The sequence below is a fragment of the Theobroma cacao genome, chromosome 5, assembly GCF_053813885.1.
Source record: "Theobroma cacao isolate CCN51 chromosome 5, ASM5381388v1, whole genome shotgun sequence".
Lineage (NCBI taxonomy): Eukaryota > Viridiplantae > Streptophyta > Magnoliopsida > Malvales > Malvaceae > Theobroma > Theobroma cacao.
In genome coordinates this window covers 8087899-8159987 of record NC_142643.1, presented here as the reverse complement: position 1 = coordinate 8159987, position 72089 = coordinate 8087899, and the positions used below count along the sequence as shown (strand labels likewise).

At 33.1% G+C, this 72089-nt stretch overlaps 3 protein-coding genes and 1 long non-coding RNA gene across 11 annotated transcripts; 2 read left to right on the top strand and 2 right to left on the bottom strand.

Annotated features, from left to right (window-relative positions):
• Window positions 1-5121: 5121 nt before the first annotated feature.
• On the top strand, window positions 5122-12364 carry LOC18598358 (uncharacterized). 4 transcript variants are annotated; one of them, XR_016026364.1, is made up of 4 exons: window positions 5122-5350; window positions 6413-8548; window positions 9060-9134; window positions 11968-12364. XR_016026364.1 is itself a non-coding variant. In XM_007027852.3 (2 exons), the coding sequence occupies exon 2, from the start codon at window positions 6413-6415 to the stop codon at window positions 8435-8437; it is 2025 nt and encodes a 674-aa protein (XP_007027914.3). In that variant the 5' UTR covers window positions 5122-5350; the 3' UTR covers window positions 8438-8839. The 4 variants fall into 4 exon arrangements, 1 of the variants encoding a protein (XP_007027914.3); XR_016026365.1 differs by lacking the exon at window positions 11968-12364 and adding an exon at window positions 11082-11545; XR_016026366.1 differs by lacking the exon at window positions 9060-9134.
• Window positions 12365-12428: 64 nt separating this feature from the next.
• On the bottom strand, window positions 12429-13862 carry LOC18598356 (protein GL2-INTERACTING REPRESSOR 1). The gene is made up of 2 exons (XM_088806575.1): window positions 13290-13862; window positions 12429-13208 (listed from the first exon to the last, which is right to left on the bottom strand). Exon 2 carries the CDS (start codon window positions 13181-13183, stop codon window positions 12842-12844), a length of 342 nt encoding a protein of 113 aa, XP_088662701.1. The 5' UTR covers window positions 13184-13208; window positions 13290-13862; the 3' UTR covers window positions 12429-12841.
• A 13975-nt stretch (window positions 13863-27837) lies between these two features.
• Window positions 27838-32047, bottom strand: LOC18598355 (uncharacterized). 5 transcript variants are annotated; one of them, XR_016026570.1, is made up of 4 exons: window positions 31650-32047; window positions 29361-29566; window positions 28198-28283; window positions 27838-28055 (listed from the first exon to the last, which is right to left on the bottom strand). XR_016026570.1 is itself a non-coding variant. In XM_088806999.1 (3 exons), the coding sequence occupies exons 1-2, from the start codon at window positions 31806-31808 to the stop codon at window positions 29399-29401; spliced, it is 327 nt and encodes a 108-aa protein (XP_088663125.1). In that variant the 5' UTR covers window positions 31809-32047; the 3' UTR covers window positions 27838-28376; window positions 29361-29398. The 5 variants fall into 5 exon arrangements, 4 of the variants coding, with proteins under 4 accessions (XP_088663125.1, XP_088663124.1, XP_017976134.1 ...); XM_088806999.1 differs by having other exon boundaries at window positions 27838-28376; XM_088806998.1 differs by having other exon boundaries at window positions 27838-28355.
• A 35024-nt stretch (window positions 32048-67071) lies between these two features.
• On the top strand, window positions 67072-68919 carry LOC148762409 (uncharacterized). Its single transcript, XR_016026140.1, has 3 exons — window positions 67072-67174; window positions 67821-67904; window positions 68739-68919. It is a non-coding gene; the product is annotated as an uncharacterized LOC148762409 (long non-coding RNA).
• The last annotated feature ends 3170 nt before the right edge of the window (window positions 68920-72089 follow it).

Genomic DNA, 72089 nt, shown 5'->3' with positions numbered 1-72089 from the left:
TTATTTTAATGAAAAGTCAGCCCATTTAAACCCCATTTTAAGTGATGGCCGGCCATAAGGAAGAACAAGAGAGGAAATAGAGAGGAAAGGAAGAAAAGAAAGAAAACAAAGGGAAACTAGAAAAATTCAACAGGGAATTACGTTTTTTGCCCATTTACGCGTCTAACGGTAAGATTTTTCGACTTTAGCTTAATTTCTACCTTTCCTATGCCTTTGTTTCCATTTAGCATGCTTGAGGAGAGAGATCTAAAAGTGACATCAAGGGCTGGCCGAATTTCAAGGGGGGAGAAATTGAAATTTTTAGGTTTTGATTTTTAGTTAAATTGATAGTTTTAGTTAGTTAAATGTGTTTAGAAATAAAATTGGGCAAGAAAGCATTAAATTTTCACAATACCCACCCTTGGCCAAATCTGCAATGAGGTACAATGATGATAATATGATTTTTATTCTAAGAGAAATGAAGAGAAAATGATGAAAAATGGTTAAATGTGATAGAAAAACAAAGTGAAAAATTAACCGAGTTAATGTCCCATTTTTGGCCGAATTTTCCAAGGAAGAGAGTGAGCTGATTTTGGTGATTTTAGAGAAATATTGGCTGATAATTAATGGTTAGAAATGTTAGAGAGAGAATGGGACAATTTAGAGCTAAAATGCGTTGGCAATTTATCGGGTAAAGTGTCAAAAATAGGTTAATACCGCGTTTAAGCCGTTTTTGGCTATTGCATTTCATATCATGCATTAGTATAGGATTTCAGTCAAATATATAGTGATTTAGCATTAATGTGATGAATTGAGTAAATTTTTGCAATGTGTCAAGGAGGAGAGCCTTCCGGTAAAGGCAAGGAAATTGTACCCGACGAGTAGTTATTAGGGTACCTAGAAAGCTTTTAGTTTGTACAAACGGTGAGTAAACTTATTATTATTGTAATTTATCTAGAGTTTATTTTTAAATGCTCTTTATGTATTTTATGAAATGAAAACGAGATTAAAACGGGATTTTTGATGTTTTACAAATAAATGTGACAAATAAAGATATATTGGGTTGATTATGAAATTGAGTAATTGGAGGCTGTTAACTGTCTTGAAAATTATATATTTTCCTATGAATGGCTTATGAGATATGAGTATATGTGGCTATATTTTGTTAGTGTATTGGAAAATTTATGTAAGCTGTTTTTACTATGCAGGTTGGATAAATAAATAAAAGTCACGTTATACTGTCGAAATTTTATTAAAATTGGTGGGTTAGTCACTACAGTGACGGGTTTCCATGGACTGCCTATTAGAGAGGCACGGTAAACTCGGTTATATAGTTATTCCGGTAGTAGAGGCGAGGAAGGTAACTCTCGGGGTAGTATTAGAGCTCACTTCACGTCGAACCCCCATGTGAATGTGTAACTCGACCAACGCCAAGGAACGGCTTATTTTAAAAATAAAAATGTGTTTCACATGTAAATATCTTAACAACCTTGGCGGACTCGGTTAGATGCCTCGGTCAAGGTATCCCTAAGGATTAGTTTTGGCTTGAGCTTTGTTTTTAATAAAAGTCATAAGCCTTAACAATTGTTTTGGTAAATTATAAATATTTTATGGTTTAAGAAATAAATTGATAACATTATGAAATGGTTCGTAATTTGTTGTTTAAACTTGCCTCCATTTTACTCGCCTTTAGATATTTATGATAATATCTGTTTACTCATTGGGATTGCAAAATCTCACCCACCTCCTTTCCAAACATTTCAGGTTTATGGTAGCTTGTAGATACCCTATTTTGCCAAGGATTCCAGTTGACATCTCTACCACATAGACAGTAGGTTTCTAGCACCAACACTGGGTGTATTTTGGGCCACTTGTCATTGTAACCATTATTGTACATTATAACTTAGTAAATTTTTGTATGTATGAATTTATTTTACTTACACATTACAAAAGATTTCTTACACGTATTTCTATAAATATTATTTTATATAAAAATCTTATATTTTAATCAATATTTTGAATAGTAATATTTGTCTATAAATCCTTTTAAAATATTTTTGTCTTTTGATTTACTTGAGCCGAAAACTACTGAAAATTGTTTAAAATGGAATGTTTAAAAATGATTTCTCACAGAAAAGGCAAGAAACTGATATGTAACGCTTGCAGGGTTTTGATTGGCATTCCGGATAATGAGTGTCAATCGGGACGTCGCGACGGTTGTCATGAGTCCGAGGGAGGTTCCAGGTCGTGACAATTATTATAAACTAAATTTAATCGTCAACATAAACATCAAGTTATAATAAATTTCACAATATAATAAATAATAATACTTACAATTATGTCAAATAAAAAAAAGAAAAATATGTACACATCTTACTAGTAAAAAACAAAGGCATTCTTAAGTCGTTTTAGACAATAAGATTTGTTAATGACTTAGCCTTTGTTACCATCTATGTTTTCATAGTTTTCACCTTTTTTCAAAACAAAATCCATGCAATAAGTTTTTGCCATAGTCTCAACATCTCTCATTATTGTTGTCACACATTTTCTAACGGCAGTATTTGTAAAACTGCATTACAAAGTGAATATAATCAGCTTCAAACAAGATTATGAATTGAATAATTGTTGTGACAAACATCAATAACAAATACCAAAGCATAAATTAGGAAGTTATATAGTAATAATGTTCAAACACAACCAGATTTTTGTTAACTTATAAACCATATTATTTTTAAAAAATTCTAATAGATAAGAAAAAAAATAGCTCAGATGCAGACTATCCCCATAAAATTTTAAATCAATTTCCATAAGCTAGTTATTGATATGAATGATACTCAAAACAGTGAGTTCAAACATAGGAAAGTAACAATGATATAGGAATTTTCTAAATCCCCATGAATTAGATAGCATTATCATGTTTACAATTTAATTCAATCAAACCAAGAAGGGAAAAACCATCTCATATTAGCTCTCCTTCCCTTAGTTTCTGTTTGAGGTGTCATATATGTTCTAGTCACTTAAACATTTCTCTCATCTTGTAAATTATGGCAAAATTACAATTGATAATCTCATAAAAAGTGAATGATTCCATAAAATAAAAAGGTAAAAGGCAAGAATCATTTCTTGATTGTGCCATGAAGATGGCCTAATTGCAAATCTCTTCATACTGTACAGAAGTAGAACCACAAATAATACATGATCATTTTTTCAACATGTATAAAAGCAAGTAGTTAGTGCTACATTATTCCCGTAGGTGGAATATTAGCAGAAAATATAGTAATTTAAGCAATTCTTTGCAAGTGATAACAAAGGGATCTTTAGTAGTTTTACTTTTATGTCATTTGTCATCCTTTGCTAATTCATCAAAAAGATGTATAATTTTTTTATTTTAAGATGCCAGGAGATGTCCAATTTCAATTGGTACTAGAGCATGTATATAATATTTGTTGCAAAAAAAATTCACAAAGTAGGTCAATTTGATGATGAAAATGCAGTGATTTCATGAATTAATGTAATGAGAAATGGTTTAAATGGTTCTGTCTAATCAAATCAAGGGTCATTTTGAATCTACTCACAAATTGTGAAGTGATGATGACATGAAGTGCTTGGTTCTCATCACAGAAAAGAGAATTTCTGGTTTGGCATTTGATTTGGTAACAAAGGAAGAGACTACTTCTTTTCAAGCAATTCTAGTTTCCTTATATCCAAGCTGTTTGATCCAAAACCATTGTTTGCTACATGCTATTTAACTTTGGTTATACTTGAGTCATTAAATTCTCAACTTCACATGTGAATTAAAGCACATACATGATTACTGTGAATAACACACAATAACAGAAATGCATCTCTATTTAGCTTAGAGAATAGGCCACTTACAGTCAATGCAATATAGAAGGGAAAATGTGCTAATTTTGCTGATGTGGCTGGGCACCATATAATACAAACAACAAAGTGTTTTGTTCAATGCCATTGCCATTAAGTTTTGAAACGACATAGTCTCTTATACACCCACAGCAAAACTAAAATAATATAAGAATAAAAAGATGAAATTGACAAATAAGGTGTATTAATACATACGAAAATGTTAATTGAGAAAAAAAATTATGCTTTTATAAATAAAATACATATCTATGCAAGTCATGTAAATCTAGCATGGAGTTTTAATCAGAAGTTAGACTGTTGCATGAAATGTTTAATTATGAATTTATTTGGTTTAATCAGCAGGGGGACCCTTTGAATTGAGCGATGCAAAGGACAATGGCCCTTTATCATAGTCTTTGGTATGTTTTTTGTCTACTAATAATAATGATTTTCACCTATGGTTCTTCAATGTTCATTTGTTTGCTTAAGAATTATTGATACTAATTAAGAATAATCAGAGGACGATGTAAACTTGTTCAGGCATTGATCAAAGCAACATAATTTGGCTGGATAACAATGACTGACCAGATAAAAGGTTAAGTCTAAGCCTCTCCTTTTAACAACTTTTGCCCTTAATTACCAAACAAACAAAAAATTTACTAAAGATCACATGGTAAAAATAATTGTCATAACAAAACTATCCCTTTGACATCCTTTCTTAATGCAAATTCACACTCTTTTAACAGAAAAAACAAAAGGCAGTTCATGAGGCACAACAAGTAATATATCATACCTGTAGGCATTACCTTAGAAGTAGCCCTTGGTAGAGTCTCTTGTCTTGGAAACTTTCAGATTGGGGATGGCTTACTATTGTAAACTTCTAAAACAAAATTGCCCACTAGTTGAGGGTGAAGGAAAATAAACTTGGCTAGCAAACTCACAATAAAATATTACAAAAAAATTCCCCCATTAGGAGAGAACACATTCTATCGAGGAGAGTCCTCACCTCCCTTGACTCCTCTATCAGAACGAGTCCTCATTTCTCCTTACTTTTTAATTTTTTTAATTTTATTTTGTATTGATCGATTGAATTGTTTATCAATTTTTTTATCAATTTTAAATCAATAATTATAATTTAATATCATAAATTAGATAGTGTTTATTAATTAACTTTATAATAAGATAAAAAATAATAACTGACTACAAAATTTACCTCATTTCCCTTATATTTATATATATATATATAAACAAAAGCTGTAATGTCAGTAAGCTTTTACTCACACCTCTGACAAAACGACAAAGGGTGTTGAAAACCATTGACCATAAAGTGGAAGGGCCCAGAGAACATAAAGTCCACTCAAAAACTCTTCCAACACCAGATTCACGCCACTGCCCTCACTCCTCTGACAGTGAGAGAGAGACGAGAAAGAAAGGAAGAAGGAAAGAACAAAGATTCAGATTCAGCTATACAGTGACTGTTTGTCTTCGCTGTTTTCCTCCAATATTGCCGGTATCACTGCATTTCTTTCAACTTTTCTACTTTATTTACTGTTTTTCTTGTCTGGGTTTCTCATAGGTTGTCGGATGATTCAATGGAGATGATGCTATTGTTTGTGCGTATCAGATGTTTGATAATTTTCCCTCTCAGAAATGAAAATCTTTCCTTTTTTGCATGTTGTTATTGTTTTCTAGCAAAATGCTTGGCTCAAGTTAAGGGGAACTTCAGTTTAGTTCTTTTTATTTTTTCAAAATTGTTATGTTTGGTTTTTTTTTTTTTTCATTTTTTGGGGTGATTTAAGTGTTTATCTTTAGGTTGCTTCTTTGCTGTTTACTGGGTCGATTGAGAAGCTGACTATATAAAGTACGGATAAGTAAGAACTGACAACAACTCTATAACTATCGCTGTTGAAAGATTGGCTCTCTGGAATCCAACCAAACTTATACAAACTTCTACTGATTTGAATGACTTGTCACTTCTACTGATTTGAATGACTTGTCATTTTCAACTATACTTCATCGTATATATGGATTGGAATTTTTGTATATGCCCATACTTAAGTGATATATTTGTCTGTTGATGGCTATTTAAGTTAACTTTTAGGGCTCACATCTCTTAGTGTATCCAGTAGCTCACATGAACCAATTTTTGTGGCCTTATTAACAATCAATGAAGTGGTAATGTTTTTGGGTATTTTATGATGCTTAACTCAATCGGGTCATGCTCAACATCCTTTTTAATCAAGGGAAAATCTGAAGGAGATTGGTGCTTCTTGTTGTTAAATTTGTGGACAACTTTGTCTATATTACTATTGATGTTGGCAATGCAAATAAGTAAATTGAATGATGTCTGGCACTTTCTATTAAGGGAAAGTAACAAGCCCCTTTTTCCCCCAGTCTCAGTAGTGCATAGTTTGTTAGCATTGAAGTATCATTTATTCTTGGAACTGTCAATGCTAAAATATGTTGTGCATAATGCTACATCGTTAAATTTGTGCAGTGTATATAAGTTGATTTTCTTTTTTGTAAGAGTGTAATCATTCTTCTCTTTCTTTTTTTAATATTTTTGTTGTAGATGTCTTTGTATATTGGCCATCTATCATCTCGCACTCGTAGGGATGAACTTGAGCGTGTTTTCAGAAGGTTTGGAAGATGCAACATACGGCTGAAAGATGGCTATGGATTTATTGTGTATGACTACCCTCCAAATGCAGAGAAAGCTCTGAGAGCACTTCAAGGAAGGAATATCTGTGGGGAGCCATTAACTCTCACATGGTCAAATAAACAGCCTAGACCTCTCAAAAAATTTGCTAGGGCTGATCAATCCTATGATCAGGAGCCACTTAGAGTTAGGAGTTCTGCTAGAGGTAGAGATTATGGCAATAGAAAGTTGGATATAAACGTTCAGCATGATTACAAGATGAGTATTGAACAACCAGAGAGTCATGGTGTGAGGCTTAATTCTGCTGACTTGCTTAATGCAGAGATAGGAGACCAATTTAAAGAATACACTAGGGAAGACAATCATGACTATGGGGAAGATTTGCTGAATGAAGGTGGTCAAGTTGAATCGAACCTGGTCGATGGTGATAGGTGGGATGGGAAACGCCATGAACTGTCTGATGGTAATAATGTTGAACATGAAATGGAATTTGACCGCTACATAGGTTATGACAAGAAAGATGATGAAAACAATCGAATTGTGTATTCCAGTGGTTCTCCTGCTGCACAAAGCCCTCAAAAGAAAATAGTAAGAGAGCTGATAAGTGAAGGAACTTTGAACCATCTTAATGATTCAAAAGCACAGCAAGCTTGTTACAGCTGCGGTGCCTTGGGTCACAGAAAGCATAATTGTCCCCGTGAAAATACTTCAGGAAGATATTTCTCCAGGTTGGACCGCAGACATCATGATGAAATTGGATCCAGTTCTCGGGCAAAGCTGCAGCAAGATAAGGATCCCCTAACAACAAAGCGATCCAAGGATAGAAAAGAATCTGGTTCAGGAAAGTCTGGGCGATTGATAGAGAATGGAAGCTCCCTTTTTGCAAAGGAAACTGACAGAGCTTGGGAAAAGGACTATAGAGGAAAGAAGAGAAGTAGGAGGAGAGGTGGAACTCCTAAAAGACATAGTGAAAAGAAAGCAAGGCCAATTTCTTCTCCACTTCATCCTGATTACAATGCAGCCAGATCACGCTCAAAATCTAAATCCTTAGAGCATGTGCTAAGGTCAGTTTCACAGTCTAGATCAAGATCCGTACCATCTAGAGCATGCTCATCATCTACTAATTTAAGGTCCAGTCCAGTATCATATTATTCTAGATCCAGAAGTTCTAAGTCTAACTTAAGGTCAAGCTGTCCTACATCCTTGTCTTTGTCTGTATCCCTTGGCAGGCCTTCATCATCATTACTGAACAAGGGGCAGTTGAATCTGAAAGGTACTTTGGATAATTCTACCACTCCTGAATCCAAGGAGATTATGGTTTTCGGAGAACCAGGAAAAGGTGATGTTGAATTGGAGAATGAAAAACTTGAAAATAGGGTGGGTCCAGTGAACATTGAAAATGCCAGGTTATCTGCCAAAGTAGAAAATGAAGTGGAAAAGGATCAAGGTATGCAGATAGGTAATAGTGATGATCATATGAAACCCAGGTCAGTACCTCAAGTTAAAATTCCAAGCATATCAATTTCAGAGAAAGGTGCACTTGCTGCTGGGATTTTGTCTTCAGAGAGCTTGGGGGAGATCAAGGGCAGTGAAGATTTTGATACACTGACAACAGAGGATGTGATGGTACCTCCTAAAAAAACAGATTCAGAGCTCACCTCCAGCCGTTCAACCAGCATATTGCCGGATGAGTTGTCTATGGTTATGAAGCATTATGGCCTAGAACCTCCAGATGAAAATGAAATGCATTTATCTGCAGAAGCTTACTTTGGTTGTGCTTGCTTGTGGCCTTGGGAGATTGTATATTACAGGAGGTTGAAGAAAGGTCCTATTTCAACTGAGAACTATGCCAGGCGAGTTGCACAAAATAAAGAATTTGGTATTGTTGACAAGTATATTAGAAGCAGTAGCGGATGGGGACAACAGAATCACCCTTAAAAAGCTTTGTAAATGTTGTGACAGCTAATCTTATGTCCTCAGAGAGCCTCAACATTTTGGCCCTATCTTATAGTATGAGTTTGGGATTTTGCAAGATAAAGATTTGAGCAGGTAATCTTCCAGAAAGTAAGCCATATGGTTACCCTAACTGTACTGCTAGAATCGATATAATACCCTCTGCTTCCTTTCGGCAAAAATAGTTTGATAGTAGTAATATGATAGGTGTTAAGTAGTATTATGCATACTGCAATGTCTGAAAGTTTTTGGCCCATCTGTTAAACTCTGTACTAAGTATCAAGGCTTCTCTTGTCGTGGCAAATCTGTAAAGCTTCATAGCTCTTAATGTCAATGTTATAATGAATTTTATATCTCAAGCTCAATGTTGAATACTTTTGTCTATAACTTGATTGGTTTGTGTCTAATGGTTTTTCCTCAAAAGTATTAAGAATATTTTGTTCCATGTGTGGTTTTTATAGTGTAATATCTTGTTGTTGCGATTAAACTTTTACAAAATATGTTACATCTTTATAATTTTAATAAAAAATGCTTGTAAATATATAGCTGCTCAGAAATATGGTTTTAATAACATGTGAAAGTTTTAATTTAAAATTATATATTTTAGGCATTCTCTGGTGCAGAGGAATGCTTTTAGAAATTTCACCGATGGACAAGAGCTCTGCAAATTGACCTTCAAAAGGTAGGATGCAACTTGCTATTGGTCTTGTCAGTTAATGTTTTTGGGGTGATTTAGAGTCCTATGACATCAAATAACTCCTAGGAAGACAAATCTAATATTTATATTTTTTAGTTATTGCATTTGTTTAGTTTCCAGTTGATGTTTTTGCTGTTTGATTTTTGCTTTTGTTTGCAAAAAATAAATAGAAAGCAGAAAGCAGAAAATAAAAGGCAGATGGCAAAAAGTAAATAATAAAAGCATCAACCAGATGGAGCCTTAGATGAACAACAATTGCTTCTTTTTTTTTTTTCAATTTTTATTTGTTTTTTGTCATGGGATTTAGGTTGGGGGGGTGGTAATGGTGTGTGGGTGTGGCCAAGACTCGGTAGTGTGGGCTGGTTACCAGCACTTTAGAAGATGGTTCCTTTAACTTGTTTAACATAGGTGTATTGAAGTGAAAATTTTAAAGTGTTAACTTATCATATTATGGTGAAGCACCGCAAGAAGAGATGGCCTTTGAGCTTTTTGACTTGAGTTTGTATGGTACTGCTTACTCACAAAACTAATAGGATTGTAAAAACTAATATATTGCGATCCAGACAATGTGAGATCTGATGATGAGCTGAATAGCTTCCAGATTGAAACAGCCAGACAAGTTTCTTTGGCTTTTTCTAAGCATGTTTTAATTAGGCCATGACACCATGAAACGTTGGTGTCAAAAACAGTCTCTCATATCCGAAAATCATAATAGTGTAGATATATGTTGTTGAATATGTGTGATTAAGGAGCAGCAGATTCCCATAAAATGTGAAAATCATTTCTGAAATCACAAGTGGTCTGTCAATCTTTCTTGCAAAATTTTAATTAGGTTGGTCATAATAAAAGTAGACAATGATATTGTGAAATAATCTTTTGACTTTGAATAATCAATTGATAAAATGCTTACTATTTGGCTGGTTTTCAGCTGTGAATTTGAACTATTTGGCAATTGGCATCAAATGCATAAATAATTGAAAAGAGAAAAAGCAATACAATGTTGTTTGAATGATTTTTCTTGGTTAGCCAGTGAAACATTGGATAATTTGTTTACAATTCTGTTAGGTAGATAGTTTGTGTGGTGTTCTAATGAATCTATTTGCATGCTATTTCAAAAGTTAAGGGGAATTTGGTGGGAATCCTTTTAGTAGCAGGCTATCTGTTTGCTGAAGCAGAAAGAAAGCAATAGGTTATAGCCATCATCTTTTCTTCCTTTTTTTTAATCTAACTGATATTGATATTTATTTACTGGTCTCTTTGCTGTTTCTGTTGTGAATTGACTCGAAATATAATGACTTTAGAATTTCATGTGCCCTTTTGCGAGTAAAACGTTTGACAATTTTTTCAGTTCATGTGCATGTAGAAGGTCGGGTTTTTCCTTACTAATAAGCAAGAGAGTTGATGGCGTGGTGTTATATATTGAATTCAGTTGTTTGCTTGGACTTAGCATTCAACCTCTTTCTTATATTCTAAATATAGTCTTGAAAAGTTGGTTTTGCTATAAAATAAATTATTACTTTTTGGTACATGAGATTCATGCAACGCAAACACACCTGAAGATTAGGGTGAGTAGCACATTAGTCGAGTTAATAATGATTTATTCTATATGGTGTATTTTAGTGATGTAGAGGATGGGTCTTTTGAATAAAGAACAAGGGGTTTGACATGAATGATTATTTTGCTTCAGTTACTGTGTTGAACTTAGATCCTTTTCATCGCTGATGGTTTTGAAATGAGTCACTCCTTCAGAGATTTATTATTGGTTTGTTGCACCAGTAGCACCTAAGTTTTAGAGCAAATTATCCTTTTGAATCTTTGCTTGGTTAGAAATATATTTGAGGTATTAGGTCTGGTAGATTAATGATTATTGCATCAAACTGTATTAATAGAAGGCCTTTTAAACATTTAAACTCATGCCAAACTTTGTTACAGTCGCTTGGTGCAGGTTGAACTAAGACTGACTGGCTGTTGATCAGAATCTAAATTTCTGTTATTGATTGATTTGATTCCTAGCTCAAAAACTGATGAGGAATGAACATGGAAACCTTTGAATTACTGTTGGTTTATTGGCATCCTGACTTCAATCAGAACATGTGCATCCCTGAGTACTGTTGACTCTGTTCCGACATGAACTCTCTTTCTAATATGTGCATGCCTGCCCATATATGAGCTGCTATGCTGCATATTTTCCTGTAAGATCATTTTGAGATTGACTTACACAAGATGCCATAGCATTGATGGGAAAGAAAAAAGGGAAGAAAGTTGAAATGGTTTCTGTTCTTATACTCCTTTCCTTAACATTATTTTTCTTGGACTTTGAAATTATGAGTACAGAGAGAAATGATGTCCAGTTTTATATTCCCTATGCTAGGACAAGATATGAAGGGGGTGGAAAAGAGTGAAAGATTGAATTGAATGAGCTGAAAATGGACAAAGAAGTAGAGGAAGGGTTACCAAAATAGACAATGGCACCAGAAAGGTGGCATTTAGTGAGTGATGAAAAGAGAGTGAAAATGAAGGCAAAGAAGAAAAGATTGACAATAGAGGAATTAAATTTGTATTTATCATCTGACGTAATGCCCCTCATTATTATCAACCGTCTCAATTACTCTTGCATTTATGTGTTTTAATGGTCTTTCAATCTAATATAGTTTTCTATTTCTTGAATGCTCGAACTACCCAAACCCCTTCATTTACCTCATTACCCTTGTAGTAGAACTCTTTCTAGTTTAGGCCACTTGGGATAATTTGATAATTACCTTTGTATGATGGACTGGGGTGTCGTGTTTTAAATGGTTGGTCTGGCAAACTTGTGCAGACATTTAAGCTGAGGATCTACCCCATTGGCTTTGCAATTGGCAGCGGCAGGGAGCAGGAGAGACTCCCCTGGAAGCGAAAAAGATAGAGGGCTTCGTTGTCCCGCAATTTCATGACCTTGGTGGACGATTAGGCCCACTCGTCCCCTATCAAATTGCAGCTGAGAAGCCAATCCTGACAGAGTGGGCCAAAGACAGAGTCAAGAACAATACTACTCTCACTAGAATCCCTTCCCCATCTTCTAAAACTGCTCTCAAGTACAAGAAAATCTCAACCTTTTATCACGGGGTTTTATCTTTACCCCATGTTCTAGGGGATCAGGTAATTTTCCAGTCATCATTCTTTTTCACTCAGTTGAACTGAGCATTGCGTCACTGCCCCATCAGCAGCTGATATGGCATTTTCTTATAATATGGTATAAAAGCCACCAAAAAGGATTGAGCAACCAAACAAAAACTAGAATTGAAAAAACTCAACTACTTTTGCCGAGCATATATATATATTTTTTCTTTTTCATGAGAAAATTTGGGCAGTTACAGTTAAACCAGTTTACATAGTCCTCTGCTAAAGAGGGAAGAAACCCAAGACCAGACCAAAACAGAGACACCCACTACCATAAACGCCCATATTCTATGTTCTATGATTAGGAACCCACAAAAACAAAAGACCAGGGCTAATCGTGCTCCACGTTTTAGATCACTAATTTTTGCTCTGCAAGGAGTTTATAGAAAAAAAAAAATTAAGAAAAAGTGGAGCGCAAGCAGCGCTATCTGAGGAAGATAAAAGGGTAAAATTTAGGCAAAGGGAGCTATAACATAGAAGTCCTAAAAGGCAACATTAAAATTAGCGCAGGGGTGGGGGTGGGGGATCCTAGTCTAGCTCTTTCTTGTCTTGATGGTGGTAGTGGTAGCAGTATCATGGAGGAAATCAAGCAGAACGGTGCTCTTGCATTTGGGGCACTTTGGGTCATCCTCTGAAAGCATCACGTACATCAGGCACCTTGGGCACCCTACAAGAACCATGGATGTTGCCTCAGGGCTGCTCGAGTATCTGACGCTAGCGTCAACGTCCTGGTTCATCTCTGATGACACGCATGAGCTTGGAGGAGATGTCGGTGACACGGTTGCTGATCGGCTTGGTGATTCCACTCTTGGATTAAGCCTTGGTGGTGATAGGTTCAGCTTCAACTCAAGCTTGGGACCATTTCTGCGGCTCATCTTTATATCTTTACGTATAATTAACCTGAATCAAACATATGGGAAAAAACAAATGAATTGTATTGAAATATAGAATATCATGGGCAAAAGATAGAATTTTAGTTACCTTAAAGGTCAAGAAACCTTGGTCAGCCTAGGAGTAGGAGGAGAAAAGAGAGAGAGAGGCTTGGCTTGGTTTTCTAAGAAGGAAAGATGATGAAGGGTGGGAAAAGGAGGCTAGGCTGAAACCCCAAGGAACTACTCCTCTTCTTGCACCATCAAAAAACAAGGTGAGGGTGAGGGTGAGGGTGGAGGGAGGTGGTGAGGGGTTTGAGGCAGAAAGAGCATAATATATAAGGGAAGAAAAGAAGGGAGAGAGATGGGATTTATTTAAAGCTTAATTAAATTATGGTGGGGAGAGGTGGTGGTGTAGGTTAGAGAGAGAGAGAGAGAGAGAGAGAGAGGATGGAATTGAAGGATTGGTAGAAGAAGAGTGTAAATTGAGGCCAGGAAATGTATTAATGGCTGGAAAAAATCCCAAGAAGTATGCAGAAGGAGGAAAATGGAAGTAAATATTGCAATTACAAAAGTGCAGGAAAGCCTTCATTCATTGCTTTATAATAGCAAAGGGGAGGGGGAGTCGGTGTTGTTAAGTGAATTGAAGTGCAATATACAACAGGGAAAAAACCCCCCCAACGGCTTTTATGGCTAAAACCCCAGATTTTTTAAAAAACCAACACAGAGGCCACCTAAGAATTTAATATCAAACAACAAGAAATTTAATGGCAGCCAATAAAAAGAAAGTATAGCAGCTAAACCCATTTTAAATGTCCAACAGAACTCAGATAATTAAAAATAAAACAACACCATAAGATATTAATGGCAACACACCAAAATTTTTATAGGAAACATACCAAAATAAAGGCTTTTGGTAAAACCTTTTTCAGATTAATCCTTTCAGTTGCCAGGAATATGTTTGGCCTCACCCTCACCCTCACCCTCACCCCTGCCTGCCTGCTTTCCTTTCATTTCCCTTGCTTCTCGGTTCCGCTAACGACTTTCAACAAGTTGACAAGTCCATTCTTTGATTAACCCAGTTTTCCATTCAACCCTTCATCTTTCCCTTTCCGTGTAAATAAATAGTCATACGGGTATACGATTAAATTTGCTGATTTTCATTCACAAGTTTGCTTGGAGATAATATTTCCAACTTATTATGCCTTTGACCACATTGGCCTGTTAATGAAATCTTTTTCAGCATCCATGTGATACTATTAAATGTAATTAAAGAAGGTTTTATATCTATGATTTTGATATATATGTTTTCATTTGAGAGACGGCCATTCTCCCTAACTACGTGTTTTAATTCGAAAGCTGACAACCTAACAAATAATCCTTATTCATATTGCCTTGGGTTTCCTACATTTTGCCCTTGTTCTGCTTCGGTAAGCCCCTAAAAACCAAAGAATCTTGGAGATCCTTTATATTATTCAATGGTCAATCTGATTTAAAATTTAATGAGCAATTGAATCACCCAATCAGAAACCTGAAGTTTTGGATTAACTCAACCAAAAGCTTTTGCTTGTAATTCCTAATGCTAGACAAGAAGGCAACTACAAGAATTTTCAACTTCACATGAGCCTCATTCGAGGAGGGGACGGGGGCCTCTTGCTACTAAATTTAGAAACCAGAAACATTGTTTACCGCGGAATTAGTTGCTTAATGAAAAATCAGAATTATGCTTCTTTAATTTTCTTTTATGTATACAAACATGAAGTTATGCAGACTAAACTTGAGTTACTAAATAATGAACATAATTTATGATTTTCCAATATATACAGTCCTTAGCAAATTGGTATAATACTGACCCGTCAAATATTGTTAGGCTTAGGCAGGAATCTTTTCTTTTTTGATTTGTTTTCGCCCTCAATTATGGAGTCATTGAATCCCACGTGGTTAAGATTCATTAATTTTGGTTTAATGAAATGTTGTGGCTTTACTACTTCTAGTCAATGCCCTCAACATCTTAACAGGTGAGAAAATGAGGATGAGTAACCTTTTGCCAATCCCTCCTTCCATACCATAACAACAGTGATGGCTGCCATGAATTTTCATGCTTTAACAAAAAGAAAACGAGCAATAAGTCTGGCTTAAAAGAAGAAGAAGAAGTCCATATCATCGATTTGGTGAGATTATGACAATTCATTCCAATTATCCAACATGTTTTCTAAATAAGCTTTAAGCTACATTTGCATCCAAAATATTTGATTCATTGGTTAATGTATAATTCCCTTACTTAAAGAGTAAGGTTCAAATCTCTCTCCCTCAATTCTAAAAAAAGAAAAAAACTTTAAGCTGCATAATTAAAAGTAAAAATAAAAATAAAATCCTAGTAAAAGGATAAGAAAGAGATGGAGCAAATTAGTTGTCGTTTTCAGTACTGGTTTTTTAGGTACTTGAACTCATGGTGTATATATAATTCATTCTCACCTAACCTGGCTCACTTTGGACAAGGTATTTTTGCGGATAATATTTCAATATTTTGGTTTTTTACCCTCCCAACAATGAAAATAGACACCCCCAAATTGGACCAACATTTACCAAACAAAATGTTCCTCTCCTGCATATGATTTCCAAATGACCATACTATAAATATTTTTATTTTTGTACTTTTTCCAAGTTTCAGGTTAAGATGTAAAATTTACTACTCTCCTCCTGCAACCCCTCCTTTAACAAATTTGATAGGAAGATTGAATTTGAGATTTGCTATTTAGGGTAAACTTGAAAAAGGGGAATGCAAGTGCCAGAGAAAGTGCCATGTATTAACCAATTGTTTGGCTTCAAAGTAACAATCCTTCTAGAAAAGCAAAACGTATTTGATTGGACTTGAAAAACTAAAAAACAATAGGGGGTCTCATTGTAGATTTTGTTGGTGACAATATTGTTAGGATTGAGTTGTTCATCAGCAATGGTCCCAAATTACCATATAAGCACAACAACCGTGGTCAAGTTTACAAATATACTTGAGAGTGTGTGTGTGTGTGTGTTTTTTTCAAAAAAAAAAAAACCCCCACATTTGAAATCTGTACAGAATTAAGATTGGTTGCTTAATTGTCTTGCTTCCATAAATTGGAATAAAGGATTTTTGTCTTGTAGAAGAGATAAGCCTCCAAAGGAATTACATCCCTAGTACTAACCAAGCAGTCCCTTACCTTGAATAGAGAAAATTTGAATCAATGAAAAACAGGCCACTTGGCTAATACAATAAATTGTATGCTGCTTTCAGTTAATGTAATAATGGGTATTAAGAACGGGCTTTTATGAGAGCCACCAAAGGCCAAATCTGCAATGGAGCTTCTTCATTATTCCATCTTATTTTTAAGCCACCTTTTGGATAAGTATGTGCTTATATCATCCATTTATGCCATGAGGATGGGGCTGTCTATAACTTCAAAATTTTTCAAGATTAGAGTGGGAAAAGTACGTACACCATAGTTACCATTCAATAAATTTGAAAATGTACAATCAAACGTATGTCTCAAGTGTATAAAAGTAGAAACATTGTACACTACTCTTGCAATAAACATTTGGTATGTGTACTTACATTCCTTATAATATGCTCACTTAAATTATATTGTAACGTTTATTTTGAAACAAATCGATTGCAGTACAATTATATTATAAACAATGGATGTAATGTGATTATAACGAAAAGTGAATACAATCTCAATTTCAACTTACTTTGTAATGTTATTAAACTTGATTTGACATTTTTACCATTTTTCAATCATTAAATTCTAAAGCTTAATTTTTATAATTTAAAAAAATTTAAAAATTACAAATATTTTTAAATTTTTGAAAAAAAACCTATAAATTTTGAAAACATAACTTTTTAATTCTTAGAAATTACAAAAAATTCAAAAAATAAAAAATAATTTTTAGTTACTAAAAAATTTCTAGAATGATAAAAAATAGAAATAATTTTTATTTTAAAGAAATTATAAAATATTAGAAAATCCATAAAATAATAAATATATTTATAATTTTTGACAAAATAGAAGATATTCTTTTTATGCTCATAATTTTTAAATTATAAAAATTATTTCCTCACTGTAATTTTTAATAAACTTTTAAAAATAAAAAATATTTCTTTTTTACTTTCAATTTTTTTAAAAAATTTCTTTTGGTTTCTCTAAAAAGAATTTTTTTCATTTTTAATGTTTAAAAAATTTTTCAAAATAATAATAATAACAATATATTTTAAAATTTTCAAAATTGCTAACAAATAAAGTGTTTCTAATTAATATTAATATGGATTTGTCCGATGCTTGTTATTTGTTGAAAAAATTATTTAAAAGATAATATCATATAAAAATTTACAATTAAAAACATATAAGTATATTAAACTTATATTTTAATATATAAGAATAATTTTAAAAATTAACATTACATTTTCAATAAAGTGTTTATAAATCAAATGTTATCTTCTCAGTATTTTAATCACACTTTCCTTAATATACCAAATGCTACAATATTATTTTACTAGCAATCATATTTCTTACAATTATATTATCTGCAATCACATTTTTTATAATATAATTCTATTATAAGGCATCAAATGCAACCTTAAAAAAAGGGGACAATGCATATTTGCATTAATCCATACTTGTACTCTCACCAATCTCTTGTTTGTTTAATGTTTCGGCTTTCAATTTGCAAAACCAATGCCCGCATGCACTTGTTGGTTTTTTTGGATCCCACCGTATTTATTTGCTCTAGTGATAATATCTAAAGGACACAAGGGCAATGGGTAAACTTTGTATCTCAATTAATTTTTAATTATTTTGTATATATTCTAATGCATTTTTTTAATTTTTACTTGGCATTTGACAATTAAACAAACCCATTCATGAAGTTTTTAAATTTTATTTTTGATTTATAACACAATAATTCATTAATATGAATCAATGAGGTTAAAAAACCAAACAAAGGAACCAATTGTTATAAGATTGAAATAATTTAATACAACCACAACACTCTTTCATTAAACTAAATGTAAATGGCACTGTCAGAGGACAGTCTGGTTTGGCAACAGTAAGTGGTATTGTTCGAGATGAGAATGGTCATTGGTTGTTTGGGTTTACATATTAATTAGGGATAATATCTTACTCCTTATCACCTAAACTCTAGGCACTTTACTAGGAGTTAGAATTATGTTGGAATCGAGGAAATCAGAAGATATTAATAAAAATTAACACTCTTTTAGTGATATTGAAAGCCTCAAGAGTAATTTCAATATTAGACCCTTATGCTAGTTTATTGCAACGAATTAAGGAACTGCTAAATTGAGACTGAGATTGTTCTGTGGTTCACGTTTATCATGAAAATCGATCAATGTGCTTACTGAATGGCTACGCATAATGATTTACATTTGAGCTTGCATGTGTTTGATAGCTCTTCATCTACTGTTTCTACTTTTTTATTTGGAGATATATTTGTCTGATACGACCAAGGATGATGTGATTGATTTGACTTAATCTATTTTCGTTTTATAAGAAATAATTTAATATAAACTTATATTAAATTAAAAAAGAAAGAAAAGAAAATCATGGTAGCAAGAGTGTGATGGTCAGGGCCATTGAATTCAGTCAAAAGATTTCTATCTTTTAGCACGTGTCTTATGTTTACATGACATTATTAGGACACGAAATCGGCCCACCCAGTGGAGAAGTGGGTTCTGAGTTCTGACTATAATAATAATATTATTGATGCCAACAATTTTCTGGTCAGCATATTTTTGTGATGTGAAGTATGCCATCGGTCGGCAATACGGAGTTGGAAGAGAGGAGCCTGGCCAACACATACTTTTCGTCCTTCACAATAATAGACACATCTCCTTGCTTCTTAGTATGATTTTTGGAAATTGACACTGTGATTTATAAGAGGAAAAAGGAAAAGAAAAAAATGGGTGAAAGGAAATTAGGATAAAAGTTTGAAGATTTTTACATCTCTACGTCTATAAAAACAATGTTTGTAACTGAAGCCGTCAACTAGTAGAGTATCCATTATTATTTAAGGTATTTTAACTTGAATCCAACTATTTGATAGAATATTTGAATCCTATAAATACTCGATTAAAGCTTTTGATGTTACTTGAACTTATACCTAGATACTATTGGTTAAATTTCTGATTAAAATAAATTTAAAATCAATCTTTATGGATATTATTAATAAAAATTAAATTAATAAAATAAAGTTTGTTCGTATAAATACAAATTAAAGTTTAAAATCACAATTAGAACAATTAATGAATTTTAATAAGTATTATATTAATCTCTTATAAATACATGATTAAATTTTTTTAATTGTTACTTGAACTCATACCTGAATATTTTAAATATTATTTGTTAAATACCCCGATTAGAATAAATTTAAAATTAATTTTTAGGTATATTATTAATGAATATTAAATTAATAAATTAAAATTAGTCCATAAAAAACATAAATTAAAGTTTAATATCATAATTAGAACAATTAATGAATTTTAGTAAGCATTACGTTAATGTCCTATAAATGCTCGATTAAATTCTTTAATTGTTACCTAAACTCATACCCGAATATTTTAAATATTATTTGCTAAGTATCCAATTAAAATAATTAAAATCAATTTTTATGTATATTATTAATGAAAATTAAATTAATAAATTAAAGTTCATAAAAATATAAATTAAAGTTTAAAATCATAATTAGAATAATTAATCAATTTTATTAAGTATTACATTAATTATAAAAAATTTATAAAAAAATAATATATATAAAATTAAAATTTAATATTAAAAATCATTATTTCTAAATCGGATATGGGTAGTGTATTCCCTAAAATCACTGTTCAAATCCATACCAAATAATAATTTTATTATTTAAACCCAATTATAAAATATTTTAATTAATCTTATTTAATTGGATCGGATACTAAAAAAAAATCCGATTCCAAAATACTCATTAACATCCCAACCTATAAATGAAAATGAGGAAAAACCAAGGTTGATTCATTGCAATGAGTTGTTTTATTATTATTTTTCACTTAGGAACTCTGGCATAGGTGCATAGTTAGTAGAAGAGTTGTTTTATTTATTATTACCTTTAAATTTTCTCCCTTCCTTGCTACAAAAGTTATTCAGAAAAGATATATATATATATATATATATATATATATATATATATATATTTTCCTTGGTTAATTCTACCGCAGACAATGTCAATTGTCAAATTCATTGAAGAACAAATAAGCAAAATATTCATATTGAATAGTTTTGACCCATTTTAGAGTCCTTGGTGTCATTCCTATCTACAGACACAACGGGAAAAACTAATTAGAATTTCAGAAACCAATTAATTAACATACGTACCTAGGTCAAAGCATATATTAAATATAAGATTCAATGTGATTGTTACTTTTACATTTTAATAATTATTTCTTGTTATATATATTTGCTTTTGATTCTCCAAAAGTTATCAATTAAAAATGTAAATGTGAATATTAAAAAAATCATATATTTGATTAAAAATTAACAAATGTATCTTACATTCATATATAAATGTTATGTATAAATGTGAAATCACATATTATCCAATTCATAATTTCAGATAAAGTAAATAATGTCCATGTTACAACTTTTTGATAGATTTTTTTTTTACCTTAGTGGACAAATAATACTCACTTTAGAGATGAAAAACAAAATGGGTTAATTGTATAACATTTTACATTTTGGATAATATTGTCGTATAATGATATATTATATTATATTATAGTTATCAATATTATATGATGCATAATATATATTGTATAATAAAATACAATATCAACTAAAAATAATAGGTATAACTATGATATATTTTATTTAATTAAATATAAAAAAATATATCATTTAATACGTAAAATATATAATATATAATATGCAATACGTATCAAGATATGGCATGATAATTTTGACAGGCTCATATTGATTTTATCCCACACCAATTACTAAAAATCTATTTTCTAATTTATTTATTTTTGAATTGAAACATGGAAAAGTGCTTTTATGCGCTTCAACTTCAAGATCTGGACTTCGGACAAAAGAAAAGAATTAGATTCATCGTTTTATCTTCCACATAGTAAATATTATTTTTTGATTTTTAATTAATAAATTAATATAAAATTTTTTGAAAAATAATTAATATAAAAATTGTGTGTCTTAATTAAAAGTATATACTATTAAAGAGTATGCTGAGAGTTTGAATTGAAAAGTAACCATTTTTCTAATTTATGTCACATAATTGTTACCTATTAATTAAAATAAATGCGTATCTTAATTTAAAATATATACTATTAAAAGAGCATTTTTTTATTTTACATGTACATATGTAATTATAATTAATTTTAAAATATTAGATAAAATATCCTAACTTTTTTAACTTTTAATTATAATTTCATGTGGGTCCATTAGTATTCTAAATAAACAGTATGTCTCAAAAAAATATTTTTCACTGGACACATAAGTTTAACTGTTAGTTAACTATTAATATTTCTATTAATTTGAAAACGTTGTAATATTTCTTGAAGAATTTTACCCTTCATTAATTTTAAAAATTATCAAACTACATAAACTATAATTTTTCATTTTTCTAGCTGCTATTCAGAAAAATAATTTTTCATTTTTAAAATTTGTTCTCTCCTATTCAAAACAAAAAAAAAAAACTATTTATCCTACCTCTCGCCAGTCAGTCACCTTGCAACTCGATCTGGATCTCATGCTTTTCTGGGGAGATTTGGTCCAATCTAGCATTCCATGACTAGATCTGATTGTAGAGTGGCTGGCCGATGTAAGGTAGCATCATTGATAAGCCCGAGAGAAAGGAAAATAATGAAAAAAAATGAAGAAAAAATAAAGGTATTTTAGATATTTCATGTTTTTTCATTCACGTCATTTACACATTTAGGACGGACTGTCTATTTTGAATACTACTAAACTTGTGTGAAATTATAGTTAAAAGTTAAAAGAGTCAAGGTATTTTACTTTAAAATATTTCGTAGTATCTTATATATAGAATATAATACGATATTAAATACTCAATATTTAAAAGTAAGATTTAGATACGTGGACTGATGATACATTAATTTTGGAATAATATTATAGGGATAGCATTAATGCATGTACAAGAATCGCGTTGAAACTATAAATTGAAGCAGCTAAAGGTACAGTGCTAATAAAATGATTTAATAAAAGTTGCAACAATAAGTTTGTCAACGTATTATTATTCCCTATTAAAGTTTTAATTTCCTTTTGTCAACTATAAGTTTGAAGGACAATAAATGAAACTTCACAGAGGGGTTGGAGGGTTTTATCCAGTAATAATAATGGTATTGGACTTAAAGAATTTTCTTTCCTCTGTTCTTACACCTGAAACAAATTACTGCGATTTTCCACCCACCAGAATTTGGGTTCAAAGGCCAGTTAAGCTGTCTAGTTGGCATTTTAAAGCCATTGCACTTTCTATACCAAAAATCATAACAAATGAGGCTAGGTTTGAGCCAAAATAAAATTAACTAAAAATATTTTATAAAAAGTATTTAACGTAGCATAAATCCAACTCTTGTCTTGTGAAGATTTTCAAAATGAAGCCTTGTTGAAAGGGAAAACCAAAAAGCTTGTAGTAAGGCCACCAACTCTCCTTTATTTCTCTCTAGTTGTAGCTTGGAATGAATGGTGATGTGAATAAATGAAACTTTCAATATTTGCAACTCAAGTTTGAATTCACAATGAATGACGCCAAAGAAAAATCAATTCCTTGGTACCAAAAACAGAATGATTTTCCTCATTGCTTGAATTTAATTGTAACCTTTTTCTGTGCTCTTATATAATGTTTAAATTCTGGTAGGTGAATAAAAAATGAAAATAATAGGCTGCCATGTTTTTAATGTAAGCCTAACCATATTCAAGTCTCTTCACCTCATCTTTCAGCAGCTTCTGTTGACGAATTTATAACATGCCACAGAGAGTTTGGGCCTCCAGCTTACGAAAAAGATACAGCATATTTAAACCTCATGCCTTTGCATAGGCCGAAGCCCCTTACTTGTTTTTTAATTGTATTGTATTTCGCTTATTAAAGATAGCAGTTGAGGGATCATTCGCCCTGTAACTCGGTTCTTGGCCTCTTGATTCTTTATTTATATCGTTTTTATATTTGATCCAACAAAAAAACTATATTGACTAGTCCAGTTTTTATTAATCCGAATCAATCAAATATGAATTTTTTAAAATAATTTAAAGTCATATTTTTATTTTGAAAGTATTCTTTTATTGATATTAAAAGCAATAAACTATAATAGTTTATTAATTTATTTAAATACAGGAACAAATAAAATAAAGATAATTATCTCCAAACATAAAGAGTTAAATTTGGGATACTTGGCTCACTTAACCTAAACTCTGCAACTTCATCCTAGTTTACACCCAAGACAAAACGCTGACCAAATTGCTGTTCGCATTCCATAACGTACCGGACTTCTAGTTCTAGGTCAATAGGAGTCTTCAAGAGTCCATCTCCCATCTAATTCTCTCATATATCTTATAAACCACTCCTTCCTCTTCCATTTGGAATTTAAGAGTTCAATTGAAATTTGAAATTCTAACTATTGGGATTACAAGATTGTTGTACTTAACAGTTGTTCCATGTTACAAAAAGTTTTTTAAAATGTTTAATTCTTTAAAAGATGTCCATTATTTTTATGCATTTTAATGACCAAAATAATAATATTTATAAAATTGATATTAAAACATTATTTTTTTAAAAAAAAAAATTGAGTAGTTGAAATAGAAAATTTGTTATTTACTTGCTCCCCTTATACAAAAATTGATGTTGCAAATTCATTTCTATAGAATGACAAGCATGTGGTGGCCTCTCTGTAATGTTTACAAGCGTTGGATCCAGAGGAAGTGTGGAAATTGAATACAAGGGCCATAAACTTAAATAAGAGACCACAAAACATCTCTTAAGATTTTTGTCTCTATATCATGACTATATAAAAGAAACGGAGAGTGGGGGATATGTTAATATATATATATATATATATATATTTCAAAAAATAAGTTATCTAATCTCAAACTTGTTTAAAATTAGGTAATTGGACCTTATTATTCAGGTTCATGCATCGACATATTTTATTAGTATAATTCAATTTAAATTCATGTATGGTTAACCGTGCCTATTTGATTATATATATATATATATATATATATATATGAGAATAATAAAGTGTTTTAACCTTTAGTCTCATATTCAAACCCTATTATTTGTGGGGTTTGTTCAACTTTAATTTGTTTAATATATATATATATATATATATATATATAATTCGTGATATATATGGAAATTAATTAAAGAGATACAAACAGAACATGGCATAGAAACCTATAGCATGCGCGTACGTTGGTAAAATAAAGCTTAATAAATAAAGTCAACAGGGATGATGAAAGAAGCTGATTTGATGATAAAGCTTTGAATTTAATTAAATGAAAAATTTTTCGTTTGAAGAGTGGCATGGATATTTATCAACTTGGATTGAATTCTCAACATCCCCTTCATTGATTTGCATGCACAGCATTCACTTGGATACCTACAGATTAGCCTCTAAACGTGGAGAGAAAGAGAAAGGGGATTACTGTGCTATGATTACAGTAGAAAGAGCAGAGCAAAGAAAGCATTGAAACGCCATTAACGGATCCATTGCACGTGCCAACCAGACTTTACGGCAATAACCTCTCTCTCTCTCAACAACATTCAAGTTTTTCCTGGCTACCTTCATAATCTAATCTTTTCCTTTCTTTTTAAGTTTTAATAGTAATTTACCTGTAAGAGGATAGGAGACCAGAGACTTTAATGGTGGGTTTTTAAAGCATCCCCCCATCTGTATGAAAAACTGAGTTTCATTTTTATGTGAGAGATCATCCTTCAATGCTGCCTTTACTTTTTAAATCTCTTCATCAACCCTAGAAGATCCTGATCCACACTGTCACGTGGTATGCAAATGAAATACACGTCTAATAATATTTTGGATGGGTTCTTATCTCCTACACTCCCCATAAAGTTTTTATAATTAAGTTCATTTCTTTTATAATTTAATGGACATGTAATAATCCTATAAACTTACTTTTAAAATTGAAAATTTATACGTCTGGTGTATATGAGATAAATTGAATTAAATTGAAGAAAAGCTAATATTAAAATGAATTAAATTTGAGCAGCATATATAACGCTTAGCGGTGAGACTTGAATTTGGGATTTAATAACTCTATTATGATAAAAAAAAAAAAGGAGTTGATGGTTTGAATATTTCCTTGAGTCAAATGTGAAGGCTAAAAAAGGGGGAAAAAACATTAAGACGAGAAGAGTGGGATTTATAAGATGATAGACGCTTACTTACTGTTATCTAATTATATATATATTTTAAAAAAATTGTATTATATTATAATAATATAATCTGAATAGAACTTGAGTATTTGGTTCTATAATTAATGCATGATTCATTCATTCTCTCGTTAAAGTATATATAATCCAAATCCTCCCTTTCCTGGCCGAAAGTCTCAGGTGAAGTTTCAAGTACAGAACATTGAAACTGAATCCAATTCCAAAGAATTGAGCCGTTTCCATTTTGGGCAAACTATCAAAGAAGGGGGCCTATGACATGAGATTTGATTGAGCCAATGGCCCATAAAACTAGCATGTGTATGAATTTAAGACAGCAGTGGTCCCGTACTACGACTTCAATTAAATCCAGAAAAATACAGATCAGTGAATGCGGGACTGTTCTCAAAATAAATTCAAGCACCTCTCCTTTTCATGTTTCGAGCTTCCACCGGGGTTGCTTCTCTGCCTTTTATTTTCTTTTTTATAAAATAATTTTTTTTCTTCTAGTTTTTTTGTTCGCCAGCATATGAAGGTGGGCGAGTGGGAAAATTGGGTGGGGCCAAAGCAATGCTTCTTCATTCAATTTTCCCATTCTGGGGTTGTTGCTTGCACATACATAGGTACATAGACAACAGCTAATGCTTTAAAATGAATTAGGCATAAAAGAATGAAAAGTTAAGAGGCATTTATGATTCCTTCATTACTGTGACAAGGATCTATGGCAATGGATTAGCAGCAAACTTTATTCCTAAAAATTTTGGCGACAAGGGATACAACTTTTCTTAAGGATTGCATTTGATTTTGATTGGGGCTACTAGGGTTTGGAAGTGCACATTAGCACATGCCCTGTTTTCCTCTACAGACTGCCAACCACTGATATAATTGCATCTTGATTATGAGTAATTACATTAGAGGTTCCTGAGGTGGGTGTCGACGCTACAATTTACGGTTGATGCACACAAGACATTATGAAAACCGCCCTGTTTGTAATCCTAATCGACAAGGAATTAGCAGCATCTGGAACTAATGCTCAGTGCTTGAATAATCTTCTCTTCACCAGATCAATCATTCCCCATCCTGGACTAGTAAATAAAATTTGCTCATTTGGAATGGCAGTTACTACCAAGTTAAAAAGAAAAGAAGAAAACGCCAACCGATCACGCAATTCAGGCTGCGGAATATACTTGCAATTGATCTATGATACCCTAGTTCAGCTAAAGTCCAACTGAACTTCAATGAAAGAACGAGAACACATGATCATGAATGACTGCACCAAAGTATCATCAAGTCCTACTTCACAGTGTTTAGCCTGACAATCCAGAAAGGTTAGCTGCAGACACGGGGTTTTAAATTGTACCTACATAGAGATATGGATTCTCTGTTTTTAAAATAACTTTGGCTTTAGCATTTTAAACTAGACAAGGAACTTGGGACCTCAGCTGGTAAAGGTGCATAATGACTTTCAAATGCAGAGACTGGATTGTGAAAACGAAGACCTGATAAAAACATTCCAATTGCTATGCTGCTCTAAAAAATGAAAAAGTTTGGAAGGCAATCAGAAACCATATTATAATTTGATCACTAGAAAGTTTTAATGCCCCAACAACATAGGCTTTCTTAGTACCAACTTGCAAGGAGATGGGACCCTTACACAGTACAGCTGCTTATACACAAAAGTTATGACATTAAAGTAATTCACCCAATTCAGAGCAGATGAACAGATATCATGCATAAAATGCGGTTACCTCAATAGTGGGCATGAGAGAGAGAGAGAGAGAGAGACTAGGGCCACCTATTAGCATATGCTATACATACAAGACTAGGAGAAGAGGGGGGGGGGGGGGGGAAGGATAGGGTGAAGCAGCACTGAACCATATAGGTTTTCCAGCAATGGTAGAAATATTAATGAACATAGTAACTGAATGCTGCTGCATATGTTAATTCATTGAAAGTTGAAGAGCAAAACTGGTAGGTATGGAAGAACTTTGGTCACCAAGAACATGGAATAAATTGAGGGAAATTCTTACCACACATTATACCTGAAACTTATAACTGGAATAAATGTTGTTATACAATTATTTATTCTCAAGCATTAAATTGAATAGAAATCTTGAACACTTTGTTCCTGTTCAACCAATGACTTTGAATGACTATCAATAATTGACGTATGAAATTGAGCTGCTAAAGAATTTTGAGTCACTCACTAAGTCTAATTACCAAAAAAATGATCAACCACTTTACAATCTATTTCTTTCCAACCATTACTTTTGATAGGACAACTCAATCAGCAATTAAATGAACAAGCCCAAGAAAAAAGTAATTCATGACCTAAAGACACAGAGCCAACAGGCAAGTGAGCTCAAGTTGGAGCACAAAAGTTCAAAATTTGCAGATTCACTCAAGCAGCAGCATCTCAAGGGTGTGTACTATTATATTTGATTATCTGTAGGATATAGGTATAAATAATTTGTAAGGGTCAGTGTAATATGGTAATTAATAAAATGAGAGCTCCAAAATCCAACCTCAAACAGGGGTGGTAGCCAGCAAGAGTATCGAGGAAAGACAAAATAGGTTTACCAACTAACCAGTAGATCATCTTCAAACTTTTCTTTGTCTGAACATTTGAAGAAGTTTAATGACAGAAAGAGGATCGGGCCCTCAGATCATAGTCCTTCAAAGGAGGGGTAACAACTTTTAGACCAAGTGTTGTTCGTGCTTCAATTTATCAAATCTTTTTCTTCGCCTTAAAATATCAAACTTCATCCTTCAATTTTCAACACAAAATTCAACAGAAATCATGTGTAGCTAGAGTTTTATTGTTGTTGAAATGCCTCAGGCCAAATAGGAACTTGAACAATTCATTGGTAAATGATTCAAGATGTTCAAATTTGTGGATTGGGGTAGCATCAGCAGCTTGAGTAACAATTTGCACTCTGGTCTGCAGATTGGCATCCCTATCCAGTATATTATGTGATTTACTTCAGGACGCCCAACATGGCTAGTGTCAGAACCAAGTGAGATGATCACATGATTTATTATGCTTCTAGATGACATTAATCAACCTAATGGACAAAATTGACAGATACCAAAATCAACCTGTCTTGCAGATTAATTCAAGTACAAGCTCAAACTACAACTAGCATGCACATAAGAAAGACAACTTATTAGGATCGGAGATTCACAGACCTTATTTCAGTTGCTTAAGATTTAACAGAAACAGGTTTAATTAATAGCAAGGCAAGTTTCAAATCAACACAAATAAATAACTTGTAATCCAACTCAAGTATAGTTTGGTGTGTATATAAGAGAATAGAGATAATTTATCACAATTGGAAATAGAGGGACCTGAAAAAAGTTGCCTATGATTTACCAGAGTATAATATAAGTTATGAATAAAATTATATTCCTTTAATTTAATGTTCATAGTTCTCAGCAATTCTACTCTATTTTCATACCGTGTGCAGTATTTATTTCATATATTTCTGCCATTTGCCATTAAACTGACTTCCCTTTCTACCTCCATTCAGGACACTATCTGCTCACCTGTTGAGCCATGATTTTCAACTACAAATTCACTTTGAGATAGAACATTTTATTGCAGAAGATTATAACAAACATTAACTTCAACCATCAAATCAGATATAGACAGTTTCATGTCATGCATTGCAAATCAACTGAAACAATAATCATTATGAAGCTACAAAAAAAGGGGCAAGAAAGAAATCATGGTTTATCTACTTGCACATACCAAACAGTATTGATGTTTTGGCATGTGACCCAACAATACTAGTCATCCAACATTGGCTGCTGCTCAAGCTCAGTCAAATGTTCCGTCAAAGCAAATGCAGAGCCATTGATAACCTCATTTTCAGCCCTACACAGTAGCAACTGTTCCCGAAGACTTCTCACTAGCTCATTCAGTTTCTGAATATTCCTTTCTTGAGAAAGTATGATCTGTGGCAAAGTTAATAGAAAACAACTCTAATCAGTCACTTAATACCCAGTGATGATATATGCCATCTTAAAACCCTTGGAAATTTCAATTCACTTCAAGCAACTACACCAGAAAAAATAATGAATGCAGCCTGGAAGAATAAAATCAAACTAAATCAGCAAATTGTAGACAAAAAATGGGTCATATTGAGGTACCCTCTAACTGGTATAACTGTATGGCACTATGAACATCTAATATATGTTAAGGTGTTTTTTTAAACACTAGAACAATTTTAAAAAATAATGTAAAAGTCGTATTAGATGAGGAGTTTGGGCAAGACTTCCAATAAGACAATCATAGAAAAGCTACCAGCCTAAACAAATAATTCAAAAGTATCACTAGATTGAAGAAATAAATCCCACCTAACTTCAATTTTAACATATGACATTTGTGACTAGGAACACTCAAATATTTGAGTTGCTGCTTTTCACCAAGAGACTAACAAAATTAGAAGGTGGAAGGGGGCAAAACCTAAAACAAAATCTTGCTCCTTAAAGGTTTTCACTTATGGCATTGCAATTACAAAACTGAAATCAAGACACTAAGTGAGTATGTCATACAAAATTCTGACCAAAATACAGATGTATGTCCAAGAGTCAGAGCTAGCAATTCATGATTCTTATCCATACAAAACTTGCTGAGATGGGCTGAAAAGATAGATATAAGCAAGTAGGTTCATCCTCTAGCAAGCATATACTAAAAGGAAATTACCCAGTCCCAAACCCACCAAAGTGTAATCTTTGGACGCTCACTAGCCCAAAGCTTTTACTGTTCCACCCAAACAATGATACCTTTGTGAGCAAATACATTTATAACAAACAGTTCCACCGAGGGCAATCCTTTTTTGGAACACTAGCTATGTATCATAACTTTTACCCCCAAAAACAACCGTGTCTATATCTGCTGGGTAACATTTTGATACAAATTGAATGAGCCATCTAATAAAGTTCATGGCACTTGAATTGATAGCACAAATTATTAAGATAAAAGAAGGTTGTAAGGAAATTTTTAATCAGCTGAGAATTAGTGAACACTTGCGAAGCCAAAACAATATTTAGCAATATATAGATGCTTTTAATTTTGTTCATTACAAAGAAAATTTAAATAGAAGTCCTATACACTCCAATTAGCATGGATCCTTTAAGAAGTTAAATTTCAGTGAATAGGCATCTGAACAAACAGAGGAACCTTCTTTTTTATCCATCAATGAAATAAAACCTTAAGAAAATCAATTTTCTAAGCTTGCTTGCAAAGCAAAGCAGCCAGCTATTTCTAGGTTAAGAAAAGTCAAGAAACAAGGTTGTTTCATAGGCAGATTGAAAGCATGGCCTAGCAAGAGCTAAAGAAAGAAAAAGGTATCGTTATTACCCTAAACAAAAAGTCTCAAATGTTTCCGAGTATTTGTTTCTACTTTGTTGAGCAGAAGTATAGGGAAAGAAAAAACACTACAGAGAGTGATTAGCTAGTAAATAATGCATCTCAGCACCCATCGCAGCAATGTAATCTTCATCAAAATGACCCAAAGATTTGAACATTCATGGTAATGCATATTGTTTCATACGCTCTCTTTGGGTATATCTGGTTCTGCTAATTGAAAAAGAAAATGCTATTACATTCTCAGAGCTTATATAACTCTAACCAGATCATCGCGTGGCAATCAACCATAGAATGAACTCTAACAAATAGAAAGAAAATATGAGGATGACCAATTCATAGAAGCCATGTTTGAGCCTTTTTAAAACTTTTTAGGAGTAAGCAATCGAGTAGTTGCTTGGTAGGAAAGATGAAAAGCCAATAAAAAGAAAAACACTGTTTCAATCCATTACTTGGTAGAATTGAAAGACTAAAAACAAAACAAGGCAACAATCACTTCACTTTTTTTTTTTTTTATCATTATACCCTTTGCAAGCAAAAATCTAAATTATGTTGTCGAATTGAAAAAGATAAAATCGTGCAAGAAAAATTCTTACGGAATCCACAATATGAGAGAGAGAGAGAGAGAGAGAGAGAGAGAGAGAGAGAGAGGATTAGGAAAGGCGAAACCTTTTCTTTGACGGATTCTTGGCGTTTCGAAACGTATTGGTCTTTGAGAGAAACGGTGGGAGTTGGCTCAATTTCTTCGCCAAATTGCTGCTTCCATTCGAACTGTGAAGTGAACACTATTAAAAACACTAGAAAAACGAGTAGCCAAGGTCTCGACATCGCTCACATTTAACCCCCAATTTTTGTCTAATTTTCTGTCTCAATTTTCCTTTTCCTCTTTTGGGTGTTTCGACAAGATGGAAATCTGCTGCCACCGATTTAAGGGAAGAAGTTTGCAAGAAAATAATGATAATAAAAAGAAAGAACAGTGGCAGATCGAAGTGGACGACACTGGAAAAATGGAAATTCGTTCGAAAATTTATGTTTGGGGCATATCCCCTTTTTCCTTTTTCTTAAATTAAATTAATAATCAGGTAGTTAGCCTCCGACTAAGTGGAGGGATGGCAAACCGGTGAATTCGGATCATTTGGATATCGGGTCACGTTTAATTTGGATTCTTTGGATTTCCATGACTTTAGATTTAAATTTTTTTAACATGTAGCAATTAACTATTTGAACGTGAATAATTAAAATTAAAGCTAATTTTTGTTACGAACAAATGCGTGAATGTTCGTTATATTATGAGTCAAAAAGTGTAGATCAAATCAAATAACCTAACGGGTAAAATATAAAAATATAATCTAATTTGAACTTTTAAAAAGAATTAAATTAAAATTATGATTCAAGGGTTGTTGGCCTATAAATAGGCCCTTCACTTCATTTGTAATTACACATTAGAATAAGATTTTTTGTCTCCCTTTAAATACTTTCTCTCATATTTTTGATTCTCTAATCTCTCAAATTTTGGTATTATTTTATTTTCATTTTCAAGCTTCAAAAGGATTTCAGTTATTGGGTTTTAATTTCTAGTTTTAGCAAATCAGATAAGTGTTAGTATGATTTTGTTTTCATCATCTCCAAGCTTTAAAAGTGGTTGGTTTTTAATTTTGGTTATAATAAATCAGGTAAGTGACTTGATATCTCTTTAGTATTTTCATTCCCTAAAAATCAATCTTAATATGAATTTTACTATCATGTTGTATATATTAACTATTGACCCTCGATTGGAAAGTGAATTTGCTATTATATAACAATTAATGAAAAATCATAAATGTTCATTCCCTGAACTAAATGCGACCAACAAGCTACTAATAAAAAATTATAAATTCGTCATTCCCTGAAGTGAATGTGATATCATTTAATAATTATGATCATAGTAATGAATTCATCCATTCCTTGAAGTGAATGTAACATCATTTAATAATTATGATCGTCATAATAATTTACACTATCACTATTTTAAAAATAATTTTACTATCAAAAGTGGATGGATAATTTTATCATCAAAATTTAAGAATAATTTTACTACCAGAAGTGGATGGATGCCTTAACCCACTAACCTAGTAAAAATGGATAATCTACCAAAAGTTGATAACCTATCATAAGTGGATCACCCACCAAAAGTGGATAAACCCAATAAAAGTGGATGAATAATGAAAAGACAAAAATAAAAAGAATACAAGGAATATAGAAAACGTATTGTCATTAATGTGGCATGAAAGACCATTGGTCACATATCTATACGTCTTGAATTTTATCAAGCATCATTGAAAACTAAAATATCTTGTGATGATTTTAACCATAACCACGTTGATATAACATATCAAGATGATTGTCCACCTTGAAAGAGGAATTGATTTCATGATTGGTGATGGATATATCCTGTGAGACCTCAACCCCTATAGGCTCATAACTACGCATAGACGCAATAACACGGACCAGTGGTAGTTTCGTCATTTCTTCTAAAAAGCTCTCAAAAGAAGGTTTTATGATATATTTAAGGTCTAAATAGGTATAAGACCGAATAAATATTGTGTAATGATGAAAACACGAAGAAAACTAAAAGTTTCAATAATTTTCACCACAGGGGCAAAATGGTCATTTTTCACCTCGAGTCAAAATTTTTAAGTTTCGTAAACTCGAGCATGTTTAGACCATTATGGACTTGTTTAAGTATCAAAAGAGTAAAAAGATTGCACCAAGGATTGAAGGAGAACAAGTTAATGTGCTAAGGGCATTTTCGTAATTTCAAGTGGAATGGATAAGCTTGAGCTATAAATATTTTTTTTCTTCCAGCAGCTTCTTCATTCTCCAGCAGCTTCTTCTCCTTCTTCTTCTTCCAACTCACGTTGCTTCCATCTTCCATGGAAGCTTGATATGAAACTTTCACAACTTTCTCTCTCTAGCTTTAATTTTCATACCTTTGTGCCCTTTTGACTAGAACCCTTGTGCTCTTTCACTCTCTCACTTTAAAACCCTCAAAAGTCATTGTTTAGCACTTTCTCTCACTAGTTGGAGGTTTAGAAAGAGAAAGAGAGATTTTTCATAATTGTTTAGAAGCTATTGGAAGAGAATTCAACTACAATGAAACACTAAGGTTTCAACAAGGCCTCACATGTCCATTTGGAGCATTAGTTGAGGTTAGAGTCAAGCAAAAGAAACAACAAGATCAGTAAGTGAACTTGTATTTCAGAGTATTTTTGGGAATGTGAATGTGTTTGCACAAGACATTAAATGATTTTATCAAACTTTTCTTAAGAATGGGTGCCTTGGGAACAAGCCCTTGATAAATTATCTTTGTGTTGTGATATGTGGCTATTATGGATTCATATATTGCTACATTATGTTGATATATATATACATATGAAGATATTGTTGTGTAATGATATTAACTCGGCTATGTGCGAGTAGGGAGTGCACATAAATCGATGATGATCCGATTATGTGCGAGTAGGGAGTGCGCATAAACAGGTGATGACCTAGCCATGTGTGAGTAGGGAGTGCACATGAGCTGATGATGATGGGATGGTGTGCATGATGATGATGGGTATATATATATATGTCACGACCCGGAACCTCTCTCGGGCCCATGACAACCGCCGCGACGTCTCGATTTACACTCATTATCCGGAATGCCAATCGAAACCCCGCAAGGCTAACGAATCAGTTTCTTACCTTTCTTGTGAGCAATCGTTGTTAAATATCGAGTTTTAAGAAAATATAAACTATTTTAGATCGAAAACAATCAAAATAAAATTTTTGCCACATAAGGGTATTTTGGTCATTTTTACCAAAAAATTTTGAAACCTGATAATGATACAACGTATGGTAGAAAAATATCCACTACCGATTAAAAATAAATTTTTGTAATCTAAATAATTCATTTAGAGTGAAAAGTTGGCTAATTAAACTAAATAAAAATATTTGATAATATATTTCATTTTCTCATAAAACAATTTTTATAGAACTATACATAAATAATTTTTGTAGCGTGAGAATAAAATAAAGTCATACATACAATAGTTTACAAAGTTATAATGTACAATAATAATTACAATGACAAGTGGCCCACAACTACACCAAGTGTTGGTGATAGTAACCTACTGTCTGTGAGATAGAGATGTTAACTGGAATCCTCGACAAAATAAGGTATCTGCAAGCTACCACAGGCCTGATATGTTTGGAAAGGAGGTGGGTGAGATTTTGCAATCTCAATGAGTAAACAGACATTGTCATAAATATCTAAAGGCGAGTAAAATGGAGGCAAGTTTAAACAACAAATCACAAACCATTTCATAAGGTTTTCAATTTCTTTCTTAAACCATAAAACATTTGTAATTTACCAAAACAATTGTCAAGACTTATAACCTTTATTAAAAACATGGCTCAAGCCAAAATCTAATCCTCGGGGATACCTTGGCCGAGGCATCTAACCGAGTCCACCAAGGTTGTTAAGATATTTACATGTTAAACATATTCTAGTTTTGAAAACAAGCCGTTCCTTGGCGTTGGCCGAGTTACACATTCACGTGGGGGTTCGACTTGAAGTGAACTCTAACACTACCCCGGGAGTTACCCTCCTCACCTCTACAACCGGAGTAACTATGAAACCGGGTTTACCATGCCCCTCTAATAGGCAGTCCACGAAAACCCATCACTGCAGTGACTAACACACCAATTTTAATAAAATTTCGACAATATAACGTGACTTTTATTTATTTACCCAGCCTGCATAGTAAAAACAGCTTACATTTATTCCCAAGGCAATTATAAAATATAGTCACATATACTCATATATCATAAGCCATTCATAGTAAAATATATATATATATATATATATATATATTTCAAAATAATTGACAGCCTCCAATTACTCAATTTCATAATCAACACAATATATTTTTATTTGTCACATTTATTTCTAAAACATAAAAAATTCCATTTTAATCTCGTTTTCATTTCATAAAATCCATGAAGAGTATTTAAAAATAAACTCTAGATAATTTACAATAATAATAGGTTTACTCACCGTTTGTATAGATGAAATGCTTCCTAGGTGCCCCGATCACTTTTGGTCGGGTACGACTTGCTTGCCTTTACCGGAAGGCTCTCCTCCTAGACACATTGCAAAATTTACCCAATTCACCACATTGATGCTAAATCACTATATAATTGACTTAAATCCTATCCTAATGCATGGTATGAAATGCAATAACCTAAAACGGCTTAAACTCGGTATTAACCTATTTTTGGCACTTTACCCGATAAATTGCTAACGCGCTCCATTTTAGCTCTAAATCTTCCCATTCTCTCTCCAACATTTCTAACCATTAAATATCAGCCGATAGCCTTCTAAAATCACCAAACTCAGTTCACTTTCCTCCTAGGAAAATTCGGCCAAAATGGAACATTAACTCGGTAAATTTTCTACTTTGTTTTTCTATCACATTTAACCATTTTTCATAATTTTCTCTTCATTTCTCTTAGAATAAAAATCAGATCATCATCATTGTACCTCATTGCAGATTCGGCCAAGGGTAAGTATTGTGAAAATTTAATGCTTTCTTGCCCAATTTAATTTCTAAACACATTTAACTAACTAAAACTATCAGTTTAACTAAAAATCAAAACCTAAAAATTTCAATTTCTCCCCCCTTGAAATTCATCCAGCCCTTGATGTCACTTTTAGATCTCTCTCCTCAAGCATGATAAATGGAAACAAAGGCATAAGAAAGGTAGAAATCAAGCTAAAGTCGAAAAATCTTACCGTTAGACTCGTAAACGGGCGAAAAACGCGAATTCCCCTTTGAATTTTCTTGTTTCTCTTTGATTTTTCTCTTTTCTTCCTTTCCTCTCTATTTTCTCTCTTGTTCTTTCCTTATGGCCAGCCAGCACTTAGTATGGGGTTTAAATGGGCTGATTTTCCATTAAAATAATATTAAACAATTAAAAAAGTGCCATGTGTCACTTTTTCATTGGCCCATTTTTAAAATTTCATCCTTTAAACTTAAAATTTTCACCACTTAACATACCATAGTTGTTCATACCAAAAATAAATAAATCTTATGATTTTGACAAGTTTTGGGCGGTTAAAATTACGATTTTACCTCGAGATGATAAAATTATCGTTTTGCCCCTATGTTACGAAAATTGTCGAAATTGAAAATTTTCACTTTCTATCATTAAATTATACTCCAAATAGTTAATCTTGGTAAAAAATTTCACTCCATGATCAAATTATTATCTTAAGTGGCAAAATGACTATTTTACCCCTAAACATAAAAATTTTCCATTTTACCCCAAATGCACCCTCGAACTCCGAACAATCATTTTTAGTCATTCTTGGACTATAAAATATTAAATTTCATCCTACAATTTCTATTTGAACTAGTTCGAGGTTAAATCAACTCAAGTGTACCGTTAGGTACGATACCTAGTTTCGTCTATTCTTAGGTGCTTTTCTAGCATAATAACATTTTCTAGCATAATAACATGCTACTTAGTGCATGTATGTCATGACATGTGTTTATAGGGTCGGGTTTTACAATTCTACCCCCCTTAAAATAAAATTTTGACCTCAAAATTTCACTTACCAGATTCGACAAATAGATGCGGGTATTGGTTCCTCATCTGATGCTCTACTTCCCATGTCATTTCCTCCATTCGAGTACTTTTCCACAACACTTTGACCATTGAAATACTCTTGTTCCTTAGTACTCGATCCTTTCGATCCAAGATACTCACAAGTTGCACTTCGAACTTCAAATCATCATGCAACTCAATCGGAAGTGCTTTGAGAATGTGAGAGGGATCTGGTACATATTTCTTAAGCATGGAGACATGGAAAATGTTGTGGATCCGATCTAACTCCGGAGGTAATTCTAACCGATAAGCCACTGGTCCAATTCTCTCAATGATTCAGAATGGTCCAACATACCTCGGGTTAAGTTTTCCCCGCTTCGCAAATCGAATCACACCTTTCATTATCTAACAAGATATCATAATTTACCATAATAATATAATCAAATAAAACTTAATACCACAAAGCATTCAAATTATTACCTTTCCAAGGAGACACCTTAAGAAAAACTCTATCATCGACCTCAAACTCCAAGTCTTTTCTCCGTTTATCTGCATAGCTCTTCTGCCTATCCTGGGCTACCTTTAGCCTCTCTCGTATAACCTTGATCTTGTCATTAGTTAGATCGATCAATTCCACACTAGCTAACTTTCTTTCACTCACTTCATCCCAATAAAGTGGAGTACGACATTTCTTTCCATATAAAGCTTCGTACGGTGCCATACCGATGCTAGACTGGAAGCTGTTGTTGTAAGCAAATTCCACTAACTGCAAGTGTCTATCCCAACTCCCAAGAAAATCCATGACACAAGCCCTCAACATATCCTCCATAGTCTGGATAGTCCTCTCTGACTGGCCATCCGTTTGTGGGTGAAAAGTAGTGCTAAATTTCAATTTGGTTCCGAGAGCTTCTTGAAATTTTGACTAAAATCGAGAAGTGAATCGAGGATCTCGGTCTGACACTATAGAAACGGGAACTCCATGTTGCCTTATAATCTCATCTATATAGAGCTGAGCCAGCTTCTCAATAGAGTATGTACTATGGATAGCTAAAAAGTGGGAAGACTTAGTCAACCGATCTACGATCACCCAAATTGCATCATTTCCCCTCTATGTCCGCGGCAGTCCCAAAACAAAATCCATAGTTACATGCTCCCATTTCCACTCAGGAACAGGTAAAGACTGAAGTGTACTTGCTGGCCTCTGATGCTTCGCCTTAACTTGCTGACATACGAGACACTTTGCTACAAATTCCGCTACGTCTCGCTTCATACCTGGCCACTAATAATTCTCCCTTATACATCTTGGTGCTTCCAAGATGTAATGCATAGGTAGATGAATGGGCTTTTTCCATGATCGTCTGTCGTAGCTGGTTTCCCTCAGGAACACAAACTCGGTCTCTAAACATCAATATGTTATCCTCTCCGAATTTGAACTCACTGACTCCCCCATCAGTCAGTTTTTGAATTTCTTTTCTTAACTCATCATCAGACCTCTGAATATCCTAGATCTGATCAAGTAACGAAGGTCGCACTATGAAGCTTGCCAATAAGGATCCATCCTCACCATTTCTCAACTGGACCCCAAGAGATTTCATCTCTAATAATGCTGAAAAATAACAACTCTGAAGTGCTGCTAAAGACGATGAAGACTTACGACTTAAGGCATCAGCTACAACGTTCGCCTTTCTCAGATGATAGTCTATCACCAAGTCATAATCTTTTATCAACTCCAACCATTGCCTTTGCCTCAAATTAAGCTCTTTTTGAGTGAGCAAATATTTTAAACTCTTGTGATCCGTAAATATCCGACAATGCTTACCATACAAATAATGCCTCCAGATTTTTAAAGCAAACACCACTGCTGCTAACTCTAAATCATGGGTAGGGTAATTTGCTTCATGCCTCTTTAGCTGTCTAAAAGCATAAGCCACAACTTTTTCATCCTACATCAATACGCACCCCAACCCCAACATTGAGGCATCACTATATACTACAAATCCCTTACCATTAACAGGAAGTGTTAAAAAGGGAGTAGAGGTTAACCGGTTCTTGAGCTCATGAAATCGATTCTCACAAACATCATCCCACTCAAACTTAACTCCCTTACGAGTTAGATGGGTCCAAGGAGCTGCTATTAAGGAAAACCTTTAAACAAAGCTCCGATAATAACCGGTTAATCCGAGGAAATTACAAATCTTCGTCACTGTCTTAGGTTGCTCCCATTGTAAAATTGCCTCTATCTTCTTGGGATCAACATATATTCCAGCTCCCGATACTACGTGTCCCAAGAATACCACTTCCTGTAACCAAAACTCACACTTTCAAAACTTTGCATACAACTGTCTTACCCGCAAAGTCTGTAATACTATACGCAAGTGGGTAGCGTGCTCATCATTATCTCTCGAGTAAACCAGGATATCATCAATGAACACAATAACAAACTTGTCCAAGTAAGGGTGGAACACTCTATTCATGAGATCCATAAAAGCTGTCGGTGCGTTAGTTAACCCGAAAGGCATGACCAAGAACTCATAATGATCGTACCGAGTCCTGAATGCTGTCTTGGGTACATCCTGTTCTTTAATCCTCAACTGATGATACCCAGACCTTAGATCAACCTTAGAAAACACTGTAGCTCCCTATAATTGATCGAAAAGATCATCAATCCTCGGCAACGGATACTTGTTCTTAATGGTCATTCTGTTAAGTTGTCGGTAATCTATACATAACCGAAGTGTACTGTCTTTTTTTTTCATAAATAAAATCGATGCTCCCCACAGAGATATACTAGGGCGTATAAAACCTTTGTCCACCAACTCTTGCAATTGTACTTTCAACTCCTTCAACTCTGTTGGAGCCATTCTATATGGAGGAATAGAGATAGGGGCAGTACTCGGAAGTAAGTCAATGGTGAATTCAAACTCACGATCGGGAGGAAGTCCTGGTAATTCATCAGGAAATACATCAAGGAACTCACTTACTACGGGGACATTCTCTAACTTAGATTCCTCCCTCGATATATCAATCACATGAGCCAAGTATGTCGGATATCACTTTCGCACCAATTTCAAAGCTTTGAGGGTCGAGATTACACAATACGGTAATACTCGACGCTCCCCCGTAAATACAACTTTTGCTCCCTCTGAACTTTGGAGAATCACTTCTTTCTTAAAACAATCCACTTTTGCTCAATGAGTGGACAACCAATCCATACCCAAGATCAAATCAAAGTCCCGAATCTCCAAAGGGATTAAATCACCCATAAATTCTTCTTCTCTAACTTTAATACGACAATCCCTATAATAAGTATTTTTTACTAACCGTTCGCCTAGAGGAGTATGCACTATAATCTCTTCCTCTAATGGTGACAGGTTCCTATATGAGAATGATGCAAATGATATGCTAACGTATGATCTATCAGAACTCGAATCTATCAAAACATGTGCATCTCTATTAAACACAATCATAGTACCTGTCATTGTGCTAGGTCGAACTCGGGCTTCATCCTCAGTCACTGCAAAGACCCTGGTCTAAATCTAGGGTTGCGGTATGGAAGATGGTTGTTCTGGGGTATTACTTCCCATGCCTGATCGTATCATTGGGCCCTGTCTGGACTGTGATCCTGAAGTGTCTATCTGCGGTATACTAGGATGAGTTGGAGGAGTAGAAGTAGCTACTGTACCCCATCTCAACTAAGGACAATCTCTCCTGATATGCCCTGTTGGCCGTATTGAAAACACTTTACAAGCTGTCTACATGACCCAACATGAAATCCTCCGTAATTACGGCATCTGTCCAATCCTCCTGAAGTTCTCCTTTGACTACTCATCACTGGCCGATCAAATCTAGAAGATCTCAGCTGTGACTGCTAAGATGGAGGTATAGTGGATGCCACAAAAGCTGAGGTAGTACTTCCTGCAGTAGATGTCGAATCTCTACCTCTCTTTGAAGACTGACCCGAGAACGTAGGCGGATTCCTTCTCTTTGAGAACTTAGCTCGGATATGTCTATTCTCAGTGGCGAACTTCTCAGCCCGTAAGGCCATCTGCACGACTTCCTTATGTGGCTCCTTACCAGTCACTATCATCTGTTCCCTGATCTCATTACGGAGCCCTTCCTCGAAATAATTGGCCTGATCCTACTCAGATTTTACCAGATCTAGCACATGTAACATCAACTTGTTAAAACGAGTCTCATACTCCTCTACAGTTAGATTTCCTTGTTTCAAGCTCAGAAATTCTCTTTTCTTTTCTTTCTGATGAAAGTAAAATATTGACCATCAAATTCTCTGAGGAAGTCAGACCATGTTTGAGGAGTAGTGGAACGAGACTTCACTGAATTCCACCAAGTACGAGCCTTCTTCTCTAGTAATCTAGTAGCCACCATTAGCTTCATATCGTCATCTAATCTCATATCAGAAAAAGTCTCCGAAACTTGATTAACCTAATCTTTAGTTGCGGTCGCATCCAACTCGCCAGTAAACTAGACGCAACTCAACTGTCTAACTTCCTTAAATTTCTTAGAAATAGAGACCTCCGGTGTTTGGGGTGGAATAGGAGGTGGTGGTATTGGGGCTGTTATAGGGGAATCAGCAGGTCGAACTGGACCAGCTTGAGCCTGGCCCGTAAGAGCAATGAGAAAAGCCGCTAATGCTTGAGCTGCCTCGGGTGACATGGCAAGTACGCCAGGAGTAGCAACAGGTGGTGGAGGAGGTACAAAAATGTCAGTAGACTCAACAGTAGGAACTACTCTAAAAGAAGATGCAGCCGACTCCTCTTCTATGGAATCCGACCGACTTTGTCTAGGACGACCTCTTCCCTTACCGGTAGATCTAGTGATAGGTGGTAGCTCACGTCGAGGAGGCATAATGATCTACAAGAAGAACAGAATTGGTTTAGACTACTTAAGACTCTATATGCAACTACATGCAACTAATTAATCTTAACTGGGCCACACTGACATTGTAAATTATTTTAAAATAACTTTAAATCCAAGAACTTTAAAAATCAAAAACTTCTTTCAAAACCATAAGTTTTTAAACCAAAAGCTCTGATACCAATTGAATTGTCACGACCCGAAACCTCCTTCGGGCCCATGACAACCGCCGCGACGTCCCGATTTACACTATTTATCCGGAATGCCAATCGGAACCTCGCAAGGCTAACGAATCAGTTTCTTACCTTTCTTGTGAGCAATCGTTGTTAAATATCGAGTTTTAAGAAAATATAAACTATTTTAGATCGAAAACAATCAAAATAAAAATTTCGCCACATAGGGGTATTTTGGTCATTTTTATCAAAAAATTTTGAGACTTGATAAAGATACAACGTATGGTAGAAAAATATCCACTGCCGATTAAAAATAAATTTTTGTAATCTAAATCATTCATTTAGAGTGAAAAGTTGGCTAATTAAACTAAATAAAAATATTTGATAATATATTTCATTTTCTTATAAAACAATTTTTATAGAACTATACATAAATAATTTTTGTAGTGTGAGAATAAAATAAAGTCATACATACAATAATTTACAAAGTTATAATGTACAATAATAATTATAATGACAAGTGGCCCACAACTACACCAAGTGTTGGTGATAGTAACCTACTGTCTGTGAGATAGAGATGTCAACTGGAATCCTCGACAAAATAAGGTATCTACAAGCTACCACAGGCCTGATATGTTTGGAAAGGAGGTGGGTGAGATTTTGCAATCCCAATGAGTAAACAGACATGATCATAAATATCTAAAGGTGAGTAAAATGGAGGCAAGTTTAAACAACAAATCACAAACCATTTCATAAGGTTTTCAATTTTTTTCTTAAACCATAAAACATTTGTAATTTACCAAAACAATTGTCAAGGCTTATAACCTTTATTAAAAACATGGCTCAAGCCAAAATCTAGTCCTCAGGGATACCTTGGTCGAGGCATCTAACTGAGTTCGCCAAGGTTGTTAAGATATTTACATGTTAAACACATTCTAGTTTTGAAAACAAGCCGTTCCTTGGCGTTGGCCGAGTTACACATTCACGTAGAGGTTCGACGTGAAGTGAACTCTAACACTACCCCAAGAGTTACCCTCCTCACCTCTACAACCGGAGTAACTATGAAACTGAGTTTACCGTGCCCCTCTAATAGGCAGTCCACGAAAACCCATCACTGCAGTGACTAACCCACTAATTTTAATAAAATTTTGACAGTATAACGTAACTTTTATTTATTTACCCAGCCTGCATAGTAAAAACAGCTTACATTTATTCCCAAGGCAATTATAAAATATAGCCACATATACTCATATATCATAAGCCATTCATAGTAAAATATATATATTTCAAAATAATTGATAGCCTCCAATTACTCAATTTCATAATCAACACAATATATTTTTATTTGTCACATTTATTTCTAAAACATAAAAAATCCCATTTTAATCTCATTTTCATTTCATAAAATACATGAAGAGCATTTAAAAATAAACTCTAGATAATTTATAATAATAATAAGTTTACTCACCGTTTGTATAGATGAAATGCTTCCTAGGTGCCCCGATCACTGTTTGTCGGGTATGACTTCCTTGCCTTTACCGGAAGGCTCTCCTTCTAGACACATTGCAAAATTTACCCAATTCACCACATTGATGCTAAATCACTATATAATTGGCTTAAATCCTATACTAATGCATGGTATGAAATGCAATAGCCTAAAACGGCTTAAACGCGGTATTAACCTATTTTTGACACTTTACCCAATAAATTGTTAACGCGCTCCATTTTAGCTCTAAATCGTCCCATTCTCTCTCCAACATTTTTAACCATTAAATATCAGCCAATAACCTTCTAAAATCACCAAAATCAGTTCACTTTCCTCCTTAAAAAATTCGGCCAAAAATGGGACATTAACTCAGTAAATTTTTTACTTTGTTTTTCTATCACATTAACCATTTTTCATCATTTTCTCTTCATTTCTCTTAGAATAAAAATCAGATCATCATCATTGTACCTCATTGAAGATTCAGCCAAGGGTGGGTATTGTGAAAATTTAATGCTTTCTTGCCCAATTTAATTTCTAAACACATTTAACTAACTAAAACTATCAATTTAACTAAAAATCAAAACCTAAAAATTTCAATTTCTCCCCCCTTGAAATTCGTCCAGCCCTTGATGTCACTTTTAGATCTCTCTCCTCAAGCATGCTAAATGGAAACAAAGGCCTAGGAAAGGTAAAAATCAAGCTAAAGTCGAAAAATCTTACCGTTAGATGCATAAACGGGCGCAAAACGCGAATTCCCCTTTGAATTTTCTTGTTTCTCTTTGATTTTTCTCTTTTCTTCCTTTCCTCTCTATTTTCTCTCTTGTTCTTTCCTTATGGCCGGCCAGCACTTAGTATGGGGTTTAAATGAGCTGATTTTCTATTAAAATAATATTAAACAATTAAAAAAGTGCCATGTGTCACTTTTCCATTGGCCCATTTTAAAAATTTCATCATTCAAACTTAAATTTTTCACCACTTAGCATACCATAGTTGTTCATACAAAAAATAAATAAATCCTATGATTTTGATAAGTTTTGGGTGGTGAAAATTACGATTTTTACCCCGGGACGATAAAATTACCGTTTTGCCCCTATGTTTCGAAAATTGTCAGAATTGAAAATTTTTACTTTCTATCATTAAATTATACTCCAAATAGTTAATCTTTGTCAAAAATTTCACTCCATGATCAAATTATTATCTTAGGTGGCAAAATGACGATTTTGCCCCTAAACATCAAAATTTTTCCATTTTACCCCAAATGCACCCTCGAACTCCGAACAATCATTTTGAGTCATTCCTGGACTATAAAATATTAAATTTCATCCTACAATTCCTATTTGAACTAGTTCGAGATTAAATCAACTCAAGTGTACCGTTAGGTACGATACCAGGTTTCGTCTATTCTTAGGTGCTTTCCTAGCATAATAACATGCTGCTCAGTACATGTATGTCATGACATGTGTTTATAGGGTCGGGTTTTACAATATATATATATGTACATATTTAAATATGTGTGTTATAGGAAGTTTATGAGTAATGGTATATGGTTGTAATACATGTGAAATTTGGCATGATGAATCTTGAGAAATTCCCATTTTCTTGCAAGTTGATCTTTATTGTAGCACCAAATGGATTTTTTGTGCAAAGGAGGCCCATTTTTCACTTAGGTGCCTTGCTTCTCACTGCAGGGAGAAACATTCTGTTTTGGTAGTAGAAAACTCGCTATAGTGAAAATAAATCTCGCTGCAGCGAGAAACTCTTGGGTTCTAATGCAGTGCCTTCACTTTAATGAAGAATTTGACCATCTTCTCGTCCGAACTGGGAAAAGTGGTAAACATAAAAGTTGTAGCCCTGCCTCTTATCTTTCTAATGGTCCAAAAATCAGGTCATATGTACTTCTTTAGCAGAACATATTCTAGAAAAACTGAAACACATGCAAACTGGTACTGTTTCTCGCTACAGCGAGAATGAACTTCGCTGCAGCGAGAAACATTCTGTCCTACATGCTACCCTATTCAGTTTTTGATATATTTTTCACCCATTTAACTTCATGGATTGATCATGGGTTGTTGCAACACTATGAGGTTATTAATCAAGGTTTGAAATGAGTGGTTTTTAGTAAGAAATTAAATCAATTGCATTGTTTTTGAAACAAGTGCATCATGATTTTCAAATTCTTCCTATTGATTGCTTGTTCCCTTCTTATGTTCACTCACTGAGTTTCGTACTCATGTTTTTAAAATTCATGTTTTCAGATGTGGAGGCAATTGGGACCTAGATTGAGTTGCACACATATGCTCGTTTTCTTGGTAGGTACTATAGCATCTCAATAGCCGCATCTTCACTGTGGTCACTCCGTTGGAAGTCAAGAGTCATTTTGTTTTATGAGTACGTTCATGTGATGTAAAATACTAAGATACGTGTCGTAGACGAAATATGTATATTTTAACTGTTAATGCCACCATGAGTTGAAATGTTAACATCATTTTGGGTTTATATGAATGAAATTCTTGATTGCTATAGCCCATTATTAAAGTGATTATAAGTAGAAATTATGAAAGATGACTTGAGAATAGTTGATGGGATGTTAAGCAAAATTACATAATAGGTTTGCTTGGGCTTGGTGGGCTATGCCCATTGGGCCCATGCGCCGGTCATGGCCCGAGAATTTGGGCTGTGACAAAGGTGGTAACAGAGCTCTAGGTTTAGTCGAGTCCTAGGGATTCTCGTGGCAGTCAGTGGAGTTGTCGGAGTTAATGTAGAGTCTTGTCTATGGTTTGTGACTGCAGCATAAGTCATAGACATGAGGCTATATGATCTCCTATTCCTAGCAACCTACCCTCTTGCTAACATTATGTAAAGGTCATAAGTGGTTTCGTTGTCTGGATTTGAGATGCCACCCGAGACACAAACCATTATTGAAAAGATTTTTAAGCAAATGCTCCTAATGAAAGGCCAATATAATGATATATTCCTCTGACTAAGGATGGAGGAAGGTGGAGCTGGACTGTTAAGTCCGTAATAGTTTATTCATTTGGTGGAATTATGATTTGAACCCATGGTTAAAAAAAAAAAAATTTGGAGACTATGGATTGTATTTGGGTCAATATAGGGAGGACGTATGATAATGGTAGTAAGAGCTGTATTTTGATTAGAATGAATAGTGATTGTTATGACTCACTTGAGGTTTATAAATTTAAGTATCGAGGAAAAAAGTAAACCAACATTAATGTGCACGGAGGTAAGTGCACTGTGTTAATTGAGCTTGACATGCCCCTATAGAAATGGTGTGGGCTTTTGAAATATTTTATAAGCGTATAAGTGTTGAATATGTGTATAGTAGCTTAAATGGAGTTGGTTTTGATTTCAACTAAGTGATTGTGAGATTTCAAGGCTTGGATTGAATTATTGTGGTTTATGGTTATAATTGCATGAATTAGCTCAAGGGTGAAAATCACGGAATATTATAATTGATGTATGGTCATGAAGTAAAAGGCTAGTAAATGATCTACTCTAAGGATGAGCTTGAATATTGCTATGCTTAGTGTGGAGCCAAAGGATTAAAGGACTAGATATGGATTTAGTAGTTTGAAATTAAATGACATGGAAATGACAAATTTAGTCTAAGTGCCATATGGAGTTCTATATGAAGATCGATATACGAATTGCTTTAAAGGTCAATTTGAAAATATATTTGGTTCAATATGCAACCTATGATGTAAATGATTAGTCTTGAATGTGACTTCCCTAAGGGTAAAGGACTTAAAGCATGTGGATTTTCGAATATGCTCGAAGAGGAAGCTTTTGCGTCCTAAGCTTAAGAAATTTTGATCTTATGACTGCAAAAGCAAGATACAAAAATTTAGTGAATTGTCTATCTTATGGATGTAATTGGTTAAGAATTGATGAGTAAAGTCAAGATCTCAACCCTAAGTGGTGTACAATTTGATATATGTGTATCTAAGAGTAAATTTGGAGATCATTGCTTAATCAATTTGCACTAAATGTTATGGTAAAGGTATGTGAATGCTAGTTGTGAAGTATGCCCAAAGTGAGATATGTTGAGACTAATGTTCCGATTGCAAACTTGTGATAGAAAGCTAGTTTTGCAAATTGTGGTTTTTATGACCATGAAATATATGGAGGTTACCAATATGTAAGCATACACTCGAAGTTATATATCTTGTGATTTGCATTCATTGTATGGAAAGAGATATTCCATAGAAGGATTTGGCCTAATTGGTGATTACATGCCTATAAGCTTGGCATGAGATTGAGAATGCCCTGGCATAAATGTGGAATGTATTGTGAAAGGTTGAAAAGCCACATATACCTTAACAAGGTCAATAACATGAATGAGGGAGAAATATGAATGTTGATATGCTGAGCATAAAGAGCCTAAGGATAATTAATGCAATTATACTAAGCTAGATGGTATGATCCGAACTAAGAACACAGACACCTTGAGAGATTTTAAAATAATATCCAGTGGGGTCAGTGAGCTAAAGTGTTATCGGGCATACAATGAACGATTAAAGTTAAGAGTGGCTTTAAAGATAAGCCTTTGATTAATTAAGTTTTCAATGGAACCTTATTAAAGGAAGTGTTTAAGTGTTTTGGAAGTGTATGGAAAAGCATAAGAAAATATATTAGCTTGACTTGCTATAAGAGGTCGAAATTTGGATGGCCATGAGTGGTTTGTGAGTAACCCATCAATATATAGGTAAATGTGCAAGGGAGCTATGATTGATAGATAAAGGTAGAACTTTAATGATGAGACTGTGTTCACTGCTTTAGGCATTGAACAGTAAATTACGAACATGTATCCACCTTGTGAACACCTTGGTAAGATAAATTTGAGAGATTTTTCACAACAAGAAAACATTAAAGCTCGAGGAGCTAATAGTTTTATAGTGATGTTGATGTTCGTGACTGATATGTCACGTAGTACCAAGGTACGCTGCAAGTCTAAGAATGCTTGGGAATGTTGATTTGAGGTAATGACTACCTTGCCATTATGTAGACCCGATAATAATATGATCTTGATACGCTTATGGAGGTAGAGCATACAATAGTAAAAAAGTGCTTCCTTCACATGTTTCATTTCATTTTGAGTAGTTATCAAGATAGCGTACCAAATAAAGGTAAGCGAAGATTGAACTGTGCTTTAAATGCTTAATGAATAATGGCGATATACTTTAGTTAATCGATATTACCCTTGTGAGGGAATAAAAGTATTCAATTGGATTCATAGAGATCTACTTGGGAAAAGAGATGATGATTTGAGAATTCAAATAGTCATATACAAATAAAGATTTGGTAATGAGACATGACCTAGAGATGGAATACTACAATATAAATTTTGACTAAGAAAATCGACTTATAAAACACGTGGTGTTTGGAGATAGTGCCAATTAGTGGTTAACTCTTGTATGAGAATGGAATACTGGAATCAGCTTTGTGTATTCACTACAAATGAGGAGCATGATCTAACCAACCGAGAAAAAAAATGATTCTAAACTTGATTGTTGGTTATTTTGATTTTATAGACAACTTATTGGGCTTGATATGCCTAAGGCTATTCGAAGTTAAAATTTTTGGAAATATATATGTTGCATATTGGTATAAAAGCTCATGTGGAGTTAGTTATAATTTGATTCGATGATGATATTCTATCAATGGTTATAGTGCTAGACAATGATTAAGATAATTTATCGCTGATTTTGGCAGTGAACAAGTGGATTATAATTCTGTTAGCTTAAAAGTAAGTGTTTATACTTTTGGTATAAGTTCATCAAATTCTATTATATCATGATAAAACTTGGTGTTTTAATATAGCCTGAGAGGCTTGGTATATGACCTAGCTTAACTGTGAGCTAGAAATTGTTAGGCTATTATGAAGTACACAAATAGAGAAGTATGACATGAATTTAATATCCTAAGGGGCAATGGAAAATGATGTATCAGTTTTGGTATTACTTCTATATATATAGTTTTGAGATATAAAGATGTGGGGAAAAGTTTATAGCTTATGAGTAAAGGTGTGCATTTGGATTCGTATAATTAAAAGTGTAAAATCTGTCTTGATTGATATAAAGCTCATGATTCAAAATGAATGATTATGGATTTAATTTTCTAAGGTAAAAGGGACTAAAAGAAGTTAATATCAAAAAGGCCTTAATAGATGATTCTTAAATTTTAAAGTGCACTTAAGGAGAGACAAATGTTTAATTTGATCTTCAAATTGATAAACTAATGAGGCCATGAGATCTGATGTTTAGAGTAAATTTGAGAAATATCAAGTTAGATATGTTGTGGGTGATTAATGACGAACAAATTAGCTATGACATCGAAAATGCAGAAATAATTAGTAATCAAAATGAGACTTGGAAAAGAACTTTAAAAGGAAATTTTGAGCAACTTTAATCTTGAGAGGTTGAGTTATTGATTAAAGAGATTGATTAAGATTATAAGGGGTTATGCAGAATGTCATGATTTATTGAAATGCCTTATGATTGATAATTCTATTTTATAGAATTATTTTATTCCAATTTTATTATTAAATATTAGCTAAGTCTTCAATTTTTAATTATAATTTATTTATTTTTAATTGTTTTTATAATTAGGTTACTTTTAAGTTAGTTATTTTAATTTTATGTTTTTCTTGTTAATTTGGTTATTATTTATTGGTTTTTATTTCTTTTGTAGGATTAAAAGTGATTGGGCTTAATTTTGGAAAGTAAGATGTTAAAAGACCTAGAATCTGCTTGCATATGCTTCAGTATTTTGACCATATCTCGAGCTATAGAACTCCAAATGATGCGATTCTTAAACCATGGAAAGCTAAGAGATAGAGCTACAACTTTCATGAAGATCACTTTGCCCAGTTCTGCATCGAAAATAGATAAAATTGTGTCAGAAAATAGCTAGATGTACTGTACCGAGAATGGAAATTTGTAAAGATTGACAATTGAATTTTGGGCCTCTTATTATACTTTTAAGCCCAATTAAACCCTAGGTCAGCGTAAGGAACTTTAGGTTAAGTTTATTAGTATAAATAGGATATGTTTAACAACATTAGGAGGGAACTTTTGAGAGATTCAAGAAGTTACAAGTTGGGGCTGAAACTTGGAGATCAAGGCGGAAAATATTGTTTTGTTTTTTCCCTTAGCTTTTATCTTTCTTGATACTTTCAATGATTGAATTTTATACAATGTTATTTTATTTTGCGATTATGAGTAGTTAAATTTCTTTTTCTAGGATTGCAATTGAACTCACATGTAGTCTAAGTTTTTAATCTCTATCTTACTTATTTTTAATGGGATTTGAATTGTTTATTCCAATTTGTTCTTAATACTTTTAATTACTTGGCCACCAATTAAATTGATCTAGGAATCTAAACAAACTTGGAAAAGGGAGTTTAGTGTAGACTAAAATTGGGATAGCATATGATCAAATTAATTGATTTGCGTATAGGATAAGGATATACCTATAGGCCATATGTAGCCAGATTAGAGCCTGAACTTAATGAGTCTATTTTAATTTCAAATCACATAGGGTTATAGTGTTTTGGTTAAAATAGATATTTTTATAGGTTGAGTCGGGAGACCCTTATAAATAATTGAGGACTCTAGGTTAGCAATTCAACCCATTGAAAAAAGTTAAGGAAGAGAAGTAAGATTTAGATGAAGTATGAGCGATATTGTAATTCTAGGTTTATTGATTTGATATTTTTTCAAGTTATTATTATTTTGATTTTCTTGTTGTTTTTAATTTTAGTTAATTAGTTTTAGTTAATTAATAAATTTTGATTGTTTTGATAAGATTGAGTTGTTTTAATTTTAGTTCTTAGTAAGGTTTTAGATCAATTCCCTGTGGGATCGATACCCTGCTTGCTAATATACTATCTATTCGATACGTATACTTGAGTAGTAGGATTTTAACTGATAATGATATAAGTTGAGATTTATCTAGTGAGCACTCGAACATGAAAGTATTGGAGTTTGTTTTTGGGAAGATGGTTACTAATGGTTACCGGATTTGAATCATCCGTGATGTTAAACATATATGAATAAATAAAGAGTGTTTGATCCTTATGTATTATGAAATGCTTGAATGGAATTTGTATGGAGGTATGTGAAACGGAATAGAGGTTGGTTGACCATTTAGACCCATAGTCAATGTTGGAATAAATGCTTGAATGTTGGAAGGTTTGATAAAAGATCAAAGTTGAAATACCCCATACTTTGATATAGTGATAAATAAAGTTGATCGAATACAAATTGAGGTCAATTAAAACGTTTAAAAGTGATAAGAGATGAAAGGAGTAGTTTAGGATAAAATATTTCGCAAATGAGAAAATAACAGTAAAATAATAATAATTTTATCGGAGGAGAATTTGTGAGATAAAAGGCGATTCAGAAGTCAAGTGAGGCATAATAAGGTATTTCGGGTACCAAGGAGACAAGATAAAATTTTTAGAATAAAATAATATTTTATTAATGAAATAATATTAAAATATTAATATTTAGCCAGATGTCGAAGTCAATCAAGAAGAAGGATCATATGGTTGATCCAAGTGGGGGAGAAGATGACAAGCCCGACTCTATAAAAATATTTTTCATGACATACATGTGATGGATAGCATGTTTGCATGCTAAGAGAGTCCCAAAAAATTTACAAAAGTCGATATTGTACCTAGACGTAAAACAAAGTTGATTTAAGCCTCGAACTAGATCAAATAGAGAATTCACGGTGAAATTAAGAATTTAAAAGTCCCAGAATGGTTTAATATGGTGATTCGAAGTTCGAGGATCAATTTGGAGTCAAACCGAAATTTTCGCTATCTAGGGGCAAAATGGTCATTTGCCACTTGGAGACAAAATGAAAATTTTAGAAAAGATTTTTTTGGCCCCATTTGACTTATTGGAGTATAGTTTGACTTATTGGAGTAAGATTTGAGGTTTAGAAGTGAAAAATTTTAATTTCGGTATAATTTGAAGTAAAAGGGTAAAATGGTAATTTTACCATCCCAGGGGCAAAATTGTAATTTTCCACCACCGGGACATTTTTCCAGCACATGGTCTTCCTTTATCCTCATTTTGACCATTGCCTAATTGTGTGGTGGAGATAAAAAGGATTAAAATTTTAAAATTTTAAAAATAGACCAATAAGAAAATGCCATGTGTCATACCTTTATTATTTATTGTTTCTTTATAAAAAGGCATAAAATCAGCCCATTTTCTTCATATGGCCGGCCAAGCAAGGAAGAGAGAGAAAGAGAGGAAGAACAAAGGGAAAAACAAGAAAACCTAGGTGGAAAATTCAAAGAAAAAGTGAAGAAATCAAGGAAACAAGCTAGGTAAGTTAGAATTTCTTTAGTTTTCCTTGATACCTAGCTTACTCATGCTTTTGTTCTTGATTTCCATGGTTGAATATTGAGTTATTATGATGAATTCAATTCTGAAAAATGGGTTAGGAGAGAGAAAGTTGTTAGATTAATTTGATTTTAAGTTATGTTAGTGTTTTAAGTTAGTTTAGCATATTTAGAAACAAAACAACAAGAAAAGAATTTATTTTCTCCCACAATCATTAATGGCCGAATTTATCATGTGTTGAGTGAGGATAAATTTGATTTTCTTTTAGGAGAATTGGTTAAGAAATGATGAATTATGAGTCTAGAAAAATAATAGAAATTTTTAGAGCAAAAATACGATTTTTACCCACTAGGGGTATTTTCGTAATTTACTATCGAGACTGATAAATTGAATCTCATTTACAGTCATTAAGGTAATTTAGCTATAATTGGAGTGTAGAAAGTGAGAAGAATTGATTTGGAGTTAAATTGGAGATAATAGGCAGAATTAGGTCAACATCGCATTTAAGCTGTAGTCGGATAAGTTGTATATCATATCATGCATATATACTGAGTCTGAATTGATTTTATAATGGTCAAGTATTGATGTGGTGAATTATGTATTGTACATTGTGGATAGGTGGTGAGCAAAGTACACTGGTAATAATACAGAAATTGTGCTTGGAGACTGGGATTAGAAGTACATCGACTCCTAGAACAGTGAGTGAACTTATTATCGTCTTAATTATCTAAAGTAGTTTTATACAATTGTGTGATTTTATGGAAAATGGGTTTAAATGGTAAATTGCTATGTTTTAAGAGAAATTGTAATTTTATAAAATGATTTTATAAATTTTTTGGAAAATCAAATATTGGTTTTGAAAATAGAGTAATTGGAGACTGCTAGTTTGTGTTGCAAATTTATGGTTTTGAATGAATGGCTTATGATAATAAATGAGCATGAATGGCTAAACTGATTTTGGTGTTAGAATTATTTATACTGTGTATTCAGCCTTGAGAGGCTAGGTTGCGATAAATTGCCATGTCATGCTAGAATGAATTTTATTAATTGGTGGATTATATATTAATTATTTACTGCAGAGGGGGTTCTGTGGACTAGCCTATTAGAGGGGCACGGTAAAGTCCATTATATTATTACCTCGAACGGAGAGGCGCGTAGGGTATCTCCTGGGGTAAAGCTTAGGGTTCACTTCACGCCAAACCACCACGTGAAGGGGAACTCAGGCAACGCCAAGGAACTGCTGTATTTTTCTCAAACTAAAATATATTTTAAGTGTATACAAAATTTTAACAGCCTTGGCGGACTTGGTTAGATGCCTTGCGCAAGGTATCATCGAGTATGAGTTTTGGCACGAGCCAAAGTTTTAAGAAATTCATAAGCCAAGTTGATTACTCGATTTTTATGGATTGATTTTATTTGGTTGAAATGAGTTGAAAGGTAATGAAATTACAGTATAATGATTTATTTTAATTGTCTCCATTTACTCGACTTTAGATAGTTTAGATGGTATCTGTTTACTCACTGGGATTTTATAATCTCACCACCCTCATTTCCTCACATTTCAGGCTCGGGGAATTCCATAGTTAGCTGACTTTGACAAGAACTTTCATTTGGACTCGAATCGGTAAAAGTTGTAGGTTTCCAGCTTCCGATGCATTTTGGTTAGAGGTGGGCCCACGTGTCATTGTAAAAGAAATTTTATGTTTTGGTTATTTGCTTTATAGTATATATGAATATAATTAACATTTACGCTATAAGAATTATGTACCGATAGTTTTATGAAAATTATTTTACAAGAAAATAGTTTATTTTATTGAATATTTTTATTATATTCAAATGGTCAAATTTTCACTTCAAATGAACGTTTTAGATACTTAATTTGTTTTTAAATCATTAAATATATATTTTCTGCTTACCTACTACATTTTTAGCAAGTTTTGAGATTTTCAAAAAAAAAAAATGAAATGACGAAAATGCCTATTAAACCCTGTTCTATAAAATAATTATGACGTCATTTACATGTTCAATAGAATGTTTGCATGTTTAGGAAGTTCGAGGAATCGTTAAAAGACGATATTGCCCCTAATGGTACCATTAAGTCGATTAAGCCTTGAACTAGTTCAAATAGGAATTTTGTGGTGAAATTAAGAGTTTCACAGTTCAGGGATGACTCAAAATGGTAATTCAGAGTTCGATGATCAATTCAGAGTCAAACCGAAATTTTCACTATCTAGAGGCAAAATGGTCATTTGCCACTTGGGGACAAAATGAAAATTTTTAAAAAAGATTTTTTTTTTGCCCTATTTAACTTATTGGAGTATGATTTGAGTATTGGAGTATAATTTGAAGGTTTGGCAGTGAAAAAGTTTAATTCCGATGATATTTGGAGTGTAGGGGCAAAATCGTGATTTTTCCACCCACGGACAAAATTTGAGATTTTGAGAGAATTTAGATCAAATTTGACAAATTGGAGAATGGTATGAGTAGAAGGGATGAAAAATATGTCTATGGGCAATTTTTCAGTTTTTGGAGCAAAAATGTAATTTTTGACTTTTACGGGGGTAAAAGTGTAAATTTCAAAAATTACTCCACCAAGACTTTGGATAAGTCTCAGAATTTTATCTAAGCTATGGATATGTGGGACAAGTGTATGGTGAAAATTTGAAAATAAATGGATGGCTAGAATTTAAGGAATTAATAAAACAAAAAAAATGAATAAAATAATATTATATTATTTTAGCTTTTAAAAATGTCAAAATTCCAGAATTCTCATCTTCTTCAGCTGTCCAAACCAGGAGAGAAAAAGGGGGAAAAGAAATAAGAACCCTAGCTGAAAATTTTGGGAAAAATCAAGAGAAATCAAGAAATCAAGCATTAAAAAGGTAAATTTCATTGATTTTCCTTGTGCTTTTCACTACCCATGCATTTTTTTTCTCATTTTCATGCAAAATTAGAAAGTGGGTATGGACACCCATGCTGGCCAAACCTCCATGGATGAGTTTTGAACTTGAGTTTTGGTTGATTTTAACTGAATTAAGTGATTTTAGTTAGGTTATATTGAAATATAGCAAAAATAAGCTAGAGAAATAATTTTCTCCCATTGAAACCCATTATGCTGAATTTTCTAGGGGAATATTGGCTGCTGATCTTGATGTTTATTTGAGGAATTATGATGAAGAATGATGAATTATGAGCCTAGAAAAATAATGAGAATTTTCGGAGCAAAAATACAAATTTTTACTTACTATGGGTGTTTTCGTAATTTGCTACCGAGATTGATAATTTGCACCACACTGAGGGACATTAAGTCAATTTGGGTGCAATTGAGGTATAGAAATTGAAAAAAAATTAATTTGGAGTTTAAACGGACACATATATCGATTTATCAAGTAAAAAACCGAAATAGGCTAACATCGCGTTTAGGCAAAATTTAGACATTTTGCACTTCATATCATGCATTAGTAGTATAAATTAGTTTATTTTGGTTTAGTACCAAAGTAGTAAACCTCTTAATTGTGTAATTTGTCAAGGTGGCGAATCCTCTATCAAGGGCAAAGAAATCACACCTGATGAGTAATAGTTGGAGTACCCGAATTTAGTTTTCAGAAATTGTAAGTAAACTTATTATCGTCTTAATTATCTAGAGTAGTTTTATACAATTGTGTGATTTTATGAAAAATGGGTTTAAATGGTAAATTGTAATGTTTTAAGAGAAATTGTGATTTTATAAAATGATTTTATAAATTTTCTGAAAAATCGAATACTGGTTTTGAAAATAAAGTAATTGGAGACTGCCTACTTTTGTTGTAAATTTATGGTTTTAAATTGAATGGCTTATGACAATAAATGAGCATGAATGGCTAAACTAATTTTGGTGTTAGAATTATTTGTACTGTGTATTTAGCCTTGAGAGACTAAGTTGCGATAAATTGCCATGTCATGCAGAAAAAGATTTTATAAATCAGGTGGTAGATAAAAGATTAGCTACTGCAGTGGTGGGGGGGTTCCGTGGGCCAGCCTATTAGAGGGGCACGGTAAACTCTTTTATATTCTCACCTCGGTCGTAGAGGCGCGTAGGGTATCTTCTGAAGTGGGCTTTTTAAGTGCACTTCACGTGGACCACCGCGTGAGAGTGAGACTCAACCAACGCCAAGGAACGGCTTTGTTTCAAAATAAAAATATAATTTATGCGAAATATGAATTTTTAACAGCCTTGGCGGGCTCGGTTGGATACCCCTGGTCTAGGTGTCACCGAGTACAGGATTTGACATGAGCTAAGTTTTGAGTAATTCACGAGCCATATTGATTATTTGGTTGAAATGAATATTCGTGATGTGAAAAATTTGCTGAAGTTAATTATTTTTTTAATTGTCTCCATTTACTCGCCTTTAGATAGTTTAGATGGTGTTTGTTTACTCACTGGGATTTTATAATCTCACCACCCTTAATTCCCCACATTTCAGGTTCGGGATAGCCGGTAGATAGCCGATTGCATCAAGGACTTCAGTTAGCCTTGCATTGTCAAAATTATAGGTTTACAGACTCGCATCTTATTGGTTAGTTGGTGGCCCACGTGTCATTGTAAAAGTAATTTTATACTTTAGTTATCTGATTTAAAATATGTACGAACATATTAAGCTTTTACACCATGTTTTTGGCGAGTTTCGGTATTATCGAAGAAAAATGATGAAAATGCCCCTATGAGCAAAAAAATAATATTTTATTATTTTTATTTGGAAACGACTTATGACTTTTTTTAAATGCAACATTTAATAACTGTCACTCACCGAGGAGATGCGGAAGCTGATGCTAAGCCTTGCGGGGTTCCGATCGACATTCGGGGTAATGAGTACCTATCGAGTCGTCGGGACGATTTTCACAGGCCCGATGGGAGTTCCAGGTCGTGACAATGCCCCTGTGAGCCAGAAAACAAAATGTTATGTTCTGATTTGGAAATGATTTGTAATCCCTTGAATTTTGTTATTTGATAACTATTGCTCACCAAGGAAGTGCGAAAGCTGATACGAGAGCCTTGCGGGATTTCGATCGGCATTCGGGGTGAATAATGTCTGTCGAGGCCTCGCGACAGTTGTCATGGGCCCGATGGGGAGTCCCGGGTCATGACAAAAGTAGAGGAATTACGGATGGTTACGTAAACATGCATAATTGATGATTTAAGGATGATTTGATTGAGGTGTGACCAGAATTAATAGCTTACTTGAATTCTCTTCATAAAATGAAGGATGATATTGTTTTGATCCAACAAGAGTAGTACACATAACTATATACTATGACATTGTTGAGTTTTCTATAAGATTGAAAGTAGATATGATGCATAAACCAAGATTCTATGTTAAGAATGCCCGATGAAAATGATGTGGCCAAACTCTAGAACTTTGATTATTCACCTTACACCAATTTGAATTCGAGGACGAATTCATTTTAAGTGGGGGAGAATGTGAGACCTCAACCCCTATAGGCTCATAACTACGCATAGACGCAATAACACGGGCCAAGGGTAGTTTCGTCATTTCTTCTAAAATGCTCCCAAAAGAAGGTTTTATGATATTTTAAGGTCTAAATAGGCATAAGACCGAATAAATATTATGTAATGATGAAAACACGAAGAAAACTAGAAGTTTCAATAATTTTCACCACAGGGGCAAAATGATCATTTTTCACCTCGGGTCAAAATTTTTAAGTTTCATAAACCTGAGCATGTCTAGACCATTATGGACTTGTTTTAGTATCAAAAGAGTAAAAAGATTGCACCAAGGATTGAAAGAGAACAAGTTAATGTGCTAAGGGCATTTTCGTAATTTCAAGTGAAATGGATAAGCTTGAGCTATAAATATTTTTTTTCTTCCAGCAGCTTCTTCTCCTTCTTCTTCTTCCAACTCACGTTGCTTCCATCCTCCATGAAAGCTTTATATGAAACTTTCACAACTTTCTCTCTCTAGCTCTAATTTTCATACCTTTGTGCCCTTTTGACTAGAACCCTTGTGCTCTTTCACTCTCTCACTTTAAAACCCTCAAAAAGTCATTGTTTAGCACTTTCTCTCACTAGTTGGAGGTTTAGAGAGAGAAAAAGAAATTTTTCACAATTGTTTAGAAGCTATTGAAAGAGAATTCAACTACAAAGAAACCTTAAGGTTCCAACAAAGCCTCACATGTCCATTTGGTGCATTAGTTGAGGTTAAAGTCAAGCAAAAGAAACAACAAGACCGGTGAGTGAACTTGCATTTCAGAGTATTTTTGGGAATGTGAATGTGTTTGCACAAGACATTAAATGATTTTATCAAACTTTTCTTAAGAATGAGTGCCTTAGGAACAAGCCCTTGATAAATTATCTTTGTGTTGTGATATGTGGCTATTATGGATTCATATACTACTACATTATGTCTTCATATGTATACATATGAAGATATTATTGTGTAATGATATTGACTCGGCTATGTGCGAGTAGGGAGTGCACATAAGCCGATGATGACCCGATTATGTGCGAGTAGGGAGTGCACATGAGCTGATGATGATGGGATGGTGTGCATGATGATGATGGGTATATATATATATATACATATGTAAATATGTGTGTTATAGGAAGTTTATGAGTAATGGTATATGGTTGTAATGCATGTGAAATTTGGCATGATGAATCTTGAGAATTTCCCATTTTCTTGCAAATTGATCTTTATTGTAGCACCAAATGGATTTTTTGTGCAAAGGAGGCCCCTTTTTCACTTAGGTGCCTTGCTTCTTGCTGCAGCTAGAAACATTCTGTTTTGGCAGTAGAAAACTCGCTACAGCGAAAATAAATCTCGCTGCAGCGAGAAACTCTCGAGTTCTGATGCAGTGCCTTCACTTTGATGAAGAATTTGACCTCCTTTCCATCTGAACTGGAAAATGTGGTAAACATCAAAGTTGTATCCTTGCCTCTTATCTTTCTAATGGTCTAAAAATCAGGTCAATTGTACTTCTTTAGCGGAAGATATACTAGAAAAACTGAAACATATGCAAACTGGTACTATTTCTCGTTGTAGCGAGAATGAACTTCGTTGCAGCGAGAAACATTCTGTCCTACATGCTACCCTATTTGGTTTTTGACATATTTTTCACCCATTTAACTTCATGGATTGATCATGGGTTGTTGCAACACTATGAGGTTATTAATCAAGGTTTGAAATAAGGGGTTTTTAGTAAGAAATTAAATCAATTGCATTGTTTTTGAAACAAGTGCATCATGATTTCCAAATTCTTCCTATTGATTGCTTGTTCCCTTCTTATGTTCACTCACTGAGTTTCGTACTCACATTTTTAAAATTCATGTTTTTAGATTTGGAGGCAATTGGGACCTAGATTGAGTTACACATATATGGTCGTTTTCTTGGTAGGTACTATAGCATCTCAATAGCCGCATCTTCACTGTGGTCACTCCGTTGGAAGTCAAGAGTCATTTTGTTTTATGAGTACGTTCATGTGATGTAAAATACTAAGATACGTGTCGTAGACGAAATATGTATATTTTAACTATTAATGCCACCATGAGTTGAAATGTTAACATCATTTTGGGTTTATATGAATGAAATTCTTGATTGCTATAGCCCATTATTAAAGTGATTATAAGTAGAAATTATGAAAGATGACTTGAGAATAGTTGATGGGATGTTAAGCACGATTACATAATAAGCTTGCTTGAGCTTGGTGGGCTATGCCCATTAGGCCCATGCGCCGATCATGGCCCAAGAATTTGGGCTATGACATATCCATTGTTGATATTTTTATCTTGAAAAAGAAATTGATCATCTAATTAGTAATGAAAATATTTGAGAATGAACTTAATAGTAATCGGTATATTTTAGTATAGCTATATTATGAAGATGCTTTAATATGTTCTTATTATTTTTAAATAATATGTTCTTATTATGTGTTTTAATTATGTAGGTAATGTTCTTTTATGTTAACTTATAAATTTCTTATTATATATATTTTATTTTATTAAAGAAAAATATAAATATTCATTTTCATGGATCCAAAATCTATGATGTAAATATATGTCTTGCAAACATTGCTATATTGTACATTATATTTAAAGATAAGAAATATTTTTTTCACTTAAAAATGGAAAAAACCAATGTCAATACAATATCTGGTAGTACAAGATTAATTAAAGGCTCTAGAAAAGCTAATATTTTACTACCTTGAGGAATAAAGTTTATAATAAAGGATATATTATTTTCTATTAAGTTTCAAAGAAGTTTATTAAGTTTTAAAGATATTAGTCTGAATAGATATCATATTGAAACAAGGAATATAAGAGACATTTAATACCTCTATATTACATCTATTATCTCAAATATGAAGTGTGTGTTTTAAAAAAAAATTACTCGCTTTGTTCTTTAGATTAAACTACACAACTATTAGAATAATTGAAACCCACAGTAAACCAGAAGTTTACTAATGATTTTAATGTTTGGCATAATCGATTAAACCATCTTGGATCAATAATGACACAAAAAATTATTGAAAATTAATATGATCATTTATTGCAAAACCAGAAGATTTTTCAATATAATGAAACACTCATGTGTTACTTGCTCACAAGGTAAATAAATTATAAGGCTATCACCAGCTAAAGTTAAGACTGAACTCCCTATGTTTTTGAAACATATTCAAGGTTATATGTGGATTCATACATCCACCATATGAACTATTTAGATATTTTACGGTTTTAATCGATGCATCAACTAAATGGTCTGTATGCATCGACTAATTATGTAGGTAATGTTATTTTATGTTAACTTATAAATTTCTTATTATATATATATTTTGTTTTATTAAAGAAAAATATAAATATTCATTTTGTTGTATCCAAAATCTATGATGTAAATATATGTCTAGCAAACATTGTTATATTGTACATTATATTTAAAGATAAGAAATATTTTTTCCCACTTGAAAACGGAAAAAACCAATGTCAATACAATATCTGGTAGTACAAGATTAATTGAAGGCTCTGAAAAAGCTACTACTTTACTACCTTGAGGAATAAAGTTTATAATAAATGATATATTATTTTCTATTAAGTTTCAAAGAAGTTTATTAAGTTTTAAAGATATTTGTCTGAATAGATATCATATTGAAACAAGGAATATAAAAAACACTTAATACCTCTATATTACATCTATTATCTTAAATAGGAAGTGTGTGTTGAAAAAAAAATTACTCGCTTTGTTCTTTGGATTAAACTATACAAATATTAAAATAATTGAAACCCATAGTAAACCAAAAGTTTACTAATGATTTTAATGTTTGGCATAACTGGTTAAACCATCTTGGATCAATAATGACACAAAAAATTATTGAAAATTAATAAGATAATTTATTACAAAACTAGAAGATTTTTCAAGCTAATGAAATACTCATGTGTTGCTTGCTCACAAGGTAAATAAATTATAAGGCAATCACCAACTAAAGTTTGGACTGAACTCCTTATGTTTTTGAAACATATTCAGGGTTATATGTGGATTCATACATCCATCATATGAACTATTTAGATATTTTACGGTTTTAATCGATGCATCGACTAAATGGTCTATATGTACTTATTATCAACTTGCAATTTGACATTCGCAAGATTAATCGCCCAAATCATTTGGTTGAAAGCACATTTTTTTTTAGTTATGTAATCAAGACAATTCGTCTTGATAATGCTGGTGAATTTATATCTGAACCTTTTGATATTGCATATTAGTTGGAATAATTGTTCAAGATCCTGTTGCTTATGTTTATACACAAAACAGTCTAGCAGAATCGTTTATTAAACATGTCCAACTGATTGCAAAGCCATTAATTATGAAAACTCTCAATTTTTTTTGAAGGCATGCCATTTTGGATGTAGCAACATTTGTATGTCACAGGCCAAATGAGTTATTATAAATTCTTCCTTATACGATTGGTTTATGGTCAAAAACCAAATATTTCTCATCTAAAAATTTTTGGGTGTGCGATATATGTTTCAATTGATCCACCACAATGCACAAAGATGAATCCTCAAAAAAGTTAGGAATATATATTGGATACGAATCTCTATTTGTAATTAAATATTTAGAATTATCAATAAGAGATTTATTAATGGCAAAGTTTGTCGATTGTCATTTTAATGAAATAATTTTTCCAACATTAGGGAGAGAAAATAAATAGCTGAAAAAGAAAATTTCTTAGAATGAATTATCATTATATAGTTTTGATCCTCGTACAAATCAATCTGAACTGAAAGTTCAAAAGATAAATTTTTTGCAAAATATAATAAATAAGGTATTTGTTGACTTAAAGAGAATAACTAAAACTTATATACTAGTTGTAAATGCTCTTATTAGCATTGATGTCCTTGTAAGACAAGGCACACTATAAGCATGGAGACTAATCATTTCCATGGATAAAATCTTCGAAAAGGAAAAGGAGCAAATAGTCAAGCTGGTTAGAAAAAGAAAGTAGAAACTTTAGAAGAGACCTTTGATATAATTGATAAAACTTTCAGAAGAAATTCAAGTACTTGAAATCATAAAAAATGAAGAGATCTCAATCAATTATGTCATTACGGGAAAAAATGTAACTAGTAAATAAATGATGACGATATTTTTGTATATAGTGTAGTGCTCAATATTATGAAAGAAAAATGAGGATCTTACACTTATATTTATTGAAGAATGTAAATATAAAAATGATTGGCCAATGTGGAAAAACACAATTAAAAAGGAATTGAATTTACTTGCAAAACATGAAGTTTTTAGACTTGTAGTTCGTATACCAAATGGTGTAAAACCAGTGGGATACAAACGGGTTTTGTGCGAATACGAAATGAGAAAAACGAGATTATGAGATATAAAGCACGGCTTATCACACAAGGTTTTACCCAAATACCTAATATTTTGAGACATATTCTCTTGTGGTGAATGCTATTACAATTCTATATTAATTAATTTGGCAATAAATGAGAAAATTGAAATATGTCTAATGAATGTAACTACAGCCTATTTATATGGCTTACTTGATATCGATATCTATATGAAAATCCTTGAAGGATTTAAGTTGCCTGAAGTACAAAATTTGAATTTTTGAGAAATTTATTCGATTAAATTAAATAAATATTTATATAGATTAAAGTAATCGGACACATGTATTATAATTGCCTTAGTAAATATTTGTTGAAAAAAGGCTATAAAAATAATCCTATATGCCTATGTGCTTTATAAAAGGATTTAGATATGAATTTGTCATAATTGTTGTTTATGTTAATGACTTGAACATTATTGAAACTCTTGGAGAGTTATCAAAACCTGTGAATTACTTTAAAAAAAAAAATTTAAGATGAAAGACCTTAGAAAAGCAAAGTTTTGTTTGAATCTTCAGATTAAGTACTTGACAAATAAAATTTTTGTCCATCAATCTAATTATATAGAAAAAGTGCTAAAACAATTCTATAAGGACAAAGCAAATCCATTGAGTTCACCAATAGTTGTAAGGTCACTAAATATGAAAAAAATATCATTTTCGACCTTGTGAGGATAATGAAGAACTTCTTGGTCCTAAAGTACCATATCTTAGTGTAATTGGAGCATTAAGGTATCTTATTAGCAATACATGACTTGATATATCAATTGCTGTAAATTTATTAGCAAGATATAGTTCTTCTCCAAATTTACAACATGGGAATGGAATTAAACATATACTTCGATATCTTCGAGAAGCAATGGATATATTATTCAAATGCATTAAAATCAAATTTAACTAGTTATGCAGATGCAAGACATTATCTGATCCACAAAAGGCTCGATCCTAGACATGTTACTTATTCATATGTGGAGGTATGATTATTTCAGGGTGTCACGACCCGGAACTCCCATCGAGCCCGTGACAACCGCCGCAAAGCCTCGACAGACATTCTTCACCCCGAATGCCGATCAAAACCTCGCAAGGCTTGTGTATCAGCTTTGGCACTTCCCCAGTGAGCAATAGTTATCAAATATCGTAATTCGAAGGATTATGAGTCATTTTCAAATCAGAACATAACATATTGTTTTCTGGCTCACAGGGGCTTTTTTGTAATTTTTCGTCAAAAATCTCAAAACTTGCTAAAAATGTAGTAGGTAAGCAGAAAATATATATTTAGTGATTTAAAAACAATTAAGTATCTAAAACGTTCATTTGAAGTGAAAATTTGACCATTTGAATATAATAAAAATATTCAATAAAATAAACTATTTTCTTATAAAATAATTTTTATAAAGCTATCGGTAAATAATTCTTATAGCGTAAAAGTTAATTATATTCATATATACTATAAAGTAAATAAGCAAAGCATAAAATTACTTTTACAATGACACGTGGGCTCACATCTAACCAAAATGCATCGAAAACTGAAAACCCACAACTTTTGCCGATTCAAGTCCAAATGAAGGTCCTTGTCAAAGTCAGCTAATTATGGAATTCCCCGAGCCTGAAATGTAAGGAAATGAGGGTGGTGAGATTATAAATCCCAGTGAGTAAACAGACACCATCTAAACTATCTAAAGGCGAGTAAATGGAGACGAATTAAAATAAGTCATCATATTGTAATTTCATTACCTTTCAACTCATTTCACCCAAATAAACAAAAAGGCTTATGATTTCCCTGAAAAGCTTGGCTCGTGCCAAAAATCATTCTCATACTCAGTTATTAGGGATACCTTGATCGAGGGTTATCCCAACCGAGTCCGTCAAGGCTGTTAAATGTCTTTACATCCGAAATTTTAGCCATGCCTTGGCGTTGGTTGAGTCTCACTCTCACGCGGTGGTCCACGTGAAGTGCGCTCAAATCTTTACCTCAGGAGATACTTCATCCAACATCTCCTGTAAAGCCCGACCTTATAAAATACTATTCATGACATACATGTGATGATAGCATGATTGCATGCTAGGAGAGTCCCGAAAAATTTACAAAAGTCGGTATTGTACCTAGAGGTACAATAAAGTTTATTTAATCCTCGAACTAGATCAAATAGGAATTTTAAGGTGAGATTAAGAGTTTCACAGTTCATGGATGACTTAAAATGGTAATTTGGAGTTTGAGGATCAATTTGGAGTCAAATCGAAATTTTCACTAACTAGGGGCAAAATGGTCATTTGCCACCTGGGGACAAAATGGAAATTTTAGAAAAGATTTTTTTGACCCCATTTGACTTATTAGAGTATAATTTGACTTATTGAAGTATGATTTGAGGTTTAGAAGTGAAAAATTTTAATTTCGGTATAATTTGGAGTATAGGGGTAAAATGGTAATTTTGCCACCTCAGGGGCAAAATTGTAATTTTCCACCACCAGGATATTTTTTCCAGCACATGGTCTTCCTTGTCTTCATCTTTGACCCTTGACTAAACATGTGGTGGAGATAAAATGTTTAAATTTTTAAAATTTTAAAAACGGGCCAATGACATGATGCCATGTGTCATGCCTTTATTAATTTATTATTTTCCTTTTTAAAAGGCACAAAATCAGCCCATCTTCCACCCCATGGCCGGCCAAACCAGCAAAAAGAGAGAGAAAACAGAAAACAAAACCCTAGAGAGAGAAAATCAAAGAAAAAGTGTGAATTTTCAAGGAAATTAAGTGAAAAAGGTGAGTTTTTTCTATTAAGCTTGAGTTTTCTTATTCCCAAGCATTTCTCTTTATTTTCCATGATTAAATTACATGTTTTCATGATGAATAAATTCTGGAAAAATGGGTTAGGAGAGAGAAAGTTGTTGGATTTATTTGATTTTAATTTATGTTAGTGTTTTTAGTTAGTTTAGCATATTTAGAAACAAAACAACAAGAAAAGAATTTATTTTCTCCCCCAACCATTAATGGCTGAATTTACCATGTAGTGAGTGAGGATGAGTTTGATTTTATTCTAGGAGAATTGGTTAAGGAATGATGAATTATGAGCCTAGAAAAATAATGGGAATTTTCGGAGCAAAAATACGAATTTTTACCCACTAGGGGTATTTTCGTAATTTGCTGTTGGGACTGATAATTTGCACCACACTGAGGGACATTAAGTTAATTTGGGTGCAATTGAGGTATAGAAACTGAAAAGAATTAAATTGGAGTTTAAACGGACCCGTTAGGAATTTAATCGGGTGATAAGACGAATTAGGCCAATACCGGGTTTAAATAGTTACCAGTGCATTTTGCATTCCATATCATGCATTGGTAATCTAAATTAATTTAATTTTGATTTAGTACCAACTTGGTGAAACTCTCGATTTTGTATTGTGTCAAGGTGGTGAGTCCTCCGATAAAGGCAAGGAAATTGCATCCGAGGACCAGTAGACAGAGTGCTTCGAAAGTCTGCATTCTAGACATAGTGAGTAAACTTACTGTCATTTTAATTATCTAGGGTGGTTTTTAGATGCTTTCATGAATTCTATGGAAAAAGGAATTTAAAAAGATAAATTTTCATGTTTTATGAATAAATGAGTTTCAATGAAATTAAATTATAAATTGTTTTGAAATTAATAGTGATTTTGAAAAATAGAGTACACGAAGACTGTTAATTGTGGCAATTTGATTGTTTAAATTAACTGGCTTATGATAAATTGAGCATGATTGGCTAGTTGGCAATTGTATTGAAATGCGAATTGTTTGGTTACCTTGAAAAACTACGAATTACAAAATTGCCATATCATGTTATTGAGTTTTATTATATGGTGGATTATATATTAATTAATCACTGCAGTAGGGGGTTTCTGTGGACCAGCCTTTTAGAGGGGCACGGTAAACCCCATTATATTCTTACCTCGAACGGAGAGGCGCGTAGGGTATCTCCTGGGGTAAAGTTTAGGGTTCACTTCAGCTAAACCACCACGTGAGGGGGAACTCAGCCAACGCCAAGGAACGACTATGTTTTCAAAACAAAAACATGATTTATGTGAAATGTGAATTTTAATAGCCTTGGCGGTCTCGGTAGGATGCCTCGGCCAAGGTGTCCCCGAGAATGGATTTATGGCACAAGCCTAGATTTTTATGAGATTCATAAGCCTCTTTACGTGTTTCGAACAAAATGTGTTCTAATGCTATAACCCAGTTTATGATGATTTACTTTATTGTCTCCATGTACTCAACTCTAGATGTTTAGGATGATGTTTGTTTACTCATTGAGATTTTATAATCTCACCACCCTCCTTTCCACCCATTTCAGGTTCAGTATAGACTGTAGATAGCTGATCTCATCGAGGACTACAGTGGGATCTGCATTTTCCAAACCGTAGGTTCAAAGTCCTCTTTACTTTTGTTTATTCGGGGGCACTCTTGTTATTGTAAATTAAATTAAATATTTTAGCTTACTGTATTTAAGTATGTATAAATTTATTTAGCTTTTACGTTATAAAAATTATTCACGTATAACTCTATAAATATTGTTTTATAAGAAAATAGAATATTTTACTTAATATTTCTTTTATTTTCTTATTATATTCAAATAACCATAATTTCGTTTTAAATGAAGATTTTAGACTTTTAAACTCATTTTGAATATGAATTGTGTGTTTTGTACTTGTATATTACGTTTTAGCCAGTTTTAAAATTTTTGAGAAAAATGACCAAAATACCCTTGTGAGACGAAAAATTAATATTTTATTTGTTTAAAGTTGGAAACAGCTTAAAATATTTTAGAACACGATATTTGACAATGGTTGCTCACAAGGGAACAGAGAAACTGATAGTAAAGCCTTGCGGGGTTTCGGGTTGACATTCAGGGCAATAAGTGTCTACCGGGACACCGCGGCGGTTGTCACGGGCTCGAGGGGAGTACCGGGTCGTGACATCTCCCATCGGAGGTAAATATATAATTGGGTTACTATGCCTCTCTCATAGATAGTCCATGGAAACCCCCACCATTGTAGTGACTATGGATTATTTTATCTACCACCTGATTTATAAAATCTTTTTCTGCATGACATGACAATTTATCGGAACCTAGCTTCTCAAGGCTGAATACATAGTACAAATAATTTTAACACAAAAAATCAGTTTAGCCATTCATGCTCATATATGTCATAAGCTATTCAATTTAAAACCATAAATTTACAACACAAACAAGCAGTCTCCAATTACTCTATTTTCAAAACCAGCATTCAATTTTCCAGAAAATTTATAAAATCACAATTTCTCCTAAAACATAGCAATTTACCATTTAAACCCATTTTTCATAAAATCACACAATTGTATAAAACTACTCTAGATAATTAAGACGATAATAAGTTTACTCACAGTTCTAGGAGTCGATGTACTCCTAATCCCAGTCTTCAAGCACAATCTTTGTACTTTTGCCAGTGTAATTTACTCACCACTTATCCACAATGGACAATACATAATTCACCACATCAATGCTTGACCATTATAAAATCAATTCAGGCTCGGTGTATATGCATGATATGATATGCAACTTATCCGACTATCGCTTAAATGCGGTGCTGACCTAATTCGACCTATTACCCGATTAAATGACAATTGTGTCTGATTTGGCTCCAAATTGCTCTATTTCATTTCTAATATTTCAATTCACTAAATACAATTTCAATAATCTAAAATTCAGCCTAACAACCCTCGCAATTCTTCTTGAAAATTTTGGCCATTGTGGTGCACTATCACTAAAAATTTTCCCATTCCATTTTCTCACCATAAATCATCATTTCATCAATTTTTCAACCAATTCACTTGATCACAAAATCAATTTATTACTTTTACACTTCACATAGGGTTTAGCCATTGAAGGTTCATGGGGAAAATGGATTCTTTTCTTGTTGTTTTGTTTCTAAACATGCTTAACTAACTAAAAACACTAACATAACTTAGAATCAAATCAATCTAACATCATTCTCTCTTCATACCCATTCCAACCAGCCATGAATTCATCATGAAAACATGTAATTTAACCATGAAAATTAAGGGAAAATGCATGGGTAAGGTAAATCACTAGCAAAATCAGAGAAATTTTACCTTTGCTTGATCAAATCCTTGAATTCCAACACTTTCTCTTTGATTTTTCCCACCTAGGGTTTGTTCTTCCTTGGTTTCTCTTCTCTTCTGGTTGGCTGACCACTATGGGAGAAATGGGCTGATTTTTATGCCTTTTTATAAATAAACAATAAAATAATAAAAGCATGACACATGACATTTCCTATTGGTTCAAATTTTAAATATTTAACTTTTAATTCTTTAATTCTCCACCACACATTTCTCATGTTTATCCATTTCCATGATGAATAAAATTTCTTGGTCTTGACAAGTGTCGGGGGTGAAAATTTACCGATTGGCCCTCGAAGTGGCAAAATTACCATTTCGCCCCTATATTGCAAATTTTATTGAAATTAAAATTTTTCACTTCTAAACCTCAAATCACACTCCAATACTCAAATCATACTCCAATAAGTCAAATGGGGCCAAAAAATTTTTTTCTAAAATTTTCATTTTGTCCCCAGGTGACAAATGATCATTTTGCCCCTGGATAGTAAAAATTTTGGTTTGACTCCAAATTGATCCTCGAACTCTGAATTACCATTTTGAGTCATCCCTGGACTGTAAAACTCTTAATTTCACCTTAAAATTCCTATTTGAACTAGTTCGAGGCTTAATCGACTTAATGATACCATTAGGGGCAATATCATCTTTTAACGATTTCTTGAACTTCCTAAATATGCAACTATTCTATTGAGCATGTAAATGACGTCGTAATTATTTTATAAAACAGGGTTTGACATAGGGTGTTTTGTAAAACAAACTATAGTTATTACTTCTTCTAACTATGTAGAAATTTTAGCAATTCACGAGGCAAGTTCTGAATGTTTTTGAATCTTTAACTCAAAATACTCGAGAAAAGTGTGGCTTATCAACCAAAAAGGAAATTCCAAGAACGTTATATGAGGATAATACTGCTTGCATAGCAAAGTTAAAGAAAGGATACATCAAAGGCGATAGGACAAAACATGTTTTTTCAAAACTCTTATTCACTCATGATCTCTAAAAAAAGGGTGATATTAATGTTTAACAAAATTAGTCAAGTGACAATCTAATAGATTTGTTCACCGAAGTCATTCTTATTGCAACATTTGAAAAGTTGATATAAAAGGTTGAAATTCATCATTTTAAAGATCTCTATAATGCAGTCATTAGGGGGAGTAAAATACTGTACTCTTTTCCTTCATCAAGGTCTTTTTCACTGGGTTTTTCTTGATAAGATTTTTAATGAAGTAGTATTTCAAAAGCATATTCTTGAAAAGAATTATGTACTATTTTTTCTTCACTCAGATTTTTTCCCCATGAGGTTTTTCCCTAATAACGTTTTAACGAGATATATTCTTAATACAATGGCAATTCAATGGGAAGTGTTATGAACAAATGTGTGAACGTCCATTATGTTATGACCCAAGAAGTGCAGACCAAGTCAAACAACCTAACAGGCAAAATACAAGAAATGTAATCTGATTTGAACCTTTAGATATAATTAGATTATGATTATGATTATGATTCAAGGGGTTGTTGGCCTATAAAT

Coding starts and splice junctions, on each gene's coding strand:
- LOC18598356 (XM_088806575.1), bottom strand. CDS start 13,183: ATGAGCCGCAGAAATGGTCCCAAGCTTGAGTTGAAGCTGAACCTATCA.
- LOC18598358 (XM_007027852.3), top strand. CDS start 6,413: ATGTCTTTGTATATTGGCCATCTATCATCTCGCACTCGTAGGGATGAA.
- LOC18598355 (XM_088806999.1), bottom strand. CDS start 31,808: ATGTCGAGACCTTGGCTACTCGTTTTTCTAGTGTTTTTAATAGTGTTC. Junction 29,567..31,649: donor AAGAATCCGTCAAAGAAAAG/GTTTCGCCTTTC, acceptor ACTTTGCCACAG/ATCATACTTTCTCAAGAAAG.